At 44.2% G+C, this 71,342-nt stretch overlaps 1 protein-coding gene, 1 long non-coding RNA gene and 1 other non-coding gene across 5 annotated transcripts; all 3 read right to left on the bottom strand.

The window, feature by feature from the left end:
- Positions 1–13,963: 13,963 nt before the first annotated feature.
- DDX3X (DEAD-box helicase 3 X-linked) lies at positions 13,964–43,493 on the bottom strand. 3 transcript variants are annotated; one of them, XR_009349795.1, is made up of 18 exons: positions 42,608–43,493; positions 39,373–39,430; positions 37,773–37,820; positions 35,838–35,970; positions 34,783–34,941; positions 34,600–34,699; positions 34,040–34,175; positions 32,886–32,971; positions 32,126–32,224; positions 31,857–32,017; positions 31,310–31,454; positions 31,075–31,219; positions 30,698–30,879; positions 30,492–30,609; positions 30,093–30,246; positions 29,635–29,774; positions 17,720–17,833; positions 13,964–14,159 (listed from the first exon to the last, which is right to left on the bottom strand). XR_009349795.1 is itself a non-coding variant. In XM_059156663.1 (17 exons), the coding sequence occupies exons 1-17, from the start codon at positions 42,650–42,652 to the stop codon at positions 29,323–29,325; spliced, it is 1,986 nt and encodes a 661-aa protein (XP_059012646.1). In that variant the 5' UTR covers positions 42,653–43,493; the 3' UTR covers positions 26,826–29,322. The 3 variants fall into 3 exon arrangements, 2 of the variants coding, with proteins under 2 accessions (XP_059012646.1, XP_059012645.1); XM_059156663.1 differs by lacking the exons at positions 13,964–14,159; positions 17,720–17,833 and adding an exon at positions 26,826–29,402 and having other exon boundaries at positions 29,635–29,771; XM_059156662.1 differs by lacking the exons at positions 13,964–14,159; positions 17,720–17,833 and adding an exon at positions 26,826–29,402 and having other exon boundaries at positions 42,608–43,492.
- On the bottom strand, positions 18,045–18,117 carry TRNAK-CUU (transfer RNA lysine (anticodon CUU)). The gene has a single exon. It is a non-coding gene; the product is annotated as a tRNA-Lys (tRNA).
- Positions 43,494–54,360: 10,867 nt separating the features above from the next.
- LOC131821982 (uncharacterized) lies at positions 54,361–70,598 on the bottom strand. The gene is made up of 3 exons (XR_009350040.1): positions 70,542–70,598; positions 58,069–60,089; positions 54,361–56,395 (listed from the first exon to the last, which is right to left on the bottom strand). It is a non-coding gene; the product is annotated as an uncharacterized LOC131821982 (long non-coding RNA).
- Positions 70,599–71,342: the final 744 nt, after the last annotated feature.

The raw sequence follows: 71,342 nt of genomic DNA, 5'->3' as shown, positions 1-71,342 counted from the left end.
ACTGAACACCCATCTGGCTCCCAGTAGGTGCCCCATAAACACTTACGTCGGGATTAAGGGAATGCCTGATTGCTGCTTTATCTATGTTCTTTCCTTGGAAAGTCAGGGTGCCAATGTGGTTTTGTTCCTATGTTCGGTGACGATTTCTTTTCTTTTCTTTTTTTAAGATTTTATTTATTTATTTGACAGATGGAGATCACAGAGAAGCAAGCAGAGAGAGAGGAAGAAGCAGGCTCCCCGCTGAGCAGAGAGCCCGATGCGGGGCTCGATCCCAGGACCCCCAGACCACTACCTGAGCTGAAGGCAGAGGCTTTAACCCGCTGAGCCACCAGGGCGCCCCTCTTTTTTTTAAATTAAAGATTTTATTTTTAAGTCATCTTTACACCCAACGTGGGGTTCTAGCTCACAGCCCCGAGATCAAGAGCCACAGGGTCTACAGACTGAGGTAACCTGAAGCTCCCGTCTCGAAGGCTTCTAAATTCTTGCTAAAATGTTGGCTTTTCAGCAGTAGATGTTGTCTTTTTTTTCTTTTTTTCCAGGGGGCGCCAGCGAGGTTAGAAGGCTGGGTAGAGGGTTTGCTCGAACCATTCTGAGGTGGCATTGAGTCTCCGGAACCGCAGGAAGCCCACCCCAAGCCCGGCTGCGCGGGAGATCCGGCCCCGCCCACCTGGCAACTTGCACTTGCGCCCACTGCGGTCTGGAGGTTCTACTTGCAACTCTCCGTGATTTCTCACACCTACAACCCTTTCCACCTGTTAGCTCCTCTGCGTGGAGCCCAAGCCCTTCTCTGTCTTCTTCACCTAATCAACTCGGGCTTTTCATCTGACTCCGTTCAAGGCTTTTTGTCTGTAGAAATTTGTACGGTTTCTGGTTTGGGGGTCCCTCCTCTGGGCTCCCCCAATTCACATCCCTCTTGTCTTAGTTTGCCCTCCCCACAAAGCAAACCCTCAGAGCATGATTTAGAGACGAGTAGCTTATTTGACAGGTGACCCCAGGAATCAAAACTGATTTCCATCCTTCAAAGAATTGGTTTTAGGGGCGCCTGGGTGGATCGGTAGGTTAAGCATCCAACTCTTGATTTTGGCTCAGGTCAGCTCAGAGTCTTGAGATCAAGCCCTGCCTCAGGGTTCATGCTCAAGGAGGAGTCAGCTTCTCTCTCTCTCTCCCTTATCCCCGCTCCCCCTCCCCCTCTCCCTGCTTGCTCTCTCGAGTGCTCTCTCTCTCCCCCTCTCTCAAATAAATAAATAGATATTTTCTAAAAAAGAATTATGGTTTTATTCTTTTCAAGTAGGGAAAGTGAGACATAGAGGGAAGCCAATAAAGGTTGTGTTTATGGGTTGATTAGCACCCTGGGCACCTGGGACTCAGGCCTCCTAGGGATCATCTGAGAAGTCGGGGACAGGCCTCCAAACTATCACACTGGAGGACCAGGAGGCTGGGACAATTCTCTACCAACTTCCGATGCCCTTTTGCTAACCCCCATCCACAATTCCTGTTGTACCTACAGTTTCTCAGGCTGAGAGGCTGAGAAGCAGGCCTCAAGGTAGAGTGCTCACCTGCCTACCACAGCTACAGGTGAGCTCAGGGGCCCAGGGGAGAAGGGGCAGGCCATCGCAGCACCCTGCAGTCCCAAGCCTAACACTTGCACATGGAATGGTAAACTGTTTTTTATTTTCTCTCTCTTGAACCCTACAGACTGTATTTTTCATCTCTGCACCCCAAGCTTCAAGCAGCACATAGCTATGCATTTCATGCTCAAAAACTGTGTCTTGAATGAATGAATGAATACATGGATGGATGAATGAATAAATAAATGAGTGAATAAGCTTGAAGTTGATGTCAATGAGTACTAAGGGAGAAGACTGATTTCATCATGCTAGGATCAAAGTACGGAGGCTTTGAATGCCAGAATGTTGTCTACGTTAACAGCTTAAGGGAACAACTTTCACACACAAAAACTGGCAGAAAACATAGGAGGTTCAAATCATTCAAAATTTCAAAACAACTTTGGGCGCCTGGGTGGCTCAGTTAGTTAAATGTCAGACTCTTGATTTCGGCTCAGGTCACGATCTCAGGGGCCTGGGATTGATTCCCAAGTCAGGGTCCACCTTCAGCATAGAGTGTACTTGTCCCTCTCCCTTTGCCCCTCCCCCTGCTTACAAACACACATGCACTCTCTCTTTCTCTCTAACACTTGGTAAATGAGACTGTGTCCATATCTACCTTTTGTCACAATGATGAATATATCCCATGAAAAAGTTTGTCGTTTCCATAATCTCCCGCAGTGACTGAGAATCTCAAGAAGTGATGTCCCCATTATTCCCTCCTCAACCAGGGCCTTAAAAATCCATCCCCAACATTAAGGAGGGCACATGATGTAATGAGCACTGGGTATTATATAAGGCTGATGAATCACTGACCTCTACCTCTGAAACCAATAATACAGTATATGTTAATTGAATTTAAATTTTAAAAATATTTTTTAAATGTAAATGAATAAATAAATAAATGCCTCTACTGGAAGGAAGGAAGGAAGGAAGGAAGGAAGGAAGGAAGGAAGGAAAGAGGAAAAAAGAAAATCCCATCCCGAAACTTCTCTCTGGGTCCAAATGGAGGGGCTATTTTTTTCATCTCCTTTTTCAGACCAAGTGCTATAGAAAGAAAGTAAGAACTGGGGCGCCTGGGTGCCTCAGTCAGTTAAGTGTCCAACTCTTGATTTCAGCTCAGGTCATGATCTCAGGATCATGAGATCGAGCCCATCATGGAGCTCCCCGCTCAGCATGGAGTTGACTTGAGATTCTCTCTCCCTCCCTCTCCTGCCCCTCCCCACCTCAAATAAATAAATATATCTTTAAAAGAAAAAAAGAAAGTAACAACCAAGACAAAAACTAAAATTACCCCAGACAGGAAGAACAAGAAGCAAGTCATGTGGAAATCAGGGGTTGTGTGCCCAGCCACAGTTGCCCTCGGTTAATTGCCTGACACACCCTCCTGGCCCAGTTCAGGGATCTGGACCAGGCAGGCCTGACCACGCAAGTGACCTGCCCACCCAAGTGACCTGCCCACCCGCCTTTGGGCACTCCCATGGCCTCTGCCACTCTGGCACTCAGAATTGGCCACCATGCCCAGGTTGCAACCATGGTAGTGGAAGGAAACTGAGTTGCTCCCTTGCCCTCTGGCCAACAGCCAGGACTGAGGCTCCCTGATGACAGGGAGTGCTCCCCTGGGCTACTTAAGGCCCTGACTCACCTCTCCCCTGGCAATAGGTGTGGCACCAGAAGGAACTCTACCAGTAAGGGCCTGGGTGGCTTCCCAAACGGGGACCTGTTCTCCTGTCAGCCTGGGATCCAACAGGAGTACAGTCCTCTCTGCAAAGAGCACATTCAAGGCCTAGCGAATTCGACCTCCCCATCCTGAAATGTCAGGCGAGTAGAAAGGCTCAGAGGCACAGGAGGGACGGAGCTGTTAACACGTGGATTAACCCAACTTGGCCGCGCCCAGTCAGTGGGCCTGTACCAAGCACTTCCAGAACTGAACATCTGTCATTGAAGCCGTGGCCTTCCCCTGATTCCTTGACACAGCACTTTGCCAGGTTTCCCGCCACACTTCCGGTCAGGGACAGTCTTTGGAATTTCCCTTGGCTGGGGGTGTGTGCAAGCTTCTGACTGAGTCTTCCCTGATTTATGGGTCTCCTCACCCTGTTGGTCAGTGAGCTCGCCAAGCTTGAATTCAAGGATCTTTTTCTGAAAGATAAAACTCTAGGTCGCCTTTGCACCACTCCTTCTATATTCCCCAGAGCAGAACTTTCTAGGGGCTCAATTTACGTTGACTGCTACTTTTCTACATATAGCCTGACTCTCTCTTCTTGGCCTAAATCCAGCCAGAACAGAAACTTCTTTCCAAGCCATGCAGCGCAGGAAGGAAATCCTGGGCAGCTACACACTCCTCCCTGCTGTATATCTATCTCATGCTGTGTTGCCAAGACTGTCCCATGTGGCCCCCAGTGTGTGTTTGGTGGCAGGGGACAGTGCAGGACACGATCTCCTCTCAGGATCCTAAATGTGACTATGACCAAAGGCCTTCTGCTTCTTCCCGTTCAATTTCTCCCAAGTTTTCACCCTTTCTCTGGCCATATGCCCAGAAAAGCAACCTTGGGACCCACTGCCACGCCTCTCCTGGCCCCGCCTCCATGTTTCTTCCCACAATTCCCAGGAACCATATGGGACCAATGTTGGGCTTTCACTTCCTCTAGGTCATATCTTCCTCCTCAAAAGAAACAGCCTGACCAAGGGGCATTGTCTCTCCATCACAGGGGAACTATTGTGATATGAATTCTCCAGAATCGATTTTTTTGTATAAAGGTATAATTGACATACATTACATTAGTTTCAGGTGTGCAACATAATGATTTGGTATTCGTATATGTTATGAAATAATCACCACAGTAAGTCTCGTTAACATCCATCATCATACAGTTACAAAAAATTTTTCTTGTAATAAGAACGTTTAAGATCTACTCTCTTGGCAACTTTCAAATATGCAAGACAGTATTATTAACCATAGTCATTGTGCTGTACGTTACATCCCTATGACCTATTTATTTTATAACTGGAAAATTGTACCATTTCAGCCACCCACCCCACTTCTGGCAAACACCCATCTACATCTCTGCATCTACAAGCTTGGATTTTTGTGTGTGTTTTGTTTTGTTTTTTTAGATGCCACATATAAGTAAGGTCATACGGTATTTGCCTTTCTCTGACTTATTTCACTTAGCATAATGCCCTTGATCCATCCATGTGGTGGTCACCAACGGCAAGATTTCACTCTTATTCCCTTGTATATATGAACATCACATTTTCTTTGTCCCTTCACCCATTGATGGACACTTGAGTTGCTTCCACATCTTGGCTGTTATAAATAATGCTGCAATAAACACATAGGTTCATGTATCTTTTCCAATCGGGGTTTTTATTTTCTTCAGATAAATACCCAGAAGTGGAATTGATGGACCCTGCGGCAGCTCTGGTTTTCATTTTCTGAGGACCCTCCACACCATTTTCCAGAGTAGCCACACCAATTTACATTCCTAACAATGCCCGAGAGTTCCTTCTTCTCCACATCCTGTCCAACACTTGTTATTTCTTGTCTTTTTTAAAAGATTTTATTTGTTTATTTGAGATAGAGCGAGAGTGAGCAAGAGAAAGAGAGAGAGAGAGCATGATGGGGGCAGGGGCAGAGGGAGAGGGGAAAGCAGGCTCCCTGCTAAGCAGGGATTCCCAAGGCAGGTCTCCATCCCAGGACCCTGGGATCATGACCTAAGCCAAAGGCAGACGCTTAACCGACTGAGCCACCCACGCGCCCCTATTTCTTATCTCTTTGATAAAAGTCATCCTATCAGGAGTGAGGTGATATCCCACTGTCATTTTCATTTGCATTTCCCTGATGATTAATGACATTGAGCACCTTCTCATGTACCTTTTGGTCATCTATATGCTTTCTTTGGAAAAATGTCTATTCAGATCCCCTGCCCATTTTTTAACTAGATTGCCTGAGGGGGTTGCTATTGAGTTGTATGAATTCTTTGTTTATTTTGGATACTAGCCCCTTATAAGATACATGATTTGCAAATATTTTCCCCATTCAGTAGGGCGCCTTTTCATTTTGTTGACAGTTTCCTTTGTGGTGCGGAAGCTTCTTAGTGCAATATAGTCTTCCTTGTTTATTTTTACAGAGGATTAATTTTTAATTCAGTCAAGAAATGCAGAAAAATCCTTTCCTGCTGCCAACCAAATGGTCCTCAGACTGCCCAAGGAGAAGGTGACCTATACAGAAACGCAAGACGGAAAAGCCCACTTGAATTCTCCAAAGTGTTCCCTCTGTTTCATCTGGATTTTCTCAGTTATTCATGAGGACAACCTCTGGGGTAGTTACAATGGTTCTTTGACTTTTCCCGTTAGAAGAGTACAACACAGAGAGGTCACATGACTTGCCCCCTGTCCCAGAGCCAATAGAGGGAGAGCTGGGATTGAAACCATGGTTCCTCCTTTTGTGTGAACGAGCACGTAGGCTTCTCTCTGATTCTACTCTTTCCATCACATGCCAATTTCCTCTTTGAACCCCGAGTTTGATCTTTCATCTCTAACACCTTGTCAAGCCCCTGGTGCAGACCCTCACCATTCTATTTCTTGATTCCTGCCCTAACTTTTCAATCAGCCTTTGACAGCCAGTCCTTGGCTATAATATGTTTTTTTTTTTTAAGATTTTATTTATTTATCTGACAGACAAAGATCACAAGTAGGCAGAGAGGCAGGCAAAGAGAGAGGAGGAAGCAGGCTCCCCGCTGAGCAGGGATTCCCAAGGTGGGGCTCCATCCCAGGACCCTGGGATCATGACCAGCCAAAGGGAGAGGCTTTAGCCCACTGAGCCACCCAGGTGCCCTTTAATATGTTCTTACATAGATGGTAGATTATTTTTCCTAAAACTCTGCTTCTTTTTATCCTTAGATTCCTCTTTGGCTCCACATCTCCCACCCCAGTGCTTCCTGCCTGGCACTCAAGGAGGATCCCAGCCCACTCCTCCAAGCCTGTCTTTCCCAACACCCCCCAAGTTCACCCTCAAGGTCAGTTCAAACAGACCCCAAACCATGCCATGCTCAGATCTGTGCCAGCAGATCCTGTCTGTGTACATCTGTCCATCCTCCAAGGATCAATCCCCCCTCCCCACCCGCAATCCACCTTGACCCAAACTGCCCTCTATCTCCTGAACTTCTTATGCACTCTCCTCTAGGATCACACGGAATGACACTGAAATTGTCCCTTAAGAGGCTCCCATGTTTCCCCAGTGTGACAATGAGCTAGCACTTTGAGGACAGGTGTGACGCCATACACTTTGCCAACCGCTCCCTCCGCAACATTTAGGGCACTTGATAAAAAGGCAGGTGCCCAGGTCCCATCTCAGACTGGCTAAGCCAGAATCTCTGCAGGTGGGCCCAGGCATCTGTATTATTTTTGGTAATAACTTAACCAAGGTGTAATTTACATACCATGAAATTCGCCTTTCTACACTGTACCAGCCAGTGGTTTGTGGCATAATCACAGAGTTTTGCGACCGTCACCACTATCTAATTTTAGAGCGTTTTCATTGCCCCCAAAGGAAATTCCAAACCCTTTAGCAGTCACTCCTCATTCTCCACCCCCCCACACACATTCCCCCAGCCTCTGGCAACCACTAATCTACTTTCCGTCTCTGTGCATTTGCCTGTTCTGAACTTTGCTTGTCCATGGAATCGTACAATACGTGGCCCTGTGTGTCTGACTGCTTTCACTCGGCCTCATGTTTTCAAGGTCCATCCGTAATGTAGCAGGTATCAAGCCTTCCTTCCTTTCAACGGCCGAATCGTATTTCCCAATGCAGGTCAACCCCATTTTGTTTATCCAAGCATCCGTTCATGGACATTTGGATCTTTTCCTCATTGGGGCTGTTGTGTTTAATGCCGCTGTGAACGTCTGTGTGCAAGTTCTTGTGTGAACGTGCGTTCTCACTTCCCTTGGCGAGGTGCATAGAAGTGGAACTGCTGGGTCATAGGTTAGCTCTCTGCTTAATCCTTTGAGGCTCTGCCAAACTGTTTTCTACAGCAGCCACACCATGTAACAATCCGGCCAGCAACGGGGGAGGGTTCCAGTTTCCCCATGTCCTTGGCCCGTGGGTCTCTATCACGTTGCACAGGTGCAACTAAGTTTGAGCACCCTGCTCTGAGCTCCAGAAGTCCGACTTGTTTACCCCTCTGAGGTGTGGGGTGGCCCGGGGTTGGATCCCCTTGCACAGAGAGCCCCAGGTTTGGGGACAGCGGGGATGGCATGCTGACGAGGGGGAACGGTACTGAGGAAATCATGGCTCTTGGCAGCCTAGGCGCTGAAACTTGAGGCCCAAGAAACTGAGTGCTTAGAGCGATTTAGGAGGAAGTAGCCGGGGTAGAGGGAGGACAGAGACCGAGCTAGGTCCTGACTCAGCCTTTGAGTTGCTGTTTGACCGCGATTGGGTCAGTCAGCCTCCCCCAGCCGGGCTGTGATTTGTCAAGAGAACGAGGATGGTGTCTGCTTCTCACCTCCACCCCCCAAAGGGTGCCGTGAGGTTAAAATTAGCTCATTGAAAGCATCTGGTGCAAGTTCACGGCAACTCCTATGCATTATCATGGTATTATCTCGGTCTTGTCCTTGGCTGGGAACAGGAGGGAGTGGTTGATGGGACGAGCGACGCCACAGTTTTCCGGACTGATGCAGCAGCTCTGATTCTTTCCAAGCCCAACAGCCCTGGTTTAAATCCCTGCCTCCCCTCCCCCCAATGGCTCAGATGGACTAAAATAAACAGGAAGTTTCCATTTCACCCAGACCTCACTGAGGCTTGGGTGGCATGTGACTCCTGCTGCCCAGTTCCTTCTCTCTGTGGAAGGATCTTTCAGGCTGGGGTGTGGCTACATTTGTATGCACAACAAAGATACCTCCTCCTCCTCCTCCTTCTTCTTCTTTTGCCTCTATGACTTCCTGTCCCGCACTGATTCTAGTGCCTTCCCCCACTCCATACACACTTACACAACATCAAGCGGGCATGTGCCGAAATAAAAGGGCTAGAATTCATATCAGAGTCCCACACCAAGGAGCTTGTTGCAAATCCAGATGAAGCGATCTGTGGGGGCAGAGGCTGACAGTTGTTACTCAGAAGCTCAGTCCCCAGGAACAGGAACAGGAAGAGGGTTGTGTTTGTGTTTGATTTTTTTGTTTTGTTTGTTTGTTTGTTTTGTTTTGTTTTTGAACCAAGTGAAACCTTAGTCCCTTGAGCAACATGAGGCTGTTTGTTTTCTTGCCTTGCCCCTGCACTTGCTCCCTGTGTTGTAGGGGGGAGGAGAGACCCCGCTTTTCTTGGCCCTTGGGCAGAGGTGGGGGGTCTGTTTCCTTCCTGCCGCGCAAAGAACGGCAAATCCCCAAAATGGGCCTACATGGAAATAGTCACTGAGGATAAGCAGCTGTTCCCATCCGACGGTCCTCACATGACAGCCAGGGCAGGCCAGCTTTCTCCTGCTTCCTGGAATTGTGTTCCTAAGCTGGGGGATAAGCAGATGGTGTAAGTTCATTTGTGGGTTTGGAATGTTAAGGCGTGTGTGTGTGTTTTCATAGAAAAATAGAAGAGACAAGATTTTGTCAAGCCTTTGTATATTTCTCACGTCACCTCGTCATCCAGACCTTCAGTTATCCGCTTTCAGACAACCGAATTCCAACCCCTGGAGCCGATGGAGGAGCTCTGTTTCTGACTGAAAGAGTCCAGAATATTCTCGTAAGAGGACTGAGAACTTCCCAGAACTCTGAGAAACCATGAGCAAGGGCATCCTCGCCCCTGCGGAGCCTACTGGGCTACCCTCGAAGAACAGAGGTCACGTAGATGCCTGGGCTCTGTCCCCAGGGCTGTGACCTGGGGATAGGTTTGAGGGAGGACTGAAGGAAGAAATCCCCAGGAAAAATTATAGGGCACCTGCTCTTTGCTCTAGTGTGCCTATGGTCAGCCCTCAAACCTCACCCAGCCCCAGGCGGGGATGGAGGAACAGTGAAAATTGGACTCTAAGAGCATCCAGAAGCTTAGGCCTGAGGCCTGTTCCAGGCCCGGCTCCTTTGAAGCACGAATGGGTTAGAGGTACCTGTCATCACTAGGCACCCTGCCCACCCGGTTTGACGGGTTGGGGGCCACTCCCTCCCCAGCGGCAGTTTCTAGCCTGGCTCCAGCGTCCCCAGCAACCCTCAGACTCCAGGGCATTGTCCAGAATGCTGATGGTTGGAAGATGACTCTGGAAAATAACTGGAGCTGAAAAATAACTAACTAGTACCTCCCACTTGGGCCACCCCAATTTCTCTGCCTGGCTGTGTGGAAAGGGGGACGGAGCTTTATCTTCCAGGGAGTCAGCTCATGGGCTCATGGTGCAAGCTCCAAAGAGGGAGTGCTGAGAAGGCTGCTCAGAGTTCTCTCAGTCACCCTCTGCTACAAAAGGCAGCACGATCCTGACCTGGGGGAGGCAGGGCTCAGTGCCAGGAGTCCATCTCTGAGACTGTTTCTCAGTGCTGAGGGGAGCAAATAACAGCTCTGCTGTCCTGCGATTGTCATGAAGATAAAAGGAGATGATGTGGGAGAAGCCTCAGAAGTGCTGGAATGTTCTGGAGCCTGATCTAAGTGTGGGTTACCCAGCTGGTCACTTCAGATTTATGCATTTGGCTGTCTCTAAATAATATCAATAAAGTACCATAGGCAGGAAAAAGAGCGAAGAATGAGGTAACTGATGGGCTCCGGCACTTCATACCTGGTCAACCATTTGTCAGCGCGGATTTAAAAACTTTCAGTGAAGGGACGCCTGGCCGGCTCCACCGGTGGCGAATGCGACTCTTGATCCTGGGGTTGTGAGTTAGAGCCCCACGTTGGGCATAAAGATTACTTAATTAAAAAAATAAATAATAAATAACCTTTAAAAATAAAAAATAAAATAAAATTTTAAAATAAATAAAAATATTTTATTTATTTAAAATAAATAAAGCATCTGCCTTCAGCTCAGGTCGTGATCCCGGAGTCCTGGGATCGAGCCCCGCATTGGGCTCCCTGCTCGGCGGGAAGCCTGCTTCTCCCTCTCCTACTCCCCCTGCTTGTGTTCTCTGTCTCTCTGTCAAATAAATAAATAAATAAAATCTTTTAAAAATATTAATAATAATAAATAAATATTAAAAACTTTTAGTGGAACATAACCACTCCCCTGATTTCTAATATCACGGGTTCATTTTGCCTTGTTTTTGAACTTCCTGTAAATGGAATCATACAGTACAGATGCGGGCTTGTTTGCTTTTTTTTGGTCAACATTAGGAGATGCATCCACCTTGTCTCAAGAGCTCATTCATTTGCGTGGCTGTATGGTATTCCACTGTCTGACGACATCATTTACTTCTCTGTTCCACGTCAGTGGCATTGGGGTGGTTTCCGGTTTAGGGTTATTAAGAGGAATGCTGCCATGAACATTTTTGTCCGGGGGCAAATGTATATTTGCATTTCCCTCGGGGATCTACTCAGGAGTGGGAGTGCTGAGTCAGGGAAAGCATCTGTTCACTTTGGGTAGATACATATAAAACTCTAAAGGAGCTCATACATCTTCTCCCCTCCCCAAGACCCCTGAATATAGAGCCTTTACTATGGTTCTCCCGAAGCATACCCCTAGAACTGGGGCGGTGGGGACAGTTGTCACCTCAAGGGAGGCTCTCAGTCAGCAGGGGGCCACCATTACAAAATACCAGGGACCACGTGGCTTCAACACCAGAAATGTTCTCACAGTTCTGGAGGCTGGAAATTGGAGCTCGGGGTGCTGGCTTGGTCAGGTTCTGGTGAGAATCCCCTTCCTGGCTTGCCGCCTTCTCGCAGTGTCCTCACATGATGGAGAGAGAGAGAGGGAGCTCTCTGGTGTCTCTTCTTTTTTTTTTTTTTTTTTTTTTTTTAACTAGAGTGCCTAGTTATGTTTTTATTTTGTGTTTATCCTTTTTTAAGATTTTATGTATGTATGTATGTATGTATTTATTTAGAGAGAGAGAGAGAGAGAGAGCAGTGGAGGGGCAGAGGAAGACAGAGACTTCTTAAGCAGACTCTGCTCTGAGCCTGCTCTGAGCCGCATCAGGCTTGATCTCATGATCCTGAGATCATGACCTGAGCTGAAATCAAGAGTATCAGATAAAAAAAAGTATCTTTTTAAGTAAGCTTCTACACCTGGGTGGCTCTCTCAGTTAAGCATCTGCCTTTGGGCTTCCTCCTCCTGCCTGTTGCTCCCCTGCTTGTGCTTTTTCTTTTCTTTTTTTTTTTTTTAAAGATTTTATTTATTTATTTGACAGAGAGAGATCACAAGTAGGCAGAGAGGCAGGCAGAGAGAGAGGAGGAAGCAGGCTCCCTGCTGAGCAGAGAGCCCGATGCGGGACTCGATCCCAGGACCCTGAGATCATGACCTGAGCCGAAGGCAGCGGCTTAACCCACTGAGCCACCCAGGTGCCTGCTTGTGCTTTTTCTGACAAATAAATAAAATCTTAAAAAAAGTGTCAGAGACCGGAAGACACCAGGTGACATAATAGCCACATACAATGTGGAATCTTGGGTTGGATCCTGAAACAGATCAGAAACATTTGTGAAAACACTGGTGATGCTGGGATTAGGTTCATAGTTTGGTGAATAGTGACATAACTAAATGTAGTGTGGGATCTTCAGGGATTGAGCTAGAACCTGTGTGTTAAGCAAAGGTGCCCCCAGAGATTCTATTGTTGTGTTAAAAAGACTTGCATTGCAGTGCTGATAATAGTTGAAGCTTCTTGTGACTCCACGGGGGTTCATCCTATCACTCCTTCTCTACTTTTGTGTTCTTTCGAAAATGCTAGAACCTCAGAGCTTGCTCGGCAATTGTTTTCAAGAGCCAAATACTAGAAAATGGCCCAAATGTCCAGCAATGCCAGAATTCAGTACATTGTGCTATTCACGAATATTACAGAGCAAAGAAAGCTCAAAACCAGGCAAAACCAATATTTAAGGGGTGCCTGGGTGGTTCAGTCAATTAAGCATCTGCCTTCAGCTCAAGGCAGATGCTATCAAGCCCGGTGTTGGGCTCCTTGCTCAGTGGGGAGTCTGCTTCACCCTCTCCCTCTGCTTGTGTTCTCTGTCAAATATATAAATAAAATGTTAGGAAAAAAAAAAAAACCAACTCATAAATGAGCCCATCCTCTGATCCCTAACCCCAGTCCTGGGAATTTATCCTAACGGAATATATTTATTTATTTGACAGAATATATTTATTTATATATATATTTATTTATTTGACAGAGATCACAAGTAGGCAGAGAGGCAGAGGGGGTTGGGGGGAAGCAGGCTCCCTGCTGAGCAGAGAGCCCAACGCTGGGCTCTATCCCAGGCCCCTGGGATCATGACCCGAGCCAAAGGCAGAGGCTTTTTTTTTTTTTTTTAATTTTATGTATTTATTTGACAGAGAGAAATCACAAGTAGATGGAGAGGCAGGCAGAGAGAGAGAGGGAAGCAGGCTCCCTGATGAGCAGAGTGCCCGATGCGGGACTCGATCCCAGGACCCTGAGATCATGACCCGAGCCGAAGGCAGCAGTTTAACCCACTGAGCCATCCAGGCGCCCCCAAAGGCAGAGGCTTTAACCCACTAAGCCACCCAGGCACCCCCTCAGGGAATATTTTTTAAAAGACTTACCCACCATCCAACTTCACAACTGTCAACTGATTGGGTGATCTCATTTTGTCTGTACCCTGCCCCACTTCTGCCCCTTGGATTATTCGGAAGCCCATGCCAGACATTGTTCCCTTTCACTGATAAACATGTATCTCTGAAAGGTCGGAAGCCCCCTCACAAAAAGTAATTGCACTACCATTATCACACCTCAGGAAAAAAAACTCCCACAATTCCTCAACGTCCGGGTGCTTGTGAGAACTTGTGAGACCAAGGTCTGACTCACAGAGAAAACTTAAAATCAAGAGCAGTGGTAGTTACTGGTGAGTCACTAGTTCTCAGTGTTTCTGTGCAATGGGCTCACCTCCATCGTAGTGACGCTATAACAACACAGTGTCAGCCCAGCCACATGCTCTCCATATTCCTGAGAGAGAAAGTGTGTGTGTGTGTGTGTGTGTGTGTGTGTGTGTGTGTGTGTTCTTCTTTAACAGTAAAAATAAAATATAAAGTCGTAAAACAAGAAATTTTGTATTTGCCAAGGGGTCATGCAGATCTCTCATATGATGGAAAATATATGTAAAAATATTTATGTATCATGATTGATTGGAGCTGCCCTTTCCCTCTTGTTTTATAGGTTCATTTGCTTCCCAATATTTTATCTAGAAAAAAATTTAAACCTGCCAAAGAGTTATAAGAATAAACAGCCCAAAGGAAGGAAAGTGAGATGCACAGGGCTTTATTTTTCTTATGGACGGAGAGGCATCGGGGAAGACAGCTCAGGCTGGGGTACTGGCATCACAGGGTCATCCGTGATGTAGGTTTGCTCAATCTTTCCACTCCGCTATGGTCAGCATATGGTTTTAGTCTTTCTGGTCACAGAACACTTCCTGCACCCCTGGGTGTGAGGCTCCAAGTTCTAGGAGAGAAAAAAAAATAGCAGATCTGAAAGGTTTTTTATGAGGTTTCCCTTGGAAAGGGCCACCCATCCATCCCAGAGACTTCTACCTACACCTCATTGACCAGAATTGACAGACGAGGCTGCCCTAGAGGAAGGGGGGTTAAGGAGCCAAGGACTCTTAGAGGAGCATGTCCATCCTGAACCAAGTGGGGTTCTGTTAGGAACGGAGACGGGAAAGGAGTATCTGTCACAGACAGGGAGAGAATAAAGGCAGAGAGGCAGCCACATCGGGGGTCCAGGCAGAAGGCAGCAGGAAGGGAAGGAAGAGCAGACAGGAGCCATGTTCAGAAACAATGAGCCAATCTCAGATCACGGTAGGAGAGATGTTACAATGAGCCGTCAGGGTGGTGCTGAGCTTCCTGCCCTGGTGGACAAGTGGAAGGATTGGGAGGCAGGGGCAGGGCATTATTTTTCGTGCCTGTAGTGACAGTTCACTATTGGCGATATGTCCAGTGAAGCCGTGGAATCATACAATGGCCCTTTAAATAGACAGCATCTTACTTTCAGGGAGTAAATGTGGTTTGGTGCTACAGATCCTTCCATGGCAGGAAGACAGTATCGGGAGGGCAGCCCTTGGTACAGGAGCATCAAGGGAAGCACATCTAGTGGCCTGGAGAGAGGGGAAACCCAGCCGTCTGGAAGCTGGCCCTCAGAAGCTGGGAAGGAGGGGGCCAAGGAAGAGTCATCAGCCTCAGCAGCTCCTGTTCCCCCTTTCATAGGCAAGAGACTGGCTCAGGGCCCTGTCAGAAGTGGCATGTCTTTCCCTGAGGGCTTCCCTGGGACTTTAATTAGAGCCCTTAGCTAAGAATGTCGGGGAGGGCCTCTGAAGAGGCGACATTTGGGTGAGACCTGAATGAGCAGGAGACTGCTGTGAGGACAAAGGAAGTTGTAGCAGAAAGGAGGAACTTGGCACGGCTAAGGGACGGAAAGGAGGTTGGTGTGAGGAGGTCCCGTGGCTGCAGGGAGGAACCAAGTCAGGGGCTCTTATAAGGCATAAGGGAGGCAGGAAGGTCAGGCGAGGAGACTGTTAGAGGAGTTCCAGAAAGAAAGGAAGTTGACTGGGACTTTAGCAGCGGGGGTGGTGAAGTGGCCAGGTTTAGAAGTAGAGCATCTGAGATTTGTAGATGAAGGGAAGGAGAAAAAGAGAAAAAAAAAGAATGACTTCGGAGCCTTTGACCTGAGTGAGTGGGTGAACGATCTCGCCATTTAAGGAAATGGGGAAAGGACCCAGAGGAGGTCAGGGAAAGGGAAGCGAAGGTACAAGCATCTACTGTCATCCACCACCTTTCAGTTCTTTAGTTCAGATGGTGGCGAGCACCCCATTATTTGAATATTATAAAATCTCTTAAAGTTTATGTATATTTATAGTAATTTATATTTAATATAAATTTAGATATATTAATAGAGCTAAGGAGATTAATAAATCTAGGGAGTATGCTTAAGTATAGTAATATATTAAGTATATTAATGAATCTAGGGAGAAAAATACATATAATCATTTCTGCAAAGGCTAAAAAGGCATGTGACAAGCTCAACACCCATTCTCAATAAAAATTCAAAATTTGAACAGACTGATACCCTCAGTTGATATTATTCCAGCATCATGCTTAATGGCAAACACCCAAAGAATTCACAATTCTTATTTTAACATTCTAGTGGAGATACTAACTGAGGCAACTGGACAAGAAAAATGGATCAGAGGTCTAATAGTACAGTTTTAAGGAACAGATAAAATTACTTTATGTATTATTTGAGTGATTTCAGTATATCTTTAATAGGGTATATCTTTAACATAGTGTATCTTTTTTATAGTATAAAATATAGTTTGTCTTTCATAAATAGTACCATTTCTGCAATGAAAAAAAGAAAATAAAGAAACATAACCTGGCTAGTGCTGCCCTCCCCCAATTTGAGGTCTAATAATTAGAAAGGAGAAAGTAAAACTATTATATTTGTACATGTATACCTTGAAAAACCAGGAGACTCAACCGAGAAACTACTATAAAAAATGCCAGAATTCAGTAAGGTAGCAGAAAATAAAATATACAAAAATCAACAGCTTTCCTACATATAACTACCAGCTAGAAAATCTAATGAAAGAAGATACCTCATTTATAATAGCAACAAATAACATAAAACACATAGGAATAAATTTCACATGAAATGTGCAAAAATTATACAAAGAAAACTCTAAAACCATTACTGAAGTTACAAAAAGACAACCTGACCAGAGTTATCATATATGTAAATTATCCTTAAGTCACTTTGTAAATCAACACCATTCCAAAAGAACCTGAAAAATTTTTAGAGCTAAACAGATGGATTGTAAATGTTGCCTTTTTTTTTTTTTAAGATTTTATTTATTTATTTGACAGACAGAAATCACAAGTAGGCAGAAAGACAGGCAGAGAGAGAGGAGGAAGCTGGCTCCCTGTGGAGCAGAGAGCCCGATCGATGCAGGGCCCGATCCCCGGACCCGATCCCAGGACTCTGGGATCATGACCTGAGCTGAAGGCCGAGGCTTTAACCCACTGAGCCACCCAGGCGCCCCTGTAAATGCTGTTTTTAAGAAATAAAAAAGCCAGGGGTGCCTGGCTGGCTCAGTCAGTGCAGCATACGACTCTTGATCTGGGGGTTGTGAGTTCGACCCCAACACTGGTCGTAGAAGCTACCTAATAAAAAATAATTTTTAAAAACCCTCTGTATTGGGGCGCCTGGGTGGCTTAGTCATTAAGCGTCTGCCCTCAGCTCAGGTTACAATCCCAGGGTCCTGGGATGGAACCCTACATCAGGCTCCCTGCTCAGCAGGAAACCTGCTTCTCCCTCTCCCAGTCCAGCTGCTTGTGTTCCCTCTCTCGCTGTCTCTCTGTCATATAAATTAATTTTTAAAAATTTTTTAGATCCTCGGGCGCCTGGGTGGCTCAGTGGGTTAAGCCGCTGCCTTCGGCTCAGGTCATGATCTCAGGGTCCTGGGATCGAGTCCCGCATCGGGCTCTCTGCTCAGCAGGGAGCCTGCTTCCTCCTCTCTCTCTGCCTGCCTTTCTGCCTACTTGTGTTCTCTGTCAAATAAATAAATAAAATCTTTTAAAAAAAATAAAAAATAAAAAATAAAAAATTTTTTAGATCCTCTGTATTGTCAAAAACCAAAACACCATAAGCAACATGAAAACACAAATGGCCAAATGTAAAACAAAAACAAAAACTATTTGGCTACTACTATAACAAAGAGCTACTCTTCTTCATATAGAGCTTCTACAAATCAAACACAAGAAATAGACCAATAACGCAAAAGAAAAATCGCCCAAAGATCATTGGGAATGGACAATTAACAGAAAAAGAAATACAAATAGTCTTTTAAATAATGGGAAGGTGTTTGAGCTCATTCAGAAGAGAACTATAAAACTATCCAGGTTAAAAAAACAAAAAAAAACATAAAACAGGATCAATTACATTAGCCAACATAGAAGTTTGCCAACACACTAAAATATGAAACTATGGAAAAAGAAGCACTCTTGTACCTTGTTGATGGCAGTGCAAATTGATGCAACTCCTGTGGGGAACTTGACCATATGTGCCCAAATTTCAAAGAATATACTTCTGTGTATGAAGTTAATCATTCATTGCAGTTATTACTGGAAATAACAAATGACAGAAAACAACCGATCAATAGGATAGTTGCATAATTACGGTATAGCCACACAATAAGACTATTCTGAGTACACAACTGTAAAAAGGAATGGACTCTATGTAGTGACATGCAAAATTTTCCATTATATATTGTTGAGTAGAAAAAAGGTATGGAACCATATACTGTGCTATCTATTTTTTCCTAAGTGAGCTCTATGCCCAGCATGGGGCTTGAACACACAACCCTGAGATCAAGAGTCACACGCTCTGCCGACTGAGCCAGCCAGGCACCTTGTAGCACACTACCTTTTATGAAAAATTAGGAGAAAATATATTCATAGATGCTTCCCTTTGCATAAAGACCCTCTAGAAGGATAGACAAGTAAGTAATACGTGGTTACTGGCTGGGATGGGGGCGAGGTGGGAATAAGACTTCATTGCATAACTTCACATATCGGGTGATTCTAAAATAAGTCAATGTATTCTCTAGGTAAAATATTAATTAAAAGACATGGTACCAGGAAGAAAAAACAAAAAAAAAAAGACATGGTACCAAAAGCTATGAACACGGATGGAAGCGCAAGCTGGAGAAAGACATGAGATCAAGCCAGGGCTTTGAGATCGGTGACACTAAGGGAATGATCCAGAAGAGAGAGAAATACAGATAATACATTCATAGGTGAGAGGCCACCACAGAACAAAGTGGTCGAGAAAAGCAGAGCTAGATGGTCTAAACAAGAGCACGCCATACTTCTTCCACGAGGAGGTAACAGAAGAAAGCATCGAAGGGAACACAAAGTATGAATCTGGCCAGGGGCGATGCCGGTTCCTCTCTTTACTTAGGGTTTTCAACAGAGCTGTTAGCAAATACATCCTGATCTTCTGGAACTAAATGCCTTTTAAAAACACCTTTCCTTTGGCTACTTGATCACTATAACATGTAAGCTATGGCTGTGACCACCTACTGACACTACCATTCACAACAGAGTTGACTCTGTCCCAGGAGAGAACACAATTATAAGGGCCATCCAGTGTTTTTTAAGCTAGTTTTTGGAAAGCTACAGACGGGAATATAAACCCAACTTCCCTATAGAATTAGATAAAACCTGAGTTGTATCCCATCCAACTCCAAAGCTGGAAATCAATTACCCACATTGCTGGGCTGTCAAAATTGAATCATGCCCCCTCTTCTATTTTTTTATTATCATTGTTAAAGCTGAATTCCTATCTCCAGATATTCCTTCCTGTGGTAACACACCAAAACAACAGACTTTAAAAAGAGTGTTAAGTTTCACTTTATGTATTTATACCTTATCTCCAAAACATACAAGCAAATTTCAGATGTCTGCGCAAGAAAATGAAAGAAGTAGAGAAAGAGAAATGAGTAGGCTGAGATTCAACCAGGGGTGTCGTTAATAAATGCCCCAGACCTCATTCCTAGAAGTGGGCTCAAGTAAAAACACGTCCTTAGAAAAAAGCCTGTCTATGACACTGATATCCAAAATAAATCTACCCCACAGGTCCTATCACAAGAAATACTGTTAACATTGTAGATGTCTTAGAAATCCACGGAATAAACACACTTACAAACTGCACATGGCAGTTCCCGTGCCCCTTGTGGGAAAGACGGCTTTGCCTAAAGTGTATGCCAATTAAAGAAGCTTCTACAGGAAGTCACCACAGGACAATCCAAAGACACAGTTCCCTGATGAAAACTGACATTAAAATTTTGTTATTAAAATTCTGGGACATTATGGTCATTAGGTTCAGTGCCTGCTGAGAATTAATATGAAAGTAAGACTCCCAAGTACTCTCCCAATGATGAGTTTTAAGAAGATGAAACTGAAAAGATGTAAGGTTTCTTTTCTTTTTTTTTAGATTTTATTTATGTATTTGACAGAGAGAGAGAGAGAGAGAGAGTGAGAGAGGGAACACAATCAGGCAGAGTGGGAGAGGGAGAATCAGGCTCCTCAGCAAAAAGCCTGATGCAGGGCTTGATCCCAGGACTCTGGGATTGTCACCTGAGCCAAAGGCAGACCCTTAACAACTGAGCCACCCAGGCGCCCCAGGGTGTAAGGTTTCTTACAAGTTTCAGATAAACTGAATATTGCACACTTTCTGCACAGGCAGTTCCTAACTTGACTTTCGGGAAGCCTCTCTGTTCCTAACAGGAACCCTTCCAGAAGGGGAATGCCTGCATTAAATTTACGTCCATTTTTATGGTTGCCTTCAGCAGGAGTGTTGCTCTTAAATATCTAGACTGCCATGAGCACCAGCTGGACTCCTTCATCTATATATTCCTACATAAACTTCCTTCACAAAATATGGCATTTCACGGAGACTCCTGCTTCATGGACATGCTCCAAACCAAGAGCATGATCTTGTGCTCCAGGAGCATGAATAAATAGAAGCGCTCCAGATAGGAAGTAGCAGATGATTTTTCCTGTTGGCTGGATATTCTGAGTTCACAATTTAAAAATGTGTTTTAGATTTAGATCAATTCTCCTCCAAATTGATCTATAGGTTCAGCACAATTACTATCAAAATCCCAGCAAGATTTTTTTTGTAAGGAAAAGCTTACATTCTAGGGCTGCCTAGCTGGCTCAGTTAGTAGAGCATACAACTCTTGATCTCGGCATCATGAGTTCAAGCCCCACATTGGGCATAGAGATTACTTAAAAAAAAAAAAAAGGAAGGAAAGGAGAAAGGAAGGAAGGAAACTTTTTCTAAAATGTATGTGGGGGTGCCTGGGTGGTTCAGTGGTTTAAGGCCTCTGCCTTCAGCTCAGGTCATGATCCCAGGGTCCTGGGATCGAGCCCCACATTGGGCTCTCTGTTCAGCAGGGAACCTGCTTCCCCCATCTCTCTCTGCCTACTTAATAAATAAATAAATAAATCTTTAAAAAATAAAGTAAAATGTTATGTGAAAAGACAAAGGAACTAGAAGAGCTGAAACAAATTTGAAAAAGAACAAAGTGGGAAGAATCATTCTACCCAGTTTTCAGACTCACTATATAGCTAGAAGTAATGGAAACAGTGTGGTGTCAGGGAAGGGATAGACATATAGATGAATGAAAGAGAAGACAACCCAAAATAGGCCCACACAAGGATGGTCAACTGAGCTTTAACAAAGGTGCATAGGCATGTCAACAGAGGAAGGAGGGGCTTTTCAACAAACAGTGCTAGAGCAGTTGAACATCCATAGATTAAAAAGTTTAAAGATTTTTTGGGGCGCCTGGCTGGCTCAGTGGGTTAAAGCCTCTGCCTTTGGCTTGGGTCATGATCCCAGTGTCCTGGGATCGAGCCCCACATCGAGCCCCTCTGCTTAGCGGGGAGCCTGTTTCCTCCTCTCTCTCTGCCTGCCTCTCTGCCTACTTGTAATCTCTGTCAAATAAATAAATAAAATCTTTAAAAAAAAAAGTTTAAAGATTTTTTAAAAATCCATAGATGAATATCCATAGATTAAACCTCACACCTTAAAAATGGGCTCAAAATGGATCATGTACTTAAATGTAAAATTATAAATTAGAAAAAATAGGAAATCTTTAGGACCTAGGGCTAGGTGAGGTGTTCTTAGATGTGATGCCAAAAGCACAATCCGCAAAATGAAATACTGATAATTGGGCTGCATCAAAATTGGAAATGTTTTTAAGAAACTAAAAATGTTTGCTCTGCAAAAGACCCTGCTAAGAAGAAAAATAAGCAGCCTTTGTGTCCATTGATGGATGAGAGATCCAAAGACAAATACCATATGATTTCATTCATATGTGGAATATATTTTTTAAGACTTTATTTATTTATTTGACAGACAGATCACAAGTAGGCAGAGAGAGAGGAAGGGAAGCAGGCTCTCCACTGAGCAGAGAGCCCGATGTGGGGCTCAATCCCAGAGTATACTTATCTGAGCACTGGAATTGTTGAATTGCCATCTTATACACCTGAAACTAATAGAACACTGTATGTTAACTACACTGGAATTAAAATAATAATAAAAAGACAAGCTATAGACTGGGAAAAGATATTTGTAAATCACATATCTGACAGAGGACTACTACCTAGAATATATAAAGAACTCTCAAAACTCCAGAGTACAAAACCAATGAATAAACAGAAACAGACTCACTCATACATACAGAGAACAAACTGGTGGTTTCCAGAGGGGAGGGAGTTCGGTGGGGTTGGGGGGGTGGCAATAGGTGATGGGGCTTAAGAGATACAAATTTACAGCTATGAAATAAATCATGGGGATGAAAAGTACAGCATAGGGAATATAGCCAATAATGTTTCAACAACTTTGTATGGTGACAGATGGTGGCTACACTTATCATGGTAAGCCCCATGTCATGTAGAGAATTATCAAATCCCTGAAACTAATGTAACATCATCTGTTAACTACACTTCAATAATTTTTTTTAAACCTCAGCATTGCAAAACTCAATAATTTTTTTAAACCTCAGCATTGCAAAACTATCAACTATTTTAAAATGAGCAAAAGACACACACATATATTTTACCAGAGACTACAGAGATGGCAAATAAGCACCTGAAAAGATGTTCAACATCACTAGCCATTAGGGAATGCAAATTAAGACCCCGAGGAGACACCATCTCGCGCCAATCAGAACAGCCAGAACAAAATGTGCTGATACCGAACGCTGTGAGGATGCAGAGAAACTGGATCTCTCGTGCATTGCTGATGGGCATCTGGAAAATTGTTTGGCAGATTCTTAAACTAAACATACACTTACCATATGATCCAACAATTGCGTTTCTGCCAGAAAAACAAAAATCCATGTCCACACAAAAGCTGTACACAAGCGTTTAATGCTTGTAGCAACCTTGATCTGTCATCGTCACAAACTGGCAACAAGCCAAATGCCCTTCACAGGCTGGATAAACAAACCAGGGAACGTCCATACCACTCAGCAATAAAGAAACCAACTCTGCGACAACTTGAATGGCTCTTGAGGACATTGTGTGGAGTGACAGAAAAGCCAATCTCAAAAGGTCACACACTGCACAAATCCATTAATGTTAACAATTCTGAGATGATATTTTAGAGATGGAAAACAAACAAGTGGTTGCCAGGGGTGACAGGGTGGGGAAGCAGGAAGGGAGGCAGGTGTGGCTCTAAAGGAGCAACACTAGGGAGATCTTAGTGGTAGAATAGTTCCGTGGAGGTGGTTATACGAATCAACATGTGATAAAACTGCATAGGACTACACACACACACACACACACACATAAAACTGGTGAGAAATGAAGGAGGTCTATGGATTGTACCAATGTCAATTTCCTGGTTTTGATGTATTAGTTATGCCTGATGTTACCAACAGGGGAAACTGAAAAGTACAAATGACCCAAATGACCTCTTTGTACTACTTCACAACTTCCTATGAATTTATCATTTCAGACTAAAAAACATAAACTTAAGTTTTATCGAAAATATAATTGTATAAAACCTGTTTAGTACAGGGAAAGTGTGAAGCAGCAGAAAATCTTTGTTTCAACAAGAAGGAACTGCCTCTATTTTGGCAGATTTCCTTCTAGTTTTCTACACATTCTCCAAAGAGTTGAGCTCGTTCTGCACACTCCAGTTGAAACCTACTCCTTCCTCAACCCTCCCTCAACCCAGAGCAATTATTTTCTCTACATCACTAATAATTGTAAATGGCGGCTTAATATCCTTAGCACAATATATAAAATTAAACATTCAGCTCAAATTCCACTCAGAAGGAACAGGGTGAACAAAAACTCTGGCCGAGTACAGGATTGTCCGCACAAGAGCATCATATTCAGCTACAATATAAGGCAGGGGGAACTTAAGAGCTACCAAGGGAGACTGGTGCCACACCATTGGACCAACTTAATAGAGTGCCATTAATTTGGCTGCAGTATCTACTGTAATTTGGAATATAGAGATCTTCTGCCATGAAGTACCTGAAACATGATCATGGGCATTGGAAGTTTTGGAACACATGATAAAGGGTAGAGAACAGCAGACTCCATACCTAAGTTTGCTGCATCAGAATTGCCTGGGGAAATGAAAAGCAGAAGCAAAAAGCAAAAGAGATTATAGAGTGAATCCCCAGGGATAGATTTTATTAGGAGTTGCCATAGAATCATTTCCCAGATTCCCTTGTCGCAATATCAAGTTGGGGAACCACAAAAAAAAAACTAGGTTCTAAGAGGACAAGGACTACATTTGAAATCAACACTACACATTCCCTAACACTCAAGCAGACCCCAAATCAGCTTTTGAATGAGCCATTTTTGGATTTGGCCATCCAAATGTTTACTAGATAACCCACTAGGATCCTACCAGGTGACTGGGTCAGGAGTGGAGGTTCAGAGACTGTTCCGCATCCAACTAACCAACCGATGTCAGGTAATGAGACAGGCTGTTGAAAATTTAGTTGAGTGTGGAATAGAGTTAAGAGTGGAAAAGGGAGAATGAGGATTTCCACTTTCTCCCAAAGATGGGAGGCATTTTTACTTCACTTAGCTCAAAAGGAAAATGTCATGGTGCCACACTTGATCTCAGGATTAGGGTTAGGTAACCCTAACCCTAAGTTCAAGGCCCTACTTAAAAAAAAAAAAAAGTAAAATGTCATCCTCAGTGTAACAAGGAAAACAGGAACCCTCAAATTATAAACCATGACTAGATCTGCTAACACAATAAAATCAGGACTGAAACCAGACATCCACAGAAAACCTTAAATCAGAATACAGACATGTGTCACAGTACTAACAGGCCCTCTTAATGATCCTTTGAAGGGAAAGGAAATTAGGGATGTGGTCATGTCCCTAGAGGAAGGATAGAGATAGCATCAGTACTTCCTTCTTTTTAAGGCCAAACAGCATTCCATTCCATGTATACACATTTTGTTTGTCCATCCGCCAGCTGATTGGCATTTGGGTGGTTTCCACTTTTTGATTATTTTGAATGCTATGAACATTCGCATGCAAACATAAGCTGTAAGCTTGTTTTCGTTTCTCCTGGGTAGAATTCTCCTGGGAGTAAAATTGCTGAGTCATAATGTAATTCTATGCTTAACACCTGTTTTGAGACTGCCGCTCCTCTTACAGTAAATGTGTTCATCTGTTTTATGTTTTCTCCCGTAATAAGCATCTTTGCAGGTCATGAAATATTCTTCCACATTATAATTAAACCTAGTGCCTTGTGTCAAAATATTCCTATTTCAGAATTACCCTGAAGACAACCCAATCAGGTAGATAGGAAAAACCTGGGGGGTGGGGGTGGGGTGGGGGATGGACAATGAAAATGAAAGTGGAGAAGAGTCATTATAGAGGAAACCATATTACAAACAGACAGAACGTGCTGGAAAGTCCATCAACTGAAATGAGGATGAGATGTGAAGCAGAGCAGGTTTAAACCTATCTAGAATCGTGTTCAATGAGAACAGAAGAGAAAAAAACCCCGAGATACACCTAAAATGCAGTGAATGTTTGGAGCCTCTGCATTCCAGTGGGAAGGCACATTAAGACCTGTGTCAACACCTAGATAGCTTAGTTACTGAGCTTCAAGAACAAGCCTGTGACCATTCAACCAGGTCACTTATGAGCACTGGGGCAGGGGGAACAGCTACCCAGAATAGAAAAAAAAAACATTTATATAATTTTAAGCAAAGACACTGGGAACATTTTCAAACATGGCCCCACTAAGTCATTTTCGAAAAAAAGTATCTGGTTTTGAAATTCAGCCAAGATGGTTAAGAAAAAAACCCAGGAAACTGCTAACATTGGGTAGAGGGGGGAAAGGACTAGTATTTTATATTTAAACGTATCATATAAATTATTAAAAATTAAACTACAAAAATTAACATAATACGCAAGTAAACCTGAGTTATTATAATCTTAGCCCTGCTAGACTAGAAATAATTCTCAATTCAGAACTACAGTCCCCCCAGATAGCTTGTGTTCACTCAAAAGCAAACTGGAACCATTCTTAGAATCCAATTTCACACTTTGTCACCTTCAGTCACTGTCTTGTCAATGCAGCCGTCCTAACATAACCTCTTTCTACACTTTTGACTAAACTCAGGCTCCCCTTCCTCTTTCCCACCTTTAAAACCAATACGGTATGCTTCAAAATTCTGCCCTAAAAACAGGTTTGCTGCTATGAGATCATGTTGAACTCTGAAAATAACTATCCAGAGGCAAGTACTTTTCTACAATGCTCATGAAAAATTCTCAATCATACCGCAAAGAACTCCAAGAGAAACAAGGTGAATTAAATATTTTCCCTAGGTTTAATCATATCTGATTGCCAACACTTCACCACATGTGAGCACCCCCCAAACAAAATAGTCCTTTTGTATGGTTCAACCTCACTTCTCAGAATGGGGCTTATCCAGACCATCTGTTCCTTGGTAGTTGAGGGGCCTGCAGCTATGTAGAGTAATGGACATCAGCAAAGAACGCAGAGGAAGGGTGCCCATGCCATCTCTATCACCCTGACCCCAAATACACTTAGAAGTGGGCTCCATGCCCAACATTGGGCTTGAACTCACTGACTGAACCACCCAGGAGTTCCCCTTGCTCCACCCCACCCCCAGCACCAAATACATTCTTGATCCCTAAGTGTTCACCATCACTTGGATTACTAGTACTTTTGCTTTTAACCCAACTTCTTCCACTTCAAATGACCTTCTCATTAAATGCTTCAAACAACAAAGAGATTCCCACCCATATTAAGCTGCTCAAAGCACAAATCAATTTGCAATACATACTATACATCACTAAGGACCTCTTAGATTCCCATCTAGTCCAACAAGTCTTTTTGGGGCCAACTTCATCGTTTATGACAAATACTTGTATCAGAGTAATTCTGTCTCCAAAAGGCATCTCCAAATTAGCACTGGACAGCAAACCAAAAAATATTTAAAAAAAAAAATTAGACCTTACAATTCTTCAGGCAAGAGCACAACTTTATTTTCACCTATAATAATAAACCACAATTGACAACAACAAAGGAGACTGTGCAGTTCAACTTTTTATTTTAATAAAATCAGAATATGCACAGCACATGCAGTGCTAGCATCTAAACTAATACAGTAAGCAATTACTAAAGCTACAGTGACTTGAAGTTCAATCTTTACATTCAGCAAGTTTAAATCCATTCTTATGTAATTTTTTGAAACCTTATTAACTGAAAATATTGCTTGCTGATACAACTTGCTCAAATGCTACCGCTGAATGTACAAGTCACTGAATATGCCAATACAACAAAGATAACCACATGTTTGAGGATTGCAATGTGCCAGACATTCACTGAAAAAAAAAAATACACACAACTAAACAAAACTCACGCAACAAACATCTGAGAATCTGGACACTTCTTATCAGTGTTTTGAAGTGTATCATTAATATCTTAAGACAAGTGTATCAAAACCTTGGCATGATTTAGTTTCAAGTCGCCAATTTTGTTTTTACTAACATCAGAAAGTTATGGCTACACTGCCAATGCCGGGTCTGCTTAATTTGACTTAAGAGTTTAATATGACTTAACATTAAAAGCTCACACTACCCCGAAATATATAATTTCACGCATACGGTGACATTCAACATTCAAGTGCCAGTGTTTTTGTACTGTCTTTTGGTCAAGTTTCTTTAAACTTTCAAAGAATCACTTTTAGGCTTACAAAAATAAATATTTGTCAAAATGTTCAATAAATATTACATAAAACTAGCAGCAAAAAGTATCTAGAAATCTGTCGTGTGCAAATAGTTTTCTTCCCGACTATTATTCCCGTGGTCCCAAATAAATTTTAGAATCTAGTCCCATCCCCTTCCTAGACAAGCTGCGTTCAACAATCTCCAAGAGACAAAATAAGATTGGAAGTTTAAGGACACGCACACAAGACATATATATAAAATTCTCTGAATGTGCAATAAAAGAAGTACTTTGTAAAAAGTTATGGGCAAAATGTACAAGGGCCTAAACCTAGACTAATTGAAATAGCACCATAACAAATGACCTCAATACTGTCAAGTGCACCTACTTAATAAAAGTTTTAGAACAAGGCACAATACACTTGAAAATCTATTGCACTTTAGGAAATTTTTGCCGTCTTCCTATGCCACTGTAAAAAGATTGAGCGTTTTGATCACCGCATTCTGGCCACAAAATTAGCACAGAATTCAAAGTGGCAGAGGCATTTTAGTGGTGGACAATGCTCATCTTTGGCCAGATTTAGCATAAACAGACTATAAATACAATGGAAACCTATGCAACTAAAACTGACTACAACTGCACTGTAGAGCAGAATCGACACCTTGTGCAGTTATGTACATATTTCCAACCTGTGTGATCTCAAAAGATTTCAGTTTGTTACTCTTCTGGAGCCATTTTTACAAAGTCTATAGTAAGCCAGTTTAACATCTCAACGCAGCTTGAACAGAGTAATGTGAATCGGCATTTAAAATAAAGCCTGCTGCATTAATTCTTCCTGTTCATACCCTCTTGACCAAAAAACATCAACACTAGCATGCGTTATTAGACCAAAAATCACCCAGGGCCCCGAGGAGGGCTGGTCATTGCTGTGGTCAGCCATTCTACCATTTCAATTTCATTTATGGCAGGCATTTAAAAAGTCTAAGTAGATGAATTCTCCTAAAAACCTATTTCAAGTTATCAGACCTTTAAACTTTCCCTGTAATAATATGCCCACATTTGGCTAGCTCATAGTTAATGATCTGCCTAAACATTGAAAGAGGAATTGCTGTATTTACTTGCATTAACTTTGAAAACAGTGCTTTGAATGTATGCATGTATTCATACATCACCTCATCATGACTGGAATGGCTTGTTTAAAGACTATCAGGTTCTAAATACCTATCCAGGATAGAGTGAGCAAATCAGAACTTTAACTTAATACAGTTTGCCACATTAGAAACTAATTCCATTATTATGCTTCAAGACGTTTGTTGTTTTCCCCCAATCTGCAAGTATCAAAAAGCCCTAATGCAGGCTACCGCATAAGTTTTTTCCTTATAATATTTATGGATGAATCGATGATTCCTGTTAAGTTGTATCACACCTGTGTGCCAAGGTTTGATTTTAGCCCAAGTTCAGTAAATTTATTTTGTCAAAACAATTGATATCTTGAGCATTACTGAGCCAACAGGACATCAAAATAAAAAGTTGTCTAAAGTTAAAGGCACAGTACATTAACAAACAAATGATCCTCAGTCACAAAATTATAAATGCAGTTTGGGATGGGGGTTGGCGGGAGGGGAGTTAATCCAAACTACAGCAATGAAGTCTTCGAACCACCTTCTGAACAGGGCTGCTGATTGTTCCTTTCAATTCTTCATGTGACCTTGAGCTCCCTTAAAAAAAAAATTTCAGTGGAGAATCACAGCTGGTAATGTACTGCGAGTTCTTGAAGCTACACAAGGTATAGTCTGGCTAAGTTACATGTGGTTTCCATATTAGCTTGTTTGGCAGGGTGACCTACTGCAAAGCAGGTTCAGTTACCCCACCAGTCAACCCCCTGGGAGTTATAATTTCCTCCATATCCATCACTGTTGTAAAAGCCTCCATAGCCACCTAATGAGAGATTTAAAAAAAGAAAGAGACAAATTAATTAAGTCAGCCACTGTTAAATCTTTCCCTTCTTTAAATACTTTGATGTCACATTACTAAAAGCAATCTATAGGGCAGAACTTCCCCCAGTGTTTTTAATTATGCTCTAAAAAAGAGGACTACAAGGAAGAACCCCTTCCCAAAGACAGGTTAAAAAGAGGACTACAAGGAAGAACCCCTTCCCAAAGACAGTTACCTCCACCAAACCCTCTGCTGCTGCCGTGGCCGCCGCCTCCACTGCGGCTGCTGCTTGCGCGGCTGCTGCTGAAGCTGGAACTGCTGGCACCGCTGCTTTGCCGATAGTCTCGGGCACCGAATCCTCCACTGAATCTGCTACTGCAACGACAAGGTGTGTTGGTGGTTCTCGGGAAGATGCAATTCCACCAAATAACCCAGTTCTTGTTAACACTTTGCCGTGGTCAATTTCTGTTGCAATACCAAAGTTTCCCTATCCAGCCCTCTTTTCCCTAATAGTGATCATAAACACTGTAGCGGCGAATGACTGGCTTTAACTCAGTGTCATCTCTTCTAACACCCCTCACCCGAAGGATCCAGGCAACCTAAGAAACATGAAGCCCACTCAACTGAACACTGGAAGAGTGAACTGTGGACACGGCACCATCCCTCTCTTTATGCACTACCCATACGCCTTACCTCTTCGATCTTCCACGACTGCTTCCCTTGTAGTGGTGTTCATAAGCCATGTTTTCTAACCAAGACGGCACTTCTTGTTTAGCTTCAACAAGAAGATCCAACAAATCCTTGGTAATGTTTATATTCCTCTCATTAAAGAACGAGGTGGCAAGGCCTAAACCAGTTCCAAAAAGTATATAAATTAAGGTCATCCACTGAAACGTAGTATTCTTACTTTCCTATACAGCATCTTAAGTAGAATACCATGCAAAGAGAGAATGAGTCATTTGTATTGCGGAGACAGATTTTAACCACATTCCTTAGAAACAGATTTCTTAGATCTAAGGTCCTAGAGAGTTCTTGGCTGCACATATCCCCCTGAAAAACCACCACCAGACCATCAAGTAACTGAACACTTACCAAGGTTCCCTACACGTCCTGTACGGCCAATGCGATGTACATATTCTTCAATATCACTTGGCAAGTCAAAGTTGATAACATGTTTCACATTTGAAATATCCAGTCCTCTTGCTGCTACCTGGAAAATAACTTTTGTTATATATGGCGCACTTCAAGCCAAACACTGAACATGCTGAACTTGAAAATAAGAACTGTCTTATACATACTGCTGTAGCCACTAGAATTGGGCTTTTTCCTGAGCGGAACTGGTGAAGGGCCTCTTCTCTATCTCGCTGAGATCGGTCTCCATGGATACTGGTACAAGCATATCCTTCATGGTACAAGAAATCTTCCAGAGAATCTGCACCCTTTTTGGTCTCCACAAACACTAAGGTCAGTGAATCCTTGCCTGATTGTGAAAAATTACCGGATTTTTGTCACTAACAGTGACTTAGTTCTCTTTACATTTAGTAAACATGCACAGACAGGCAAATAAAAAAGACTTTTAACCAATGTTCTGAATGGGGAGGAAAAGCAGTAAAGGCAATCCAAATGGACTCTCATCACCTAAGCCACCAATGTGATGCTAATATTGTCATTTTACCTGTTGCGTTTAGGAGATCAAGCAAAAATGACCGTTTATCGGACTCTTCCACCCAAACGACTTTCTGTGTAATATTCTCAGAGGTAGAGCCAACTCTTCCTACAGCTAAAAAGATATACTCATCCAAGAAATCACGGGCCAGCATCTGGAAAAAAAAAAAAAAAGTTTATCATCTACCGAGATTCCCAAGTAGTACAAATTCCCAAGTAGTAAAAGCGGCAGCATCAAACAATACCTGTATTTCCTTAGGGAAAGTAGCACTAAACATCATAGTGTGGCGGACACCCTTTGGTGGCATAGTATCTTGTTCAACTATCCTACGTATCTGAGGTTCAAAACCCATATCCAACATCCTATCAGCTTCATCTAACACCAAGTATCTGCCAAAAAAAAAATAAATTCCATTTAGAATTTGAAAAAAGATAGTTTTATTATAGCTATTATCATAGTAAGAGTTTGATATAAATTCCTCACACTGCATGATCAGACTCGTGTACAGGAAACCTAGCCCAGGATTTGTGCCATCATTCACAAGCATACAGCAAAACTAGCTCTTACTACTTTTCACTCTCCCAATCTGGTTATTCTCAGCCTCTACTAAAAAAAGGTCCTTGATTTTTCAACATTAAAATTACAAACAGCCAACTTCTTATAAAAGTTAGAGGACTAAAAACCATTTCTCAATCTTAAAATGTCAACAACTACTACTTATTACTTCTACAAAACAAGTGGCCCATAATTTAAAAAATTATTACATCTTATGCACTTAAAAATCAACATACTTGCAAAAGTCTAATCCAATCTTTCCTCTTTCCATCATATCCACTAGACGACCTGGAGTAGCTACTAACAAGTGGCATCCACGCTCTAAGTCTCGGATCTGTTGACCAATATCAGCACCACCATAAACCACGCAAGGTCGAACTCTGGATCGGTATGAAAACTGTAAGCAAAGAATTTTATCAACTTCAAGGCCAACACTTTTACATGGTCTTAAAACATTTCATTAGAATCAACAGGAAAGCCAATAATCCCTCAAATGCATACTTACTTTCCTGGCTTCCTCATATATCTGTACTGCCAATTCTCTAGTTGGTGCTAATACCAAGGAGATTGGGTATTGCTTGCGACGCCCATACCTTCCATTTTCCTAAGAAATAATTTAAGTTAAACTCTTAACATCCTTTTTAAAGACCCATTACAACATAATTCCCTTCAGTAATTTATAGATTACACTTGAAAACTCCTTTTCATTCAGTAACTTGAAGTGGAAGTTTTTTTAAGATTTTATTTATTTGACAGATCACAAGTAGGCAGAGGCAGGCAGAGAGAGGAGGAAGCAGGCTCCCTGCTGAGCAGAGAGCCCGATGCGGGGCTCGATCCCAGAACCCTGAGATCATGACCTGAGCCGAAGGCAGAGGCTTTAACCCACTGAGCCACCCAGGTGCCCCAGAAGTGTGAAGTCTTTTATAAAGAGCTCTCATACAGAAAGTTCTCTCAACATCTACTTACAAAAGTTCTAACAGTAATGTCCCACTGGGTCTGCCTTCTGCTCAGGTCATGGTCCTGGGTCCTAGAATCGAGCCCTGGGTAGGGCTCAGTGGTGAGCCTGCTGCTTCTCCTCCTCCCCAGCTTGTGCTCTCTATCAGGCTCTCAAATAAATAACATCTTTAAAAACAGTAATGATGGTGATCCATTTAGGAGCACCTGGCTGGCTTGGTAGAGCACACAGTTCTTGACCTCAGGGTGGGGAGTTCAAGCCCCACACTGGGCAGAGCTTACTTTAAAATAAAGTCCCATTTAATATTTACCTTCATGGCCCTCAAAGCCTCTCCTGGACCATCTGCATAAATCTGACTCAAGATGGGTAAGAGAAACGCTGCAGTTTTTCCAGACCCTGTTTAAGGGAAAGCATATTCTGATTCAACCACAGAAAAACCAGATTATTTTTTAATATTGGTCCCTGAGTTTAACTGCCCTATTACTAGTTAATTAGTAGTTTTACTTTATGCCCAAATGAATTTTCTAAAAATTAACAGCTAAGTTAAAAATACCAAGAAGTGACTTCTTTGAGCCATCTGTAACAGGAGTCAGCAAAAGACCCAGCCTATCTTTGTAAATAAAGTTTTACTGGAACACAGCCACACCAAATTTACATACCGTCTATAAGTGCTTTCATACTACATAGCAAAAATGAGTTGACTGGCAATGAAGACCATATGGCCCACAAAACCAAAAATGTTTATTTTGTTCCCTTACAGAGGAAGTACACCACAAACATCAATAACAAAGTAGTATTCGCTTCTTTGCACTTGTGTGTGTAAAGAGAACAGCAATTTTCACTCAGAAGTGATGTCAATTTCAATTTCTAACATTTCCTTATAGGTACTATAGATATTGATGGTATAAAGGATGACATTCTCACTCTTCTATAGTGAAGAAAAAATACCGAATGATTCATATTATTTTTAATGGGTGGGGGATTTGCCACCCTCTTTCATATTGGTCAAACTCACCAATATAACAAAGCTTGTACTCAATTCAGAGGCTCTACCCCCATTCCCAAAAGATGGGAGGTGCTCCTTTTCCATGAAGCCACCTTCCCCTTGGCCATATTCCTATGGATCACAGGCTATTCTAATCTTATCCTCCTTGTTTCACATGTAATGTTACAGTGCTCATTTCCCACGAATGCATTAACAATAATCTATTCCTCTTGGAGCAGTAAGGGCTGAGGACTTTCTATAGGCCCTAAGGTGAACACTGGAGATAACAAAATCAAAGATCTAAAGCAAATACACCAGCCGGCTACTGCACACCTGTGTCAAAATATACTGATGAGTCCCAGAAGCTTCACCATGAAACTTTTATATACCCCATTGTTGTTTTTTTGGTACTAGTTTCATAAGAACAAACCTAGTTACAGTACTCTTGATAATTTTTTACTTTCATCAAGTAAACTTACCTGTTTGAGCACAAGCCATCAAGTCTCTTTTCTCTTTGATAATAGGAATAGCGTGCTTTTGCACTGGAGTTGGGCGAGTATAACGAGTAAGCTCAATGTTTCCCATAATAATTTCTCCCATCTCAACATCACTGAACTGTCAAAGAAATTCAATAGCGTTAAAATAGCTAGAAATGCTATCTGGAGCCATTTTTGCTTTACATTAAATCGGGGGGGGGGGGGGGGACGACCCTAATAGCTAATTTGTACTATACAGCTGCTTCACGTGAAACGACATTACATTTTGAGAAAAATCAACTCCCAGGTTTAATATACATTGGAGAAATCTGGGTTCTTCCTATATTTGACCCATTTTCTATTTCCAATTATTAGTAATGGAGACACTGAACTCAATCTTTCCACAAACCAATGAGGCGGGTTTTTAATGTAACTGAAGACTTCCTGAAGTAGGTACAACTGGCATTTGCTTTTAGGAAGCCCACCTCATTTTGATGTGCTGTGAAATATGAAAAAGCTTACACTTCCGTCTGTGTCTTAAAAGGTCAAACACAAATACTTACACTTTCAATATGTGGAGGACAGTTGTTGCCTGTTGCCTCAACTGGAATGTCGTCGTATTTCTCAAAGTTAATCCCAGTGTTTCCTCCAGAAAAGAGTTCCCTGAAATCAAAAGATTGGTAAGTCTACTTGTTATCCTAGCTAATGCGGCTTTATCACAATTAACACACATTTCAAAAACTTACTGTTCCAAGCGTTCACTTGGTGGGAGTGGTTTTGACCAATCATCTTCATCTGATTTGTCACACCAACGACTATTTCCACCACGTTCAAATTTGCCAAAACCACTTCTGTCACCACGGCTGCCGATGCCATCATAGTCACTCCGTCCACGATCATCAAACCTGAACAGCATAAGCAACCAATCAGAATCGTATCATTTAACCACTATCAGATTCCTAGAACTACTCTAGAATCATACGTAGAGAGAGAAACTGAACTCCTCATTATGCTAACTTCATCAGACTGTGTTATTTACATACATCAAGTATGTATCCCTCTTGAATTCTGTAATATTTTACAGCCTACACAGGCCTCATACATGCTGAAATTAAGAACCGAGTCTTAAATATTTGGTATCAGCATGTAACTTACACTTTTATTTAAACTTCTCATCCAAATATATTTTAGTGGTAGGAAAAAGAAAATAGCACATCAAACCTCAATTGTCCCAGTTATATTAGAATGTCACTTATAAGGACAAACAATTCACCTGTGTGACAGACTTTGGATAAAAGGTAGAAAATAATCCTTACCTGAATTAAGATGTTTTTAGTTTTAGGCCTGTTTGCGAAAAATCAGGACACACAGGACTAACCACAGCTATTAGGCGCATGAGGTCAGTTCACCACTTGTGTAATCAAAAATATAAGGTGTTTAAAAATCATCATGTAGAATATCCACAAAAAATCTCAACCATATTAGGCCATTCACTAGACAAACTTTACTCCTTTACATATACATAAAACTAAAGAAATATAAAAGTAATCGATTTCAGTATGTCCAGGGGCACATTCTTATTCTCATCTAGTTTCTATACAACAGTTCAATTTAGTTAAGACCTCCTACATTTAGAAAAATAAGATTACACAAACTTAATGCTTAACATCCAAATAGGTGATCTACTGGGAAAAAAAACATGCTTAATGATCAAGGTATAAGAATGAGTACTTATCAAATTAAAGACCAATTCTTGAATTGCATACACATAAGACAAGAAGATCAGTAAAAAATCACTTACCTTCCCCTTGATCCACTTCCACGATCACTAAAGAAACTAGATTTCCCTCTGGAATCACTACGAGATCCGAAACTGCTATATGCATCCTTATCTTTACTAGAACTCCACCCTGAACTGTCTTTGTCGTAGAATCCTTCAATACAAAAAAAGAGAAGCAAACCCATTTTATTTTATTAAATAGAAATTTACAATACCTAGGTCTCTGAATTCAAAGCCTTCTAACTTGATCTCTGTGAACTGAAAGGACAATGGAAATATTCCTATCGTGGTACTAGAAGTGAACCAAGATTCAGAGCTGGTTTGTAATCGGCACACAAAATTTTTAAATATTTTTAATACTACACAACACTGTGCACTAAATCAAGCAGTTTGACAGTCTAAAAAGTGTTCTAAATGAATAAAATACCACCACTAAAAAGGTCAATCGCATTGCCTATAAAACAATTGTATGACCAGCACAGGCACAATTTAATTTCCATTTTATACGTGTGAACCCAGTTTACTAGAACAGCTGCCTTTGTTTCAATGTTTCCTAGAGGTGCTCTTTATTTAAGACATTCCTAAAGGTGTCAGATTACTTAATACATTATTTTCCAGATTCAATAGTAAAAAGTAGAATAATGCTCTGTTCACATGAAATGCATACTATCAGACAAGAATCAAGAATACCTAGAAAAAAGGAAAATCTTCATTCCTGCACACTGTTGGTGTGGACAAATTCTTAGGCACAACTATAAGCATTCAATAACAGGGAATGAGAAAGGTATAAATTAGCCCAACAGGCAGAGGCTTTAAAGACAAGCAGTAGAGGATTTAAACTAGTTTCAGCAGCACTTTATTAAATAGAGATCATTTATAAGTTATTTTCCTTCAGACTGGTGCCTTTACCATTAGCCAGCCAGGTGATCAACAGACTTCACTAGCAATAAAGAATTTTACATTTCTAAGATCTCTTTCAGTTCTAAAAGCTCTATACTACCTCCTCCCTTTGATCTCCAGTCACTGGGATGAAGAGGGAAAAGCACTGAATATACACGAGGCCAATTCCAACTAGAACACTCTTAAGAATAAGAGAACCCACAACAATAAAGACAATGTTCAGTAATTAAAACAATGATATGCTAATTAAGAGATTATAATATGGATTTTATATCCATGTATTGCAGGGACAGTGCAGCTGATAAAGACTGCACATGCATATGGAAGAATGACAGTAAACCACAGGTTTCTGTGGACTTCACCCTTCTGATTCCGCCTTCATCATCTTCCTTCTTCTTAACCTTTAGTTTTCCAAACCTTCACTCTTCCTCTGAATCTCAGATCACCTATTTTATGGAATATACAGACCCAGACAACTGTCCCATAATGAAGTATCAGTCTATCACTGTATTAACAAACACAATCAGAGAAGACCAGGTGTTGTCGACACATTAGACAAAACCTTTCAAACTAAAGCAGTTAAAGGCAAGGAAAGGAGATGAATGAAACCAGAGGATCACTCCCAACTTACTGCGAGCATGCCCAGTGCTATGATCTGTTTATAATCTGTTAACCTATTCTGCAATAACCCATCTATCTTTTTTGACAGCTCTGCAAAACAGAAATAACTGGGTTATCACTATGCAATTTGTTTTACATAGTAGGGTGCCTACTCACCCTTTTCAAATTGAAATCATGATGTGAATGATCACAAACACAATCACAAAGTACAACACTAGTAAGGTTGTACAAAACCATGTCCTTGGCCACAGAAGAATATGACATAGGAAATACAATTTTCCACTGCATGAATTTAGATGAGTTTTCCCAAAGAGTGTTAAGTCCTAATATTTGAACCAAGCACCATGTTTACGGACTTCCCAAAGTGCCTCATTTTTCCCGAGGCTCTGACTTCTTAAAAACAAGAATTAGGTCTACCCAAGTTGCTCGACTTACCTTTAGTAGCTTCTCTGTTCCTTAAGTGAGGAGGAATATAGCGTCCCTCTAAAAGAAAGAATATAAATTTAAATGACAAAACTTCCAGTTAAAGCTTTTTACAAAAATTTGTGCAACTAAAAAATGGTCCTGGAACAAATTTTTTTAGTATCCAGCCACCCAGTCTCTTATTTGGAAATTGAGAGGGGGGTAAAATGAATCTGCTTTTACTTTAAATGCATACTGCTTTTTAAGAACTATAAGTGGGGCGGGGGGTAGGGTGGTAAATAAAAATCTGACTTGGAACCTAATCACTGAAATCCAAAAATAAACAGTTTGTCTCTAATGGTTAACGTAACACAACTTTTTTTAAGGGCCTGCTATTATTTCAGAGAAAGGTCATAAAACAGACACAGTTAACAACATGTAAGTATTACAACCTCACAGACTACTATATAATAAATCATGTAATTAGACACTAAGTATTTTTATTTCCATCCTGGTTAAATTCCAAAAAATGGACAATATACATTAAGGAAAAACAGCAAAGGCAAAAAGGATTTCAAGAACTGGAGTTTTAACTTAGAGCTTGCTAAGCCTATAGTCAACTTGTTCTGTAGGCAAGCAAGAATACAGCCTAGACAATAGATGAGAAGGAAAAGCAAATAATGTATAATACCAGGTAAAGGAAAATCAACCTGCTCTATTGCTAAAGAACCTGCAACTTAACTTCCCTTTCTACTTTTGGGTTGAATTAAATATTAAGTATCTCTATTAGGTAGGATGATCAACTCTCTAAAGATCTTTACCTTGGCAAATAAAGTAGAATATAAAAAATACCAAGTAACTTTGTGCTCAACAAGGCCCTTCTTGCCTAAAAATGAGGCCACGTCCTTTACCACCTAACACAGTGCTTGGAAAAAAAAAAAAAAAAAGCTTTCACACCCTACATTTTCCCCCCTCCTTTTCCGGGGCAGGGGAGTTAATAGGAAGAGACCTGACCAGAAGGAACCTGAAGCTGTCCTAGTGCCACAAAATAAACCAATAATAAACCACCTACACCTTAATACTAATCTGTAACAAGTCTCAAAAAAGCAAAAACAAACACTCTGAAAAAATGAAATAAAGCTTTTATATCTAATTTCTTTTCAAACAAATGATGCTAAATTAGCATTTAAAATCCTAACTACCACTCAAGATTGTTATAGCCTGTTATGTCTCATGTTCTTCACAGGAAAGGGTTAACTGTAGCTGATGAATGTGAATGTTCCCTTTACTGAATTTAATTCTGGTAAATAGGGATAAACACATTCCCACCACCTCTAAGCTTGGCTCAAGATTCATAATGAACACAATCAAACACTTCCAAGGATAATGTGTGTTCTACCAAGTTCTTTTTTTAAGGACTATTTACTAAAGAAAATGAGTCCCTTTCTTTTATTACCACAAGGCCACAATGTTATGATTATTAATTACACTACATAATTCTACAAACACTGACTATATAATTCTTTCCACAGCAAAACGTGGAAGGGAAATTCTTAAGCTTTAAATAAGTCCAAGAAAGCATTAAGTTATTAATGCTCTAACATTCAAGAAATTCATAAAACGGTTTACTTACTGCTTGCTGTACTTCCTCCACTCTGATTATCGGAAGAGTTCAGGTCTAGGCCAGCAAACTAGGAAAACAGAGTTAAATGGTTAGCAGCCCGTGTGTTAAAGTATTACACTAAGAAAAAACTAGTCCTGCCCTCCAGCACGAAGTAGCACTAGCTGCCCGGCCTGCTTCGTGGGGCTGATGGGAAGGTCTTAATGAGAATATGAACTAAGAATGTGCTTTGAAGACTGTAAAATTCTAAGCAAACCCAAAATAACACTGTTTATAGTACAGAAAGCAGCGCCCTAGGAGGCTGGTGTTATCCGGTAGAAACTGGGTCCAAACTTAAGTCATCCAATGAAAAATGAATTTCTCCCTGTAACATCTTCCATGGTAAAAGCCCCCAGAAATTATTTTAAAATGTCAAAAAGACAATGGATTCATCTTTACTCCAATCATATTTGACAAATGTTTCCAATGCCACCAACTTCCTACTTGAAATTATTTTAAGTCTACAGATCACACCTGAAAAATAAACTAAAATTTTAACTATTTCTTAGTTCTTTTATCCCTAAATGTTGCACAATTGTTTTTAATTAGGGTAGCACTCCTGGGTGGCTCAGTGGTTAGTGGGGTGTCTGCCTTCCGCTCAGGTCAGGATTCCGTGGTCCTGCCACAGAGCTCCTCATTGGGCTCCCTGCGGGGCCAAAAGCCTGCTTCTCCCTCCCACCCCTCTTGCTTGTATTCCCTCTCTCACTGTCCCTCTGTACCCCCCCAAAAAAATATTCTTTAAAAAAAAAAAAAAGAAACAAACAAACTCTGAGGTAGGTTCTACCTATTTATTTTCCCATTTTCAAGATCTAGATTAAGTTCAGAAGATTTTGAACATAAACTGCACGTGACATTCAACACTTTAAGAGAACACATTTCACTACATTTAATCTCCACTTCTCATCCCCTTACACTGAACGCAAAACCTCAACATTCTACAAAAGACCTATGTTTTCTCATTCTTTTACGACTCAACAGAAACTACATGCAAGCAAAGGGGGGGGGGGACAGGACTGCATGTGTCAAAAGGAACAGCTTAATTTAAGAAAGCCACAAAAAACCAAATCACACAATACTGATGCCACCTGTTTGCAAAGGTGACGTAAGTCTTCTGTTAAAAGCTCCAGATACTGTCAAATTGCAAGCATTATCAATGGAATCACTGAAAATTGGAAGATTTTTTCATGTGACAGACACGGAGAGAGATTACGAGTGGGGGGGGCTCCCTGCTGAGCAGAGCACAAGACCCTGAGATCACAACCTGAGCAAAGGCAGAGGCTTAACCCACTGAACCATCCCAGCAGATGCTAAATCTTAAAAAGAAACAAAGTATGATAGGACTTGTAGGCACCTGGCTTCCATAGTTTGCATCAGCAAAAACGCTGACATGCTTTCTGTTAACAGATACTTTAAAGTCCAAAAGAAGAGAAAGTCTTTTTGCACTTGTGTTACAAGTTTAATTTTACACTGAGCAACAGGAACAGAAAGTCCTTTTGCACCTGTGTTACAAGTTTTGTTCATTTTACACTGGGCAACAGGAACGATAAAGACCACGTTAAAGACTACTACAAACTCTCAGGATTACACTGCTTCATTCCTGCCTCTAATCTTTTTAAAACGGCACCACCGATATAGAAAATGTTAAAATTGGGGATAGCCTGTGCTCTTGACAAGATATTCTATGCGCTTCACTCAACAAAGGACGTGTCAGCAATTTGGAGAATCTAAGTGATTTATTAAAGGGGGGAAAATGCTCCCAAAGAAACAGGATTAAATCTCTAAAAATATTACACGGGACTACATTAAAACCTACGATCAATTTGTGTCACTAAACTTCGTTTCAGGATTTCTCTGGCGTCCGTAGATAAATACTTAAAAGGATCCCACATCCCACCTAAAAGCTTATCGGAAGCACGGTGCTTCTGTTGCAGAGGGATGCAGACTTCCTGCCACCAAAGCCCATAACCCCTCCTCCTCGCTCAGATCACACGTCCTCCTCTAATCTATCCCCAAAGCCTTAGAAGAGGAGATTCTGGTTAAGATGACAGACCCGGAGATCTGACCTATTTCACAATTTCACTGCACAGGCAGCAACAAGTCAACAACAAAGTGTTTATTTCCCTCAAGCTACATTCTGGGTATTTTTCCTCCGGCCGATTCCTGGATCAAACGTCACTGACACGGGAATGGTCATACAACCCGTGGTACCACCCAAAACAATGCCCGGCCCTCGCTAAATTGCCACGCACAGACTATCTGGAGCGAGTAAGAAAAAGGGGCCACTCCAGGTCCCTAACCTCCCTAAGGTCTCCCCGCCGTGTTCAATCTCTATCTAGAGCCCAGCGCCACCACGCACGCAGGGACCCATTACTCCCTCCCCTTCCCCCCACTCCTCCCCGAATCTTCTGCGTCACAAAACTTTCCACTCCGGAAACGCGGCCTCGGCGGCCGCGGCACCCTCGGTCCAATGGCCCCTGCGGAAACCTGGCTGAAGCGAAAAAGCCTAAGGAAGGAAGCCCGGGAGAAACAAGATGTCCATTCCATCCTCCTTTCCAAGCCCCTCGCCTGCCCGCGGCCCGCTCTCTCCCGCTAGTGGGCCCCAGCACCGCCCAGCCCCACACAAAGAAGGCCGCCGCCATTACCCCGAGCGAAGGCCACCCCCCCGCGCCGCCCCCTCCCACATTCAAGGGCTGCGTCCCTCCTGCTCTCTCACACACACAAATGCCGCTGCGCGGGTGCGCGCACATACACACACCCCAACGCCGCCGGGTCTCTGGGACAGGAATCCAGGCCGCGCGCGCAGAGTCAAAAGCCCTAGAGGCCAAAGGGGTCCCCAATCGCACAGTGCCGCTCCACGCACCACCCCCCCACCACCACCACCCACGGGTCACTAACTAGTCGGGGTTCGCGCGTGCGCGTCCCCAAGAAGGCGCTCGCACCCCCCTCCCCCTCCTCCCGCCTGCGCACGCACACACAAAAGCCGCCATTGTGCTCGGCCGGGGGACAATACCGCGGGCCAAGCCGGAGCCCCGGTCCGAGCGACGGCCATAACCAGCATTCCTGCCCGCTCCCCGTTCTTTCACAGCCCCGAAGCACTGACACTGGCCAGCTCGAGGCACGCAGGAAATGGGAACTAAGAGTGCCAGTTAGCGCTGCGCCATAAGCCAAGTCAGGTCAGCAACCATCCCGGCAGCTCCTTGCAGCTCACCTGCTGGTCCAGCCCGAGCGCATTTTCCACCGCCACATGACTCATCCCTGAAGAGTACCGAGAACTCGGGAGTCTTCCTCTGCTGAGCGACTGTGTTTGATTCACCGCGAAGGCCCTCTCACGGGAGAACTGCGGCTCTGAAGCTCACGGCGCGGCCACGGATCTAATATACTCACTCGGAAGGCTGTACGTCAGCACGTAAGACGTAGGCCCTCCTTCTCACACCCGCACTCCTCCTGCCGCTGTGACTTCTGCCTAGCTACTGCGAGCTCGTTTAGTCCAAACCTCGCGTGATTTTCTAATCAGTCCCGTCCCTGGCTTGGCGTCCTACCTTGGACCTCCGAGCGCCAAATGCTGTCCTAGTTCGCTGGAGCTTCAGTTGCCCTGTTCTCCGCTAATACCCTAGCTTGTCTTTGAGTTTTTGAAATCTCGCGATAACTCGTGTCCCGTTTTCCGCCTCCGAGGAGGTCTTTAAAATTTAACCTAGGCCTCTTCTTTTTCTCCCTATGCTCTCAGTTTTTTGCTATTTTCAGCCGAGCACTCGTTCGTGTTTCTGTCAGTCCTCCGACTTGGGAATGTCGGTAGCTTTCTTCGAACTAATCAGCCCTTGTTCTTCCGCGGGCAGCCTCCCCGAAAACGGAGTTAGGCAGAAAAAAGCCCGAAGCCGGGAGGACGGCGGGTCACGTGACCGCAGGTGTTTATCGCGGTGGCCATTTTGTGGAGCTGGAAACCTTGGCCTTAATTGAGTGCTCGGAGGGCAGGGGGTTGGGGGAAGAGGGGACAGGAGAGGGAAGAGAGGCAGAGGAGGGAAGAAGGGGAAGAGGAGGAGGGGGGAAAGGAGGAGGAAGGAGGGAGGAATGGTGACCGGGGAGGGGTGGGTAGCGGAGGGGATCTGGGGACAAGTCCTGATGGCCGGACACTTTAACTGCGCGGTTGCCTAGGCGGCGGGGGCGCCGCCTAGAAACGCAATAACCCCCTTCTGTTTCATCCCGCGACGCGAGCGCGCTGATGCGCGCGCCCCCGCCCCCCGCGGTGAGGAAACAATGAGACCATCAGGCGCTGAAGCTGAGCCGGTGTTTGTGGGTCCTCCCGGGACCCCGGCCCTCCGTGGAAGCAACGGGCCTACATTAGGCCCTTAGTTTCCTCCCTCGGGGCGCTCAGCGACTCGGGGCCGGTGGCCTCCGGTGGCTCTGCTGCTTCTCTCAATTGGGGGTTGCGAACGGCTCTCCTAGAGAGTCGACAGTGTTTGCGGCTGGGCGCAGTCAGGGCCTGCCGAAGAGAGTGCTACGGCGTTATCGGCTTGGGGTGGGGGTGACCCTCAGGCCACTGCAGTGGATGAGGAGTGGGAGGAAATGAGTTTCTGCCGTTGGAGGAACCCCTACTTGTGGCCCCCTCCGAACCAGGCCACCCCTACGTTCTTGCGTCAGTGCCACAGGCCCTTAAATAGAAGAAAATGTATTGACTGGTAGATCCTTGGCTTTAAGCGAGCAGCCGCGCAAACTTCGTTCTTATAAATGCTTCCCTCCGCCCGTCTAACCTTCAGACTAACAAATAACACACAGGGTTTTCCACCATCCCTCAAAAGGTCTTCTGCAGCCAGAATTCAAACAGCTAGTGTTCGTCGCATAAATTACCACGTTGCTTCTCTCCCTATCCGATTCTTAAAATTGAAACCGAAATTCTGAGTTGGGAGATAATATAACATTTGTGTCCAGGCAAGTTGCTTAACTGCTTTGGTTCTCCATTTCCTCATCTATAGAAGGAGTTGAGTGGACTACATAACCCTGTAAAAAGACTCAGTTCCTTTTTATGACAACCGTTAACATCCCCTTTAACCGTGCTGAAATAACAAATCATAGCTAATATAACCTAAATACGAGAGCACGCAATTTCCAAAAACGTGACTTAACTGTAGGATAGAAACAAAACGATTATAATAAAACAATGTACTTTAATATGTGCATCTCCTGCACAAGGACACTTAAGTGGTGCTAGACACCTGCCCAGTGCAGTCAACAAATGCAGCTCAAGTAAGGGGTTCTAACAGCAGTGTTGCCATCAGTGACCTTTTCTAAAATGATGAACTCTTGGTAATGTTTGAAACAAAGCACTATTATCTTCGCTCAATTGTTGCAGTATTACCATTCATGGAGAATTCAGTGTACATCGAAACTGGACAAAAGGGGTGCCTGGGTGGCTCAGTCCTAAAGCTTCTGCCTTCAGCTCAGATCATGATCCTTGGGGTTCTGGGATCAAGCCCCGCATAGAGCCCCACATCAGGCTCCCTGCTCAGTGGGAACCCTGCTTCCCTCTCTCCCACTCCCCTTGCTTGTGTCCCCTCTCTCACTCTCTCCCTCTCTCTGTCAAATAAATAAAACCTTAAAAAAAAAAAAAAAGCAAAAATACTCTTGTTTATATGTAGTGTTCCAGGCTTTATATCATGATAAACTCATTTTTCACTTAGATGAGTGTCCAGGGGATCAATTCTTAGCAGTATAGGACTGACCAACATTGTAAAACATCTAGCTTGCCTGGCTCACTAAAATGCCAGTAGCCATGCTGGTCATTGTGACATCCCAAAATACAGATAACCACAATGCCCCCTTGAGAGCCATTAAGCTTAATGACCATTAGGGTCCCTTTCAGCCCTGAGATTCATGATTTCTCACAGAGCATTGGTGAGGTGTTTCTGCTTGATTTGGCTTCAGTTTCCTTTTATTTATTCTTATTATTTTTTAAGGTTTTGTTTATTTATTTTTGAGAGAGAGAGAGAGCTCCCACAAGAGAGTGCATGAGCTGGGGGAGAGGCAGATGGAGAGGGAGAGGTAGACTCCCAGGACTCTGGGATCATGACCTAAGCCAAAGGCAGACGCTTAACTAATTGAGCCACCCAGGCGCCCCTCAGTTTCCTTTTAATATACAACAGGCTAAACATTCAAAATTAATGGTTCTGAGAGTTCAAACTGCATGTACCAACAATAGGCTGTACTGATATCCCTGGCTCCAGGCTTTATTTTACTTTCCAGTAGCGCCAAGGTAAAGGCTACTACCCTGGGAGTACCTAAAAGAATTAAAATATACAGCACTTTCCTACTTTCAATTAACCCCTGCTCATAGGCATACTCAGTTCAAACCACCAGGGGTTTTTGTTAATCAATATGTTATAATTGGAATATCAAATTGGAAAGGAAGAAGGGAAACATACAAAGCTTTGTCTTCAAACACATTCCCACTGAAAAAGAATGACGTGCACACTTGGGGTAGCTAAAAGAACCAACTTTCGCAGCATTCCAAAGGACTTTTCCACTAAGCAGTCATTTGCATATCTTCTCCACAGGGCAGTCATTTGCAAATTTTATCCGAAGTGACCTAAAAAGGGTTAGGAAAAGCTGAAACCAGGGAAACTTTTTTGCATTCTCACTTCCTTACATTCCCAGACAATCTTAAGCAGATGGCCCCTATGGAAGCAAATACACCTTTTGCACCATCCCATCCCCCAATCCCTGGAGGCAGCCGAGGAGACAAAACCCTATGAACTGCAGCTCCTGGAATCAACAGTTCAGACTGGGGGCAACGTACTTAGCTCATGGCCTCAGTTTCCTCGTCTGTAAGGATAGAATGAAAATAGTTCATGTCTCGCGGCACCTGGATGGCTCAGTCAGGAGAGCGTGCGACTCTTGATCTTCGGCTCATGGCGTTGAGCCCCATGTTGGGTGTAGTGATTACTAAATAAATAAATAAATTTAAGACAGTAGTTTCTGTCTCAAAAGGTGGTTGGGGGCGCCTGGGTGGCTCAGTGGGTTAAAGCCTCTGCCTGCAGCTGCAGCTCAGGTCATAATCTCAGGGTCCTGGCTCCTCGCAGCGCAGAGAGCCCGCATCCGGCTCTCTGCGCAGCGAGGAGTCTGCTTCCTCCTCTCTCTGCCTGACTTTCTGCCTACTTGTGATCTAAATAAATAAATAAAATCTTATTTAAAAAAAAAAAAAAAAAGATGGTTGGGATTCAAGGGCTGGTACGTGAAAATGCTTTGCAAGGAGGGAGAGATTAGTACATGGTAGATTCGTGTCCACATACACTTGGCTCTCTCCCCATTGTCTCAGACAGAGAGTTCCTGTAGCACCCGGCTGCTTAAGCCAGTTACATTCACCGCGGTTGCGCCTGAACCCACAGACAAGAGGGAACTCGTCACACCCTAGGACTGCCCCATAGATGTTTGATGATAAGTAATTAGTGCAAATGCCCGCCTTGGGCAAATTGTAATGTGGGGCACGTTAAGGGGTCTAAATCCATTATTTTGCTTCCGCAAATCGTTTTAAGTAAATTTCATCACCATTCTCAAAGATTGAGATAAACTGAAATCACATTTATTATGGTGCAAAGAAACAATGTGGCCAAATAACCTAAAACCTTGCAGAAAGATAATCAGACTATTTTGCAGCTTGAAGAAAAGCGGTAGGGAAAGGGGTGCTAAGAGCTAGAAACCTCAGAGCCTTTAGTGAACCTTATAATTCTCAGTAGTTTTTCTGCAAGTTCCAGAGGAAAGGTCTGCCGGGTCCAACTGACCCACACTTCCCTTTAGTGTGGACAGGGAATAAAGTTCGAAGAGGGCAGGACTCCCCTGTAATCAGGATAATTACCAGGTGTGGAGGTAAAAGCAGTGCCCACGGAGTCTCCTTTTATGTTTGAAAGTGTAATAGCCTTTTTGAGTTTCTGTTTGTTTCGGGCTCCCAATAAAGCAGGTTAGCTTCCCCTGCCAGCTAATTTACAGTACAGTTAACCCTTGAACAACAGGGGTTTGAACTGCACGGGCCATTTATTCTTGGGATTTTTACTGTACAGTACTGTAAACATATTTTCTTTTCCTTATAATTTTTTTTTTTTAAGTAAGCTCTATGCCCAGCGTGGGGCTGGACCTCACGACCCCGAAATCGAGTCACATGCTGTACTGACTGAGCCAGCCAGGCGCCCCTTTCTTATGATTTTCTTAGTAACATTTTATTTTCTCTAGCTTGCTTTATTGTAAGAATTCCATATGTAATACATAAAACCTGTAAAATGTGTTAATCAACTGTTTATGTTATCCGAAAGGACTCCAGTCAAAAGTAAGCTATTAGTAGTCAAGTTTTGGGGGAGTCCAAAGTTGCACACGGATTTTCAGCTGGTCAGGAATCGGCGTCTCTAATCCCTACATTGTTCCAGGGTCAACTGTGATTAGGAAGATGTTACTATGGAGGCTGATAAAAGTTTTAGAAGGAAGAGGAGACTTAGACTTTGGGAAGTTGCTGTACACCCTTATTCTCCAAGGGTGAGAAGAGCTGGTACATTCAAAACCAGGTATGTTTTAGGCAATTACTATATTCCCAAATAGCTAACCTGGCCTGGAATCCACTTTCCTCCCACAAAGATGGCAAGACGAAAAACCAAGTTACAGTGGAGGGTATCTTCGCTACCGCTAACATTGCTAAAAATATTTTCAAACAGAAAAACCCAGTGCACTCCTGCCTTCGTTCACGCAAGGTGACTAGGCAGTACAAGGGGTAGATATAGGGAAGCCTTGGGTAGAGGCTCTGAGCCAGAGGGAACGGGATGGGGTGGGGGGCGGGGCGGGCAATAAGGTGGCCTTGCCTTGGGAGAGAAGAGGAGGACTCGGAAATAAACGAAAGGGGTCACATGCCTTCAAGATTACACCCCACAACTTAGGTGGTGGCATCTTTAGCAGTCTTGCTCTCTCGGGTGATCCAGAACTTGGCCATACTCTCGCAGTCAGCAGTCCTGTGCTGGAAATACACACTAGGTGCATTGTAAAACTCATTAATTCTTTCCCATACCCCTTCCTACTTGGAGATTATTACTGTCGTCTTACAGACCTTGGTGGGTGCTGGGTTTAATCATTTTTAAAGTGTTTTAGACCTTTTCAACATTTGAATTTTGATTTCTTTTTAAAGACCTCTTGCTAGGGCAATCTATGATATTGTGATTTAGAATAAGAAATAAATACTTGGTCTTTGACCCCCATTCCAGGCTCTGAGCTCTTAAAACCCTAGGCATTTCCTGGGAAGGGAGTGTGTGATAAAGGTCTTTTGTTACGTTAATGAGGTGACTTTTGGAAAGTGCCTAAGGATGGGGGCTGGTTGGCGGATTGGACCTATCAGTCCCACTCCAGCAACCTGGGAGGGGGCGGGGAGCTGGAGGTTAAATTCAATCCCAATGGCCAATGATTTAATTGTGCCTGTGTAACAAGCTTCCGTAAACACCCAGAAAGACTGGTTCAGAGAGCTTCCGGGTTGGTGAGCACGTGGTGATGTGGGGAGAGTGGTGGGTTCTGGAGGGGGTGTGGAAGCTCCCTGCCCTTTCTCTCCTACCTTGTGCTGTGCATCTCTTCCATCTGGCTATTCTGAGTTATGTCCTTTTATAATAAACCGGCGATCTGTTAAGTGAAATCCTTCTCTGACTTCTGTGAGCCACTCCCGCAAATTAATCGAACCAGAGGTGGAGGTTGTTGGAATCTCTGATCTGTAGCCGGTTGATCAGAAGCACGGGTGATAATCTGGATTCGTGGCATCTGAACTGGGGGAAGGGGGCAATCTTGTAGGCCTGAGCCCTTACTCTATGGCATCTACCTGGAGACAGCATCAGAAAGGATTTGAATGTAGGGCTCCCAGCTGGTGTCAGAATTGCTTGATGGTATAGAAGAAAATACACATTGTGAGTGGAATCAAAATCCTACTGTCCGACCCCTTGTACTCTATAAATGGAGAATCGTGCACTTAGGGAAAACTCCGGACCCACTTCTGCAGAGTCCTCCCTCATGTTGACCATCCAAACGTTATGAACCAAAAGGCAGGAAAGCTTCGTCATGGAAATCCAGTTTAATTACAGACCGTCTGTGTGGCCACCCACACAGGGCAGATGAGCCCTCCTGGAATGCAGAGACCAGGGAAAGTGCTTTGGAACTCTTCTTTTACGTCTTCTGGGAAGATGGAGCTGCATTTTCTATGGCCTGGTTCTCGGTGTCTGTTCAGAAGCACTGTTCTAAATACCTCACAGGCATTATTAGCTCATCTAATCCTCACAGCAGCCCTAGAAGGGAGGAACTGTCCCCCCCCCCCCCACACACACACACACACACTCCAGGACACAGACTGAAGGCACTAGGACTCCATGTCATTGGCAGGCCTGGTGATTGGTGGACACCACCAGAGGTCAATCCGTGCCCTTGAAGCCAGGGCCCATTAACCAGGCCCCACCCCAACACCTCAAACACGATTCCCCATCGCCTCCCAAACCACTGTGTCTCTGGCCTTTATCTCACATACTAGCATCATCGTTTTGCATACCCAGACTTAAAACCTCAGCGATTTTTTTGGACTCCATTTCCCCCCTAGCCTACCTGCCACCCATTAACAGACCTTCCCTCTTCCTTTGCACCTTATGCCTCTCCAACTGGTCTCCTTGTCCCACTGCCCTGTTCAGGCCTTTATTTACCTTCACATCAGTAGTGAGCAATCTCTCTCTCTCTTGCATGAGTGCCAATTTAAAAGCAATATGCATGTTTACAAGAATTCTCCCGGATAGTTCAGGCTTTGCTCAAGCCTGCTGTTGATTATTCCAGAAACTTCCTCACTGCTTCTCCTGCCTCACTCCTTACCCTGTACAGGTCTGTCCAAGGTTTTGTTTTTTGTTTTTTTTTTAAGATTTTATTTATTTGACAGACAGAGATCACAAGTAGGCAGAGAGGCAGACAGAGAGAAAGAGAGAGAGAGAGGAGGAAGCAGGCTCCCTGCTGAGCAGAGAGCCTGATGTGGGGCTTGATCCCAGGACCCTGGGATCATGACCTGAGATGAAAGCAGAGGCTTTAACCCACTGAGCCACCCAGGTGCCCCTGTCCAAGGTTTTTAAAGACTTCATTTCAAGCAGGGGAGCAGGGGCAGAAGCAGAGGGAGAAGGTGACCCCCTACTGAACAGGGAACCCGACACAGGGCTCCATCCGAGGACCCAGAGATCATGACCTGAGCACAAGGGGGCAGACGCTAAACCAACTGAGCCACCCAGATGCTTTGTGTCCAAGGTTTTCTTAAAACAGTCCTATGGTGCCACTTCCCTGCTCAAAACACTTTGACGCCTCCCACTGATTGCATCCAAGACCCAATCCCATTTTCTCCTGTCCCCCAACCCTCCTGTCTCCAAACCCTCTTTGTCCACCTTGCCTCCCACCACACCCCCAGGGCCATCCTCGCACTTAGTGCTCCTCCACTGCACTGCTCGTTGTTCTCTAAATGCACTCAGCCCTAACCCTGCCTCTGTTCCTTGGTTCACAACGTTCCCTCCACACAAAATGTTCTTCCCCACTGTTCCCGACTCTTAAATTCCTACCTGAACCTTGTGCGGGCGCATCCCCCCCCCACACACACCCACGCACACACGCACCCATGCCCTCTGTGAGGGTGAATTTTAATATGCCAGCTTGGCCAGACCACGGTACCCAAATATTCGGCCAAACTCACTCTAGGTATTGCTGTGAAGGATTTTTCAGAAAAGATTAACATTCAAGTCAGTAGGGCACCTGGGTGGCTCAGTGGGTTAAAGCCTCTGCCTTCGGCTCAGGTCATGATCCCAGGGTTCTGGGATGGAGTCCGGAGTCGGACTCTCTGCTTCCTCTCTCTCTGCCTGCCTGTCTACATACCTGTGATCTCTGTCTGTCAAATAAATAAATAAAATCTTAAAAAAAAAAAAATTCAAGTCAGTAGAGTTTGAATAAAGCAGATGACCCACTCTAGTGTAGGTGAGTCATATCCAAGCAGTTGAAGGCCTTAAGAGGAAAAACACTGAGGCTCCCCAGGGAAGAGGGAATTCTGTTAGCTGACAGACTTTGGACACAAGCTTCAACATCAACTCTTCCCTGGGGCTCTAGCCTATCAGCCTCACCTGCAGATTTCAGACTTGCGAGCCCCACAGTCACGTGAGCCCATTTCTTAAAATCAGTCTCCGGATGGACTGATGGGTCGATCAGTCCCCTTGGTTCTATTTCTCTGGAGAACCCTGACTAACACAGTTTCTGCCTGCTTTGTGTTCCTACATCCTTTCTCCATTCCCATTGTTGCCTGTCTTATATAATATGTGATCGTACACAGGTCACTAGGACGTACGCAGCTCACGTCCACTGAGGGTTGAGACAGTTTCTTCTCATCTGTGCATCTCTGTGGAGCCTAGTGCCTCTGAAAGGTCCCACACAACCCAGAAAAGAGGTGCCCCGAAGCAGAAGCAGGAGAACTAGGGAAATGGATGTCTTGAAACAGGTCAGAAGAGAGAAAGCCAACCCACAGAGGGAACACACATGCCAGGGGGTGCGAACTCAGATACCTCGGGGCCAGACAGGTCATAGGGATGAAGAAAGGTAGCCTGGTAGCAGACACAGGGTGGGATGTGCTGCGCTGGAGGGTGACCCAACCCAATATTTCCCTACAGGAATGCAGGCCCCCAGACACACCAGGTTTTTCAAGAGATATCCGGGTGTTTACATGAAATGTCCTGATTTTTTAATGGTTAGCAGCTCATCCCTATTATTTCTAGGCACTGAGTGTGACTTGAATGCTTCAGGGCTGTTGGTACTGTTCTGGTTGTTAAGCTGGGTTGATGGGTACATGAGGGTTTGTTGCCTCATAGATAGGTGATAAATATCCTTATATACTAGTCCAAATCCCAGCTGTAAACCTTTTCTGTGAATTCAGGTTTGCAGCAGACCACCCATTTGCATCCTGTACTGTATATCAGTTTTGTAAAACTTGCCAATGAAGTTTTGCAGCTAGCTATACACCTTCACTTGAATAATAATTAGATTAGTTAAGTGTTACTTTGCGCTGAAAATAGAAAAAGGCAGCAATGCTGTTTCTTCCACCAGAATTGTTCTATGAAAAGAAAAATGTTGCCGCTCACCAGCTGCCACCCACTCTTTCCTCTCTGGAATGTCTTGGAATCTATCATATGTTACCTTTCGTACGACTTGATCTTGAATATAAGAATAGTCATTATTCTGAAAAAATATATATATTCATTATTCTGCACAAACCAAACTCTGACTTCAAGCATACACATGTTCCTCTTTGTGATTTTTGGTGAAGTCTCTGTGCGTGGAATAGGGCACAATTTATACTCAGTGTCTAAGAGAGAAAGCTACATACTGGCACCATAGAAATAGAGCTGTCTTTGGTTCCAAAATTGTTCAACCTCTATTTTGAATGAAGCAACCATGAGTCACTTGCAGTCTGGAGCAGTTAACTTCACCATTCTGTGTTTCAGTTTCCTCATTGATAAAATAAGGGTAATGAGAACCACCCCCTAAGTACTGCGAATGGGTAATAGGACATTATTTCTCTCTGGGCGAAGCGAGAAAACTACAGAGGAGGAAAATAGCAAGTCAAATCATTATTTTAGTCATTCAGAAGATGTTCATCGAGGGGCACCTGAGTGGCTTAGTCGGTTAAGTGTCTGACTCTTGACTTTGGCTCAGGTCATGGTCTCAGGGTTGTGAGATGGAGCACCACATCTGGCTCCATGCTCAACGGGTAGTCTGCTTCTCTCCCTCTCCTCCTTCCTCGGCCCTCCTCCAACTTACATGCACGCATGCTCCCTCTCTCTCTCGCTCAAAATAGATAAATATTAAAAAAAAAAAAAAAAAAAGATTTAGTGAACACCATGTTTAGGGCTGGGTATGGAGGGGAGGAGGCAGATAAGTTTAAAACATGGCTTCCACCATCACAGAACTGGGGAGATTAGACATACATACAAAAAGATCATTAATCCAACATGAGGTAATACGTAGTAAATTGAGACTATGAGACTATGAGCTATCTCTACTATAGGGCCTGCCTTCTATCCCTCTTAGTAAATCTGGAATAAATGAATGAGTGCTACCAAAAGTCCAGTAGCTCTTCTAAGAAGGAAGATATGGTGGACTAGAAAGTTCTGGAAGCCTTTACATTTGGAATTTGAGTCAAACCTGGAGACATGGATAGGAGTCTGATAATCAGAGAAGAGGGGAAAGGCTGCTTTTGGCTGTGGAAATGAGGGAGAAGACACCTAGTATGTGGGTACATAGGGGCTAAGGGGTAGGAATGGCCAAGGAGCTTTTGGAAGCAGTGAATTTGGGAAACAATGCTTGGAGAGGATGGTTCATTTTTTCATTCAGGAAAGCCCACAACGCAGAGATACAATGGTGAATGAGCAAGACACCAGAACTTGATGTCATGGGACTGCCCATCTGTTGACCATGGTGTTTAAATGTGTGTCTAGAAAAGTAGTGGAGGGAGGCCTGGGTGGCTCAGTGGGTTGAGCCTCTGCCTTCAGCTCAGGTCATGAACCCAGGGTCCTGGGATCGAGCCCTGCATCGGGCTCTCTGCTCAGCGGGGAGCCTGCTTCCTCCTCTCTCTCTGCCTGCCTCTCTGCCTACTAGTGATCTCTCTCTTTGTCAAATAAATAAACAAAATCTAAAAAAAAAGAAAGAAAGAAAGATAGAATGGGGCACCTGGGTGGCTCAGTTGGTTAAGCATCTGCCTTCAGCTCAGCTCATGATCTCAGGGTCCTGGGGTCAAGCCCCACATCAGGCTCTCTGCTTAGCAGTAAATCTGCTTCTTCCTCTCCCTCTGTGATTTCTCTCGCTTTCACTCTCTCTCTCAAATAAATAAAGTCTTTAAAAAGTTAAAAAAAAAAGAAGAAGAAGAAGAAGAAAGAAAGAAAGAAAAGTAGTGTACAATAAAAACGGTAGTGGAAAAGGTCTATTGGGACCGATCATGAAGAATGAAACATTTGGACTTTATTTTGTAAGCACTGAGGAACAACTAAAGATTTCTTAGCAGGGAAGTGACAAGAGGAAACACTATATTTGGGATATAAATCTGTCCTTGGTGCTGTCTTAGCTCAGGCTACTATATCAGAATACCATGAACTGGAGAGCTTATAAAAAAAAAACAGGCATATATTTCTCACAGTATTGCAAGGCTGGAAATCTAAGATCAAAATGCGGGCCGATTTGGTGTCTGGTGAGAGCCCACTTCCTGGTTCCTAGATGATGGCCTCTTGCTGTGTCTTCACATGTGGGAATGGGCTAGATTGTTATTTGGGCCTCTTCTATAAGGGCACTGGCCCAATTTATGAGAGCACCACCCTTGGGACCTACTTACCTCCTCCAAATACCATCACTTTGGGGATTAGGGTTCAACATACGAATGGGAGGGGAGACACAAACATTTAATCTGTAACAGTTATATTCAGTTACGGGTTGGGGCACAAAGAAACTGAGGCTGGACAGCTGAATGTCAACTGTCTCTGGGCCAAACTGTAGTAGGACTAGGAAGGAAGGAGAATGGAAGGAGGGGAGGGGCGCATCACCCAGGGAGAACTGACAAGACAAATATTGGTTAGACACGAACACAAACAACACTCGGGATTTGAGCCTCAGTCATTTGTTATAATTTGTTCAGTTCTGTATAAGCAAGATCAGGCCTTACACTTTAGAAAGAATTCTTGGAGCAGAACCGTGGCCTAAACCAGTGGTTCGATTCTCTCTTCTCATGGAAGGATCTCTAGGTTTCTCCTGAATGAGTCATGGGACATACTTTTCCATTTACCTGGGTAGAGAACATCATACTCTATTTGGAATATAGGCCACTGTGTAATAAATCTTGTCTTGTCTTCCTCAAAGAGTCAGTGCAAAATGAGGCAGCTTGTCATGTGAGTCAAGTCCTTTAAGCTTCTCAGATGAATGTTGCTATATTAGGACCAAGGACTGTTAGGCAACAAGTCCCAGCTACACCTTTCCTTGATGCTTGTGCTTCATGGCGAAGACCACCCATTGAACTAACAGGTGTCATTTTATTTTTGTAAAATGAACACAGTCAGGGGTGAATTCTCAGCTAATCTCACAGGATCTCAGTTTTGGTATTAGTCATTCGGGGATGTGGAAAGAATGTTCTAGAAAATGAACCAGCAGTAATTTTATGAAAAGAATGGATGGAAATGTTTTTCCATGATACACTATGACCTATATAGAGCTAGAAAAATGCTAGGATTTCAACTGGTTCCTAACTGACAGTCCCTCAGAAGCTGTGTGAAGGAGAAAAGCAAGGAGCAGCCTTCCCCACATCCCCAGGCCAGAGAAAATGCTCTGTCCTGTGCTCCCACAGCCTACTTTACATCCCTTACCACACTCTGGTGGAACTCATGCCTTCCCATGAAAATATGAACCCTTGGAGGCAACCATATTTTATTCCTTTTCAGATCACTAGTACCTGAAACATAGTAGGTGCTCAGTAGACATTGCCTGGATGGACAGATGGCTGGATGAACTATGTATTTGCCCTTATTTGGCATGGAATACAGGGCAGGCTAGGAGATCACTCTTATTTTTTTAACTTTAAAGTAAAACCACATCATGGGGCACCTGGGTGGCTCAGTGGGTTAAGCCTCTGCCTTCGGCTCAGGTCATGATCTCAGAGTCCTGAGATCGAGCCCCACATCTAGCTCTCTGCTCCGCAGAGAGCCTGCCTCCCCTTCTGTCTCTCTGCCTACCTCTCTGCCTACTTGTGATCTCTCTCTCTGTGTCAAATAAATAAAATCTTTAAAAATTAAAATAAAATAAAACCACATCAAAGTGGGGCGCCTGGGTGGCTCAGTGGGTTAAAGCCTCTGCCTTCAGCTCAGGTCATAATCCCAGAGTCCTGGATCAAGCCCCGCATCAGGCTCTCTGCTCAGCGGGGAGCCTGCTTCCTCCTCTCTCTCTGCCTTGTGATCTCCGTCTGTCAAATAAATTAAAAAAAAAAATCTTTAAATAAATCAATAAAAATTAAAAAAGGAATGAACAATTGTTATGCACTGAATATTTGTGAACCCCCCTCCAAAGTTCATGTTTTGAAGCCTTAACCCCCAGTGTGATGGTATTTGGAGATGGGGGGCCCTTGGGAGGTCATTGGGTTCAGAGGAGGTTATGAGGGTGGGGACCTGATAATGGCATTGGTGTCCTTAATAAGAAGAGACACCAGGAGTGCCTGACTGGCTCAGTCAGTATATCACGCAAGTCTTGAGTTCGAGTCCCATGCTAGGTGTAGCGATTACTAAAAAATAAGTAAGTAAACTTGTTTTAAAAAGCCAATCTTGGGGATGCCTGGGTGGCTCAGTTGTTTGAGCAGCTGCCTTCGGCTCGGGTCATGGTCCCAGCATCCTGGGATGGAGTCCCACATCGGGCTCCTTGCTCGGTGGGGAGCCTGCTTCTCCCTCTGCCTCTTCCTGCCATTCTGTCTGCCTGTGCTCGCTCTCTCTCCCTCTCTCTCTCTGATAAATAAATAAAATCTTAAAAAAAAATTAAAAAATAAAAATAAAAAGCCAATCTTGGGGGGTGCCTGAGTGGCTCAGTGGGTTAAGCCTCTGCCTTCAGCTCAGGTCATGATCTTAGGGTCCTGGGATGGAGTCCCACATTGGCCTCTCTGCTCAGCAGGGAGCCTGCCCCCCCCCGCCTCTCTGCCTACTTGTGATCTCCCTCTCTCTCTCTCTGTCAAAGAAAAAAATAAAATCTTTTTAAAAAAAAGCAAAAAAGCTAATCTTGGAGAGCCTGGGTGGCTCAGTTGGTTAAGGATCCAACTCCTGATTTTGGCTCAGGTCATGATCTCAGGGTCATGAGATCGAGCCCCATGTCAGGCTCCACACTGAGCAGGGAGTCTGAGATTCTTACCATCTCCCTCCCTTTCTTCCCCTCCCTGCATAATCTTTCTCTTTCAAGTAAATAAATAAAATCTTTTTTTAAAAAAAAACCTTTATTTTAAAAAAGCCAGCCTCAACAGTTTAAACACTACATGGTCTCATTTGTATGACATTCACAAAATAACATGATTCTGGAGGTGGAGAACAGTGTACTATTGCCAGGGGAAGGGAGTGTGTATGGCTATAAAGGGATAATCCAGAGGACCATCGTGGAGATGGGAGAGCTCAGTGTCTCGGTGGTTACACAAAGCTACAGATGTGATAGCATTACATGGAGCTACACACAGAGACACACACAACTGAGTGCTTGCAAAACTGGTAAAATCTGAGTGAGGTCTGTGCATTGCACACTTCCTCGCTTTCATTTTGTACTAGAGTTATGCAACCCCTGTGAATCTATAATATTTCAAAATTAGAAGTGTTTTTTTAAACAGAAACCAGTCAGCACTTCTAACTTGCAGCGTGGTGTTTTTCTATCTGTGAGCCCTCGCTTTGAAGTGCCTGCTTCTTAGGGCGCCTGGGTGGCTCAGTTGTTAGGCCTCTGGCTTCGGCTCCACTCAGGTCAGGATCCCAAGCTGTGGTGGGCTCCCTGCTCAGTGGGGGATGGGGGGCTGCTTCTCCCTCTCCCACTCCCTCTGCTTGTGTTCCCTCTCTGTTGTGCATCTCTCTGTCAAATAAATAAGTAAAATCTTTTTATAAATAAATAAATCTATACCTGCTTCTTACATCCTGATCTGTGAGAACTTGAGGCCGTTAAACTATATCCCTGAGCCTTCAAAGGTGTCTTTAAAGTCACAGTTCTCTTGTTACTGTTTTGTGGTGCTAACAGCAGGGGCAGATTTCGCATAAAGGCCCAGTCTCACTTCCTTTCCTCCCTGTTAGCATCATCTTCTCTCCCTGTCATCGCCTTCTTCTTTGGTAAATTCTTCTGAGGAATGTTGAATGAAGTACTTTCGGAGGATCCTGGAAGATTTAGTGTCCAGAAATGTAAACTAGTCAGCAGCGTACACGCTGAACTTTCCTTTTGTCCTTACCCCCAAAGGTTTATTGGATAATTACGCTTTTCAATTAACCTAACTTTAATAGCAGGCAGGGATCTTTCCTTGGCAGTTAATTAACCATCACAACCTCCTTGTATTATATCATGACCTCATCACAGGGACAACTGGAGAGCCGTCTTAGTCCATTCAGGCTGCTACAGATGGGTGGCTTATGGATAACATAAATGTATTTCTCACGGTGCTGGAGGCTGGCCGTGCAAGGTCAAGGCTCTGGCAGATTCGGTGTCTGGTGAGGTTCCACTTTCTGGTTCCCAGATGATCATCTTGGTGTGTCCTCACAGAGTGGAAGGGGGTTAGGAACCTCTCTGGAGTCTCTTTTATAAGGTCACTAGTCCCGTCCTGAGGTCCCAGGGCTCAGTGACCTAAGCACCCTCAATACCTAACCACCTTCCAAAGGCCATGCCTCCTAGCGTCACCACACAGGAGCACGGGGTTTCAATATAATATTGAAACATTTCTCCTACATTTGCCAGTTTGAGGGGACCCAACCCCAGCTGGCTGGGAAAGCAAAGCGAAAATAAAGGCAAGTCCCTTTAGCAGAAATGTTTCTGAAGACCCAAGAGCTGGTAGCTCTGAAAATGGGATCAGGCCCCTTCTCATTCTGCTCCTGCCTTCCTCACGGTCACTGTCACCGTTATTGCTTCCGACCAAACCACTGGTTCTCCAGTTGGGCCCTGCTGGGGAAGGACTGGAGTGAGGCAAACCACTGTTGCCTTCTCCTGCCTTCTCTTATGTCTTCTCGATGCCCTTCAGGAGCCCAAGAGAAACCAGCTGCCACAGCCCAGCTCACAGGCACTTTTGTCCCTTCTGATACCCCCTCCCCCGTGCGAGGCCCCTTGGCAGTGCTGACAACAGGGCTTGTGCCACATAGGGTTCCAACCAAAGCCTTCCAAAACAAGAAAGTCTTGTTAAACCCTCTGGGATTTAACTGGTAAAAGATCAGAAATGTTTGATGTTAACATACACGGTGTCCATGAAGTCTAGAAACCTAGGTACTCTTTTTTTTCCCCCCCTGAAGATGTCCTTGATGACATTCTATCGTTTGGCCTGTTTCCAGCCTGGACGAATACCTTGTATAGTTAGCAAGGGTGTAACTCAATTACAGCATGAATGGGGCTGTTTTCAGTCTGGCTATTTATAGCATCCCCTGTGGGCTACCTGACTCCAAGCTACTCCATTTCAGGACTTCTAAGTCATAGATTCATTCATCAGGCAGACATTTTCGAGTGCCATCTGTTTCAAAACAGCATTCCAGATAGGAGGAGGGAAGCAAGTCCTGTTGATTTTCTGCCTTGGAAGGGGAACTGAGCCCTCGGACCAATTCTCTATGTCCTATTAGCTCCTCCAACGTGATCACATACTTTGTCCTTGCGAGGGGAAGGAACTGGTGAAACTGGGATCTCAAAGCCAGCTCGATGATCTGTCGTCCTGATTGCCTTAATCTGTGTAATTGTTCAACGAAGAGTGTACCGGCCTCATCATAAACAACCACGCAGGGAAAACTCACCAAGAAAGTGAGTGCTCGGGCGCCTGGGTGGCTCAGTGGATTAAGCTGCTGCCTTCGGCTCAGGTCATGATCTCAGGGTCCTGGGATCTAGTCCCGCATCGGGCTCTCTGCTCGGCAGGGAGTCTGCTTCTCTCTCTCTCTGCCTGCCTCTCTACTTGTGATTTCTCTCTGTCAAATAAATAAATAAAATATTTAAAAAAAAAAAAAAAAAAGAAAGTGAGTGCTCTGTTAAAGTCATTTCAACAGCACGAGGAATCTCAAGCAGTGTGTGCAAATGGTCTTCTTTACTCAATTCCCTAAGCCAGTCTCTGCAAAACAACTGCACTCTTCTCCTGTCTCCAGGAGGACCTAGATCTTTGAGAACGTAGAGAAATCCATAAGAGATTTAACGTATAGCAGTGAAATTGTAGAGATGGGAAGCTGCTTTTCCAGTAAGCTGTGGGACGCTGGCCCAGAGATACTTCTGGGGTTCCACCAAGGCCACCCACCAGAATGCTCCAGAGAGCTAATGTTACCTTTATTCATTCAAGAGGTTAATTTCTTTTCCTTAATTGTAGTCACTAGACTTCTAACCTAGCAAAGAGCCCAAGTGTGAGACTGAGGAAGAAATGAATTGAGGTCTAAAAGCTGAGCATGCTGGGAAATAATAATAATGCCAATTATTATTTCAAATATTTTATTTATTTATTTGACAGAGAGAGAGAGAGACAGCAAGAGCAGGAACACAAGGAGTGGAAGTGGGAGAGGGAGAAGCAGGCTTCCCGCCAAGCAGGGAGCCTGATGTAGGGCTCAATCCCAGGACCCCAGGACCATGACCCAAGCCGAAGGCAGACACCTCATCACTGAGCCACCCAGGGGCCCCTCCCTCTGTCCTCCTCATGCTCAAGCGCGCGCTCTCAATCTCAAAATAAATAAATAAATAAATAAAATCTTAAAGAAAAAAACAACCATGACTTTATTATTCCTCAGAGTTCTGGGAGATAACCACCTCAGAGGTACAGTTCTTTCTTGAGGTTCTGAGTTTGGTTGCAGTCAGATGGTGGATAAGGCTGCACTTGGCTGAATCTTCCTCACTCACATGTCTGCACCTGGGCTGGAGTGGCTGGAAAGCAGCTGTGGGCCTCCTTACAATGCAGAAGCAGTGGGAGCATGTGGGCTTCTCGAAGCCAGCAGCGTGTCTGGCTTCCCCCAGAGCACATGATCCAGGAGTCCCAGGTGGTAGCTACCAGACTTATTAGGATCTTGCCCTGGAAGTCACACAGGGTCATTCCACCGTTTTCTTTTAGCCAAAAAGAAAGTCTCAGGGTCAGCCAGGATCCAAGGGCATGAACACCAGTGCCCTGGGGGGGCCATCTTTGGCAACGAGCTCCAAGAGCCTGGCACTACAGAGCAGATGTGCGCTTCGTTTCAAATAGCGGGTATTAAAACAGGTCTCGTAAGTAAATGGCTGGACACACATGGTGCCTTCCATCCGTATCCAATATTCCAGATACAGTCCCCAGGCTCTCTGGTGCTGACGGAGCCACTCTGCAGGCCCAGGACACTGGTGAACCCAAGTCTTCTCTACCCTCACCATTCTTTTCCCTCACTGCCATCTGTCACCTGGCCGGGCGAAGTTCAGTTCTGTCCTCTTTCACCTTGAACCTTAACTCCTAGAGCCTCTCTCTAGTACACAAGTCACTTCAGTAAAATCTTTGCCCCTTTTAATTCCACTTTCAAGCCCAGACACCCTCTCCCCACCAGACACAGCTGTTGTTAAACCGGAGTGGTTTTAGTGCTATGACTGTTTTTAAAGAAAAAAGAAAGAAAGAAAGAAAGAAAAGCTTTCAGTTGTGAGGTAAAATTAGGGATAAGAATCTGCGACTTCAAGTCTGAAGCCCTTTGAGAGTTCCCAGAAGTACCTGTTAAAATCTTTTCTGAAGTGAACTGCTATTTCCCTACTTTCTAGTAAGTCTGGTTTTGTTTGTTTGTTTGTTTCTTTGTTTTTAAGGGCTAGTGCTTCAGATGAACAAAACCTGTCTTATTTTCTGTTTCTGAAATTGTTTTTCCTTCATGTTTTTATTTTTTACTTTTTAAAAATATTTATTTATTTTTTTATTTTAGAGGAGAAAGAGAGGGCAGGGGGAAGTGCAGAGGGAGAGGGAGAAGCAGGCTCCCCACTGAGCAGGGGGCCCAAAGCAGGGTCAGTCCCAGGACCCGGAGATAGTGACCTGAGCGGAAGGCAGTAGATGCTTAACCAACTGAGCCACCCAGGTTCCCCCACTTTGTGTTGTTATTTATTTATTTATCCATTTACTTATTTTTTAAGATTTTATTTATTTTACAAAGAGGGACACAGCGAGAGAGGAAGTACAAGCAGGGGGAGTGGGAGAGAGAGAAGCAGGCTTCCCGCTGAGCAGGATCCCAGAACCCTGGGATCATGACCTGAGCCGAAGGCAGACACTTAACGACTGAGCCACACAGGCGGCCTCCAATTTGTGTTTTTAAAATATTATTGCAAAATCACATTTTGTTTCCTACTAATTTTTAATGATAAGGAACGGGCATTTCAGCCGTAGTATGAATTATATAGAATTTTGAGGTCTAGCCTAGGATTCGAATGACCACTTTAAACACTGCTCTAGTTTTCGCGGGGAAAAAGCATTCCAAGCTCCAGACCACAAACTACAAAATGGCATTTTGTGGACACGTCTTATTTGTATCTAATTCCTGCTCATTTGCTTCTTTCTTCCATGGAGTTATATCATGAACTTGGAGTTGGTTGCACTGCATTAAGGTATTGAAAAGCAAAGTTGAGGGGCGCCTGGGTGGCTCAGTGGGTTAAAGTCTCTGCCTTCAGCTCGGGTCATGATCTCGGGATCCTGGGATCGAGCCCCACGTCAGGCTCTCTGCTCCCCAGGGAGCCTCCCCCCCTCTCTCTGCCTGCCTCTCTGCCTACTTGTGATCTCTGTCTGTCAAATAAATAAATAAAATTAAAAAAAGAAAAGAAAAGAAAAGTTGATGGGGGATATAAGGAACATTCTGTGTTGGTTCAGGACCAAGTTGCTATGTCCATTCCATGCTATCTCTATCTGTCAAAACCTTTAGCCTTACTGTAAACCAGAGAAGGGCAGGAATTTCCCTGGAGGAACAATTTTCAATTTAAACAGAAACTGCTGGCACGTGGGTGGCTCAGTCAGTTAAGCATCTGCCTTTGGCTCAGGTCATGATCCCAGGGTCCTAGGATCAAGCCCCAGGGGCAGGCTCCCTGCTCAGCAGGAATTCTGCTTCTCCCTCTCTCTCTCTGCTGCTCCCCCTGCTTGTGCTCTCTCTCACTTTGTCTCTCAAAATAAATAAATAGAACCTTAAAAAATTGTTTTTTAAGATTTTATTTATTTGTCAGAGAGAAAGAGAGCACAAACAGGTAGAGTGGCAGGCAGAGGCAGAGAGAGAAAGAAGCAGGCTCCTGGGTGAGCAAGGAGCCGATGTGGGACTTGATCCCAGGACCCTGGGATCACGAACTGATCTGAAGGCAGTTGCTTAACCAACTGAGCCACCCAGGCATCCCAAAAACTTAAAAAATTAAAACAAACAAATAAACAAACAAACAAAAAACAGAAACTGCCAGTTAACATTAGTGGCCAGTTTGGGGACACTACTGTGGGGGTTGGTGATCTCTGGGGTCATTTTCCATATTTATCTGCTTTTTCTCAGCTGTGCCCTTCCAGCTGCTGGTATCCAAAGGCTGAGGAGATAGTGGGAACAGCTGTGACAGCAATGCCCCCCGCCGCAGCAGGAAGGAGGGACAGTAGTAGACCCAGCCTGTTGGGGACTCTGCCACAATCCTCAGTAAAGCCCCGAGGGACAGGCCTGAGACCCAAGACTAAAACCCATCCCTCCCACAGCTCCGAGTACAGTGTTCGAACATTAGGCTCCCAGGAAGCCAGCTAAGTGACTGTCAGTGCCCCAGCTGGACCAAAACAGAGATTTGCAACAGATGTTCCTTCCTTTACAAACAGAATCACCTCGGGTTAATCCTAGAGAAATTAGAAATAGGGTTTCAGTTACTCACAACTTTCTGGAATCCCTAACATGTCTGTTACATAAAACCAGAAACACCTTTATGCCGATGTTTGTTAATTACAAATGGTTTTCATTCAGACATGCTCATTTTCTCCTCAAATTATCCAGAAAATTGGGGGATGCTGGGGGTGGTCTTTGTGATGAGCTACAATTCTTAAACGTTCACGGGACATTGAAATTTTGACTTAAGCTGGGGACGAGATGGAATCTTTGGAAAGAGCCACCAAATACTTTATCCTGCTGTCATTCAGCTGCACGGACTCTCATCACTGCCTGGAAATTAAGCTGTCACCATGTGTCAGGCAAAGAGCAGAGTCATCTTCTGTCGAATAGCACCTGTCAGAGGGTTGCCAAAATCTGGAGAAAATTCTCAGGCAACGTTGACTGCAACCCATACCTAGAGCACAGACCAGCTTCCGTGTGAGACTTGGGAAAGCCTGAGATGTAGTATTCCATCTAGCAAATCGCAAATATCCCCCTCCTAGTCTCCCCCAAAAGATAACACCCAATGAGTACTGATCACAAGAGGCTGCAAGGGAATAAGTGTTCTCACAGGCTGCTGTGAAAGAATAAATTGTGACCAACCTTTATGGAGAATAATGTGTCAATATTCAAAATCCTTATATACAAGTGTTTATGGGTGCCTGAGTGGCTCAGTGGGTTAAGCCCCTGCATTCAGCTCAGGTCATGATCTCAGGGTCCTGGGATCAAGCCCGGCATCGGGCTCTGCTCAACGGGGAGGCTGCTTCCCTCTTTCCCTCTCTCTCTCTCTGCCTGCCTCTCAGCCTACTTGCGATCTCTGCCAAATAAATAAATAAAATCTTTAGAAAAAAATAAAAAATAAAAATTCCACTTCTAAGGGGTGCCTGGATGGCTCAGTCGAAAGAACCTGTGACTCTTGCTCTTGGGGTCATGAGTTTGAGCCCCACGTTGGGTGTAGAGATTGCTTAAATAAATAAACTCTTAAAAATTCCGCTTCTGCAGAGAAAGACAATTATCATATGATCTCACTCCTATGTGGAATTTAAGAAGCAAAACAGAAGATCATAGTGGAAGGGGGGAAAACAAAACCAGACAAAATCAGAGAGGGAGACAAGCCTTAAGAGACTCATAATCATAGGGAACAAACTGAGGGTTGGTGGAGGGGAGTGGGGGGATGGGGAAACTGGGTGAGGGACGTTCAGAAGAGCACGTGATGTAATAAGCACTGGGTATTATATAAGACTGATGAATCACTGACCACCACCGAAACTAAGAATATACTATATGTTAATTAATTGAAGTTAAAATTTTTAAAAGATTTTATTTATTTATTTGATAGAGATCACAAGTAGGCAGAGAGAGAGAGGGAAGCAGGCTCCCTGCTGAGCAGAGAGTCAGGTGCGGGGCTCCGGGGCTCGATCCCAGGACCTTGGGATCATGACCTGAGCTGAAGGCAGAGGCTTTAACCCACTGAGCCATCCAGGCACCTTGAAGTTAAATTTTTTTAAAAATCAATAAAAGAGGGAAAAAATTCCACTTCTAGAATTGTATTGAAAGAGAACCAAAAAAAATTTTAAATGTATGTAAGAGGATGTTTATCACAACATTATTTATAGCAAAAACAAAAAAAAAAACGCAAAACCCAGAAAGCAATGTAAAATAAACAAGGCACCCAAGTGATTGGATATTATAATGTCGTTTAAGTCCTTAAAGTTCTAGAAGGATTCAGTAAGTTGAGAAAACCTCCTCTTAAGTAGAACAAAGCAGGTCACGAAGGAGCCTCTTGCCTAGATTTAGAGGGATGATATGTGCTTGTTTCCACAGAGAAAGGGCTGGAGGGATACACACCCAAATGCCAACATGGTTATCTCTGGATGCTAAAATCAAGGGTGATTTTAGAATCTTCTTTGTGGCCTTTTTTTTTTTTTTTTTTTAAAGATATGTATGTACTTGACACAGAGAGAGAGAGAGAGAGACAGCGAGAGAAGGAACACAAGCAGGGGGAGGAAGAGGGAGAGGGAGCAGCAGACTTCCCGCTGAGCAGGGAGCCCCATTTGGGGCTCAATCCCAGACCCTGGTATTGTGACCTGAGCCGAAGGCAGATGTTTAACCAACTGAGCCACCCAAGCGCCCCTCTTTTTTTTTTTTAATTTTCCAATTTTATGATGAATATGGATTACTACTATAATCAGCAAGAACCATATTCTGACAAAATGCTGGTTCTGTAAGGCCCCCTTGTTCTCCTTTTCTGAACCGCAGTTGTGCCACAAATCCCTTTGGAAATCTGCTGACAATTGTGAACCATCTTCCCAGAACTACAAATACCCATCAGATTTTACAAGAATTTCTGAGGATTCGCCACTTAGAGGTCCATAAGGTCCAGAGTTAAGAGCTGTCCATCCATTGGGCACCTGGTTGGCTCAGTCAGAAGAGCGTACAACTCTTGATCTGGAGGTCATGTGTTCAAACCCCACATTGGGCACAGAGATTAATTTTTAAAAAGGGGGGGGAATGGTCCATCCACAGTCTGGGTGACATCCACCCTGTGGACTTGGCCATTATGACTCCAGTGGCACCAAGGTCCCCTCCATCACCCCAAGAATAGGCTAGGGCTGTCCATGGGCTTCTGCAGATCCATGGATCCACACAGGCACTTTGAAAAGGCCCCAATCTTAGTGTCTCAGGATGACATCAACGAAGAAGTGTGGGTGGAGAAGATCGCAGTGTTCCAGAATCCTGCCCTCAGTGCTGGGTACTGAGAGTGAAGCGTGGAGGCCACTGAGCAGCCTTGTAAGGGGCCATGGCCCCTCGATGCTCCCAGGGCATCGGGGAGCATGTACTCACATGACTGTAACCAGCATGATCGTGAGACTTACACAGTCATCGTGGAGCAATCTGACTCACTATGAGAATAAAATGAGGAGAACAGAAAGTGTAACTAATTGGAAAGGACTGGAAAACCTCAGTCACCAGGTCACTGTCAGAGACTGGAATCCAGGGACTCGGTGGCGGAATTAAAGAGGGACCCAAAGGTTCAAACCATGGTCCCACTGGACCCAGGGCATTGACCTGGGGGGAAAGCCTCAGGCATGGGCTTCATGTGTGGGCTAGGACAGAGCCTGAGGAAGGTTATTAAGGCCAGTTTGTGAAGACCTGTATCTCTTGCTCATGAATCTAAAGCTACCGATCAAGGGGTGCCAGGCTGGTTCAGTTTGTGGAGCACACGACTCTTCACCTCAGGGTTATAAGTTCGAGCCCCACGTTAGGTATAGAGATTCATTAAAAACTTTAAAAAAAATTTTTTTTAAGATTTTATTTATTTATTTGAGAGAGAGAGAATGAGTGAGGGGCAGGGGGAGAAGCAGACTCCCCGCCGAGCAGGAAGCCCGATACGGGACTCAATCCCAGGACCCCAGGGATCATGACCCGAGCCAAAGGTAGATGCCTAACTGACTGAGCCATCCAGGTGCCCCGTAAAAATTTTAGTTTTATGGGGCGCCTGGGTAGCTCAGTCAGTTAAGCATCTGACTCTTTTTTTTTTTTTTTAATATTTTATTTATTTATTTGCCAGAGAGAGAGAGACAGAGAGAGACAGACAGATCACAAGTAGGCAGAGAAGCAGACAGAGAGAATGGGGAAAGCAGGCTGCCCACCAAGCAAAGAGCCCAACACGGGGCTCAATTCCAGGACCCTGAGATCATGACCTCAGCTGAAGGCAGAGGCTTAACCCATTGAGCCACCCAGGTGCTCCAGTATCTGACTCTTGATTTCAGTTCAGGTCAGGGTCGTGAGATTGAGCCCCATATGATCTCTACACCCAGCGCAGAGCCTGCTTAAGACCCTGTCTTCCTCTGCCCTTTCCTGCTCATGCATGCACACGTGTATGCTTTGTATTTTTATTTTTAAGATTTTATTTATTTATTTGACAGAAAGAGATCACAAGTAGGCAGAAGAGAGGCAGGCAGAGAGAGAGGAAGGGAAGCAGGCTCCCTGCTGAGCAGAGAGCCCGATGCAGGACTCGATCCCAGGACCCCGAGATCAGGACCTGAGCCGAAGGCAGCGGCTTAACCACTTAGCCACCCGGGCGCCCTGTATGTTTTCTATTAAAAAAAAAAAAAAAAAAAAAAAAGTCTTAAAAAAAAATGATGATCACATGGCCGTCAAAAAGGCCAGAAGAGTTTCTAACCCAGAAAAGGGATGAGCTCTGACTTGACTAGCGATGGGAGGGCGGTCAGAGAAGGCAGTAGGGCGGAGAGATGTTCAAGCCTTAGAACACAGAGGGTCTGCAGAGGGTCTGGGGACAGGCGGATGGGAAGGGCAGGAGCGGAGAACCAGAGGCCTTAGGAAAGTCTCTGAGGTGACTTGCCCAGGACACTGTTGGATGACTTCATGCCCAAGATCACAAATATGAGACAGCCAGTGGGAGGACATAACCAGCCGCTGCGGATTTGCTCATCTGAGGAGTTTGCAGGCACCCAAGTGGAAATGTCCAGAAGGCATTAAGAGATGGGAATGGGGAGCTACTGCCGAAGTAGCCAGAGGACACGGTTGCTAACACGAACACATCAGGGCTGCATTTATAGCTACATAGTGTGTAGGCCTCGTTGTTGTCACTAGCGGTGGGTAGGGAGTGGGCCTAGTTTCAGATCGACATGAGTAAGCCAGTCAGAACAGGACCTTGCGGTGGTGGGGGGGGGGGGTTGCCTAGGTGAGTCAGCCGTTAAGCATCTGCCTTCGGCTCAGGTCATGATATCAGGGTCCTGGGATCAAGCCCCACATCGGGCTCCTTGCTTGGTAGGAAGCCTGCTTCTCCCTCTCCCACTCCCCCTGCTTGTGCTCGCTCTCTCACTGTTTCTCTCTCTGTCAAATAAATAAATAAATTCTTAAAAAAAAAAGAACAGGACCTGGGGATGGGGGAGTGGTGGTTTGCCACCAGGATGGTAGGAGAACTGGAAATCATGTTGCAGACCTGAAAGAAAAAACTAGATGCCATTGTTTCCCAGAAAAGGAACGCTGGGCTGAATGTTTAGTGTGTATCAGAATATGAAAATGGAAACTTCTGCACAGCTACTAAGAGACAGGAGATATGAACTCTTGGGGTGAGATTTACAAAGGAAATGGTCCTCAGACCTGTCCAGCCGCTCTGGGAGTCAAGGATAGGAAAGGTCTGAGAGTGGGAAGGGGAAAATAGTTGAAGAGATTTGAGGGAGAGGTAGGTAGTACTTGCTGTGTCTAAGATCCCATCTACCCCCAAAAATGACAGGTTATGTGAGGAAGGAGATATGTGGGGGAGGTGATGACTTTTAACCCAAAGCTGAATGAGGGGTCCTTCTGAGCCTGTCTCCTCACCACCCCTCAAAAGCAAAGCCTGAGAAAGGGGCTTCTTTATAGTTGTAGAGAGGTCCCAGGGAATGGGAGTGACATGGGTCGGGGAAGGGGTCGGGCAGGGGCTTGGCAGGAAAGAGTGAACCAAGGAAGGTTCACCAGTGCTGTAGGTTAGCTGGGCCCTGATATCACCGGGGACTTTTGGATGATCCACATAATGGACACCTCAGAATTGTCTGCCTAGGAGGGATGGAGAAAAACTGAATTTATGCACGGACTCCAAGTTCCAAAGCGGTCAAGGGTTGGCCCCAGGGCATTTGCACACATGTCAGAATGCCACCGTGAGTTCCCCCAGCACTCATTCCCCACCCAGCCACCAAGAAGCCTAAGGCCAGAGTGAGTGGTGTCAGCTCCACACTCAAGAACACTCTCGTAGGCTCTGGACCAGGGTTTGCTCCCACCCAAACTTCTTTTCTTTTTGTTTTGTTTGTTTGTTTTTAAGATTTGTTTATTTTGAGAGAAAGAGCCGGAGCTGAGGGAGGAGCAGAGGGAGAGTCTGAGGTGGGGCTCGATCTCACAACCCTGAGATCACGCCCTGAACCAAAATCGAGTTGGATGCTTGGCCAACTGAGCCACCTGGGCGTCTCTTGGGTACCCAAGACTTCTAAAGGGCAAATGACAGCAAGTTTACTGCCATGGTGGCCAAGAGAAGGAGCACTGTCACACTGCATCAGCCCACCTTCCAGAGCCTGTCGGGAGAAAGGCTGTCTGGGTGTTTTCTCGGCCCCAAAGGAGACAGCCTCCTTGGGGTTGTCACATAGAGGGCCCAAGAGGACTTCTGGGGTGGGGGGTGGTGATGGGAGGTGAGAACACAAAGAAGCTGGAGGGTAGTACCCAATGCCCAGGGCTGAGGGAGGCCCACCTCTGTATCCACAACCTTGACAGGAGTGAGAATCTTTGAAAAGCCCACGAAAACTCTCAGGAGAGAAAGAATCAGCCTTAGACACTGGCCAGACTCAGAGAGAGTGACAAGTCTAGAGAGACACCACTCCTCCTCGCTCTGCTCAACCTCACCTCTGAGAAGCTAGAGGTGGGGGGGAGGGGAAGTGTAAGGTGGAGAAACAGTCAGGAAGCCAGGCATGCCTACTTACTGCTAGAAGATTCCAACCAGAAGCAGGCTTGAGCCAGGGGGGGATGAGGAGGTATGATTATCTTGGACCGGATATTCTAATTATAGAAGAGAGGCCATACCTGTGACTTGGAGGGACGAAAGTCTGTATATTGCCTCAGGCTGTGCTGAAACATCACAGCGCCCACAGGAGTATTTATCCAGTAATGGGGTTTATTTATTGAGTGTATTTGTTGGGGTTCTCCAGGGGAACAACCAATGGGATGTGTGTGTATATAAAGAGATTCATTACAAAGAATCGGCTCATGCAATTATAGAGGCTGATAAGTCCCAAGGTCTGCAGTCAACAAGCTGCAACCCAGAGAGCTGATAGTGTGGTTTCAGTCCTGAGACCCAGGAAGAGCTGATATTTTAGCTACAGTTCCAAAGATCGGGAGAAAAACAATGTCCCAGTTTTAAGGCCGTCAGGCAGGAGGAGTTCCCTCTTTCAGCCTTTCTGTTCTGCTCAGGCTTTCGACTGATTGGATGAGGCCCACCCACATTGGGGTGGGCAATCTCCTTTTCTCGGTCTACCAATGTAAGTGTTAATCTCATCCAAAACATTCACAGAGACACCCAGAATAATGTTTGACCAGATATCTGGGTACCCTTAGCACTTATCACCCAAATTTAAAAGTTTTCTATTGGGACACCTGAGTGGCTCAGTGAGTTAAGCCTCTGCCTTCAGCTCAGGTCATGGTCTCAGGGTCCTGGGATCGAGCCCCACATTGGGCTCTCTGCTCAGCAGGGAGCCTGCTTCCCCACTCCTTCTCTCCCTGCCTCTATGCCTCCTTGTGATTTCTCTCTCTGTCAAATAAATAAATAGAATCTTTAAAAAATAAATAAAAATAAAAGTTACCTATTTGTGACCAATCTTGCCTCCT

The sequence above is a fragment of the Mustela lutreola genome, chromosome X (genome assembly GCF_030435805.1).
Source record: "Mustela lutreola isolate mMusLut2 chromosome X, mMusLut2.pri, whole genome shotgun sequence".
NCBI lineage: Eukaryota > Metazoa > Chordata > Mammalia > Carnivora > Mustelidae > Mustela > Mustela lutreola.
This window is presented reverse-complemented; position numbering and strand designations above follow the sequence as displayed.

Excerpts from the sequence above, each read along its gene's own strand:
- DDX3X (XM_059156662.1), bottom strand. The coding sequence starts at position 42,652 with ATGAGTCATGTGGCGGTGGAAAATGCGCTCGGGCTGGACCAGCAG. Across the intron at positions 32,018-32,125 it reads TATATGAGGAAGCCAGGAAA|TTTTCATACCGATCCAGAGT; the intron begins GTAAGTATGCAT and ends CTTTGCTTACAG. Across the intron at positions 30,610-30,697 it reads CAATTCTAGTGGCTACAGCA|GTAGCAGCAAGAGGACTGGA; the intron begins GTATGTATAAGA and ends GTTATTTTCCAG.